Below are 72,089 nucleotides of genomic sequence, written 5' to 3'. Positions count from 1 at the left end.
CAGTTCTTTCTGTGTTTTACTTATAGAAATTTGAGTGAAATTCCTTATCGGAAAGTGAAATAGTATCTCTAATAATAATAGCTAACACTTCTTGTGTATTTGCCAAATACCTAGCACTGTTCTAAGTGTATTCTATGTATCAACTAATCTAAAGCCCTATGGTATGTTGTATTACAAACAGGGAGGCTAAGACCCAGGGAATTTAAATAACTAATCCAAAATGCTGGTGATAGTATCAGAACTGAGACTCAGATAGGTGGTCTTGATCCAATGTTCGTGCTCTTAAGCGCTACACAAGAAACTGCCTTAGTACTGTGTTGTTCTTGAAGATTTTCAAAGCTCTTTTTTTCCTTTGATTTCCCTATCAACATGGCGGATGTGTTTGTACTTTTTAGCAAAGTGGAAACTGAGACACAAGAAAGTTAACACTGGTTAACACTGTCCCCCATGAGTAAGAGATTGAACACAAAATCGTATCCATATCTCCTTACTCTTAGAATTGGGTGCTTCTCGTTAGGCGATGATATAGAATAAAAAAAGGGGTCAAGTCTGGAAATCAGAGATGTGGTGACTCATCCCAGCTCATCAGTCACCAGCTACGTGACCACAGTCAAACCACTTGAGCCATCAGGCTCTTGGTTTTCCTCTCTGCAGAATGAAGGGATGGGGTCCGATGATCCTTTGACTCTAAAGCAGCAAGGTCCAGTATAAACATAATGCAAGCCCCATATATATAATTTTAAATGTTCTGGTAGCCACATTAAAAAAAGGAAAACTCTACTAGGTAAAATTAACTTTGATTATGTGGGTAATTTATTATTGAAAACATATTGAATACACTCAATGTATTCAATACATGATCCGTTTCAACACAGAATCAATATAAAAATACTTTTTTTTTTTTTGGTTCCAAGTCTTCAACATCTGGTATGTACTTTATACACTCGACACATTTCATTTGGACGAGCCACATTTCATGTACTCAGTAGTGACATATGGCCAGTGGCTATAGTATTGGACATCACAGATCTATACCTTAAGCAGTAAGTAGCACGAAGCCTCTTCCCCAAAGACAAGTAGCTAAAAACATCTCAGCTAGCAGCACATGCTGCTGAAATAGTTGCCTGCCCATCTGCTTAGCTTCAAGTTCCCCTTTTCCTCAGGCTCCAAGGCATCTGCCTGCCTCAACTAAGTAGAGTGGGAAATTATGAATGATGGCTCTCTCCCAACGGCCCCAGCCCCTCAACACCCAGTACCCGTGAAGCCCACACAACAAGGGCATCATCCTTCCAAGCTGACAGCCCTGGGAGATGACACTTGTGGTAAATTAAGCGGAATGCTGATGACAAATAAAGTGTGGTCACAATCTAGCAGGACTAGCAGTCGGCAGAGTCTACTGTGCCCCTTGACAAATACGTTCTCTTTTAGATCTTTCCATGGCATTCAAGTGCTGGATCATCTGTTATCCTGCATGTTATGTATGAAGAAAGAAAATGAAATGGAACTCACATAATCACTGTAAAGGCAGATTTACTAGATACCATCACGGTTTGGGGGAGGAAATCCCCTTGCATGAGGGCATGCTTGTTAAAAACATCTTTACAGTGAATGAAGGCTTTTTTCACACTTTAGAAGTGCAAATCAATCCTACTAGAGTGGAAGGAGAATAGAATTTTCCTTTCATTAATCAGGCAGGCCAACTAAACTGTCACATTTATAAAAAACCTAAAGGACAGGTAAATCTTGAGTAATTATGTAAATTATGTAAGCCTGCTTCTGAGAACACTGAAGAGTACAATTGGCTACATGATTTGTAACTCTGGAATAATCCCATAAACAAAATTGATAATAATGAACACAGCAATTAAAAATAATTTTTTTTAAAGATAATGTAGCATCCCTTTTTTCAGGAATTGTTTCTGGAAGTGCACCTATTTGAAAATTAAAAGAAATGATGTGAAATTGATGTATTATAGAGCTGGGAGGAATCATAATGATCATCTTGTCCAAGGCAATCAGAAATGTGGTGACTCACCTCTCTTATCTGTCGTAGATGTTGCTAATCAGTCCTTCTTCCCACTAAGCCCAAATATGGCCTCAAAATTCTTCTCAAAAAGGAATTCCAGTCAGCAAATACCAAGCAATCAGCATTATCAAGGTGAACCTATTTGCCTTCCTTCATCTAGTCCAACTTTCTCACCTTATATATAAGTAACACAAGGCTCAGAGTTAAGTTGCTGTCTGCAATCTAATTTATCAAGAATTATTGGTGAGAAAACTGGAACCCATACACCTTCTGGTCCTTAAGCCTGTTCTTTTACAAGTTCATTCTACCTGTGGGTGGTTTGGCCTGCAAGAATGTTCTGTAGATTGTGCAAAACTCCGTTTCTTGTGAGTGTCTATGTCTAGATAGACAGAACCATGTCTATCCTTTCTGGATACCAAGACCAAGTCTCATAGAGTTCCATCCACTTGACAATTCTTTAGATTATTCAGAGCAGCTCCTATAGCCCCGTGCAGAGGCTTCCATTATACTCATGATCTTGACTGTGATTATTACTCTGTTTTCTGTTCTGGTCTTTCTCTGGTCACTCTGAATAGCCTTGAGTATGTCTACATCTCTCTTAGAGAGTGGTCTCCAGAAACAGACATGATGCTCCCGGTGTGGACCAACTGCTGCAGGATAGGACACCGATTGAAGACAGAATATGGATTATTCAAAGAGTTTAGAATAAAATTCCTCACACTTTGGTCATTTACACACCATCATCCCATTTTTTTGCCATATATGCCTACGACCTCTATAAATTTTTATGTAATAATCCTTTAAAACAATTGCATTTTTCATACATAACTTTACTTGAAAAAGAACTTTTTATTACTGCAAATAAAAAACAGTTGACAAATAGAAGGAAGTCATAAAAATGAACACAATGAAAATGAAAGAATGTTATTCACTTCTAGTTAAATACTGTCTCACCTGCCAGAGTCTCTTTGTTGCAAGGGGAGGTTATAGGTGTCAGAGAGTTTTTAAAAACATACTAGTGTCAAATTTAGACTTTATAATAATCAGAAGAATGGAAAGGAAAATGATAAAAGAATAATTCTCTCCCTATGGAATTCCATGTAATTTAAAGATGTGCCCCCACACCCAACAATATCACCTGGGCCACCTCATGTGATACTGCTTTCTGCCCCCCATCATTTCCATGGGCAGCCAGGGCTGTGTGTCCTACACTCTGGAAAGCATGGACCTGCTCTACTTCTATCACTATGTTTCCTAAACTGCCTAAAGAAACGATGTCTTCTTTTCAAACTCAGATGTATTTCTCCCTCCAGAAGCCAGAAGCCTTGTCCTTTTGTGGTTCTTCCTTTTCCCAGCTCTGTTACTGTAATCCTGTGCCATTAAGCAAGGATGTTTCAGGAAAGCCCTCTGGGATATTCTCTGCTGTCCCTCTGAGTCGTGATTTTTTTCTCCTTGGGGATTGCTAGGCTCTATTCTGCCCAAAGTGATCTCTGAAAAATTTGGGGGACTTGCACATCTCAAGGAATCAGTCTCCTACAAAGGCCTCATTGCTTCTGTAGCTGCAGAGACCACACAGAGACCATTGCCTTTATGGAGTCACATGAGAGAGGAAGAAATGCGAGCCAGACAAGCTCCCTTTTCCTTACAATCCTGTGTTTGTCATCAGAAGTCCCGCCATTTGAGATTGGGTTAAGAGTGTGGGCTCTGAAGTCAGATTCTCTGGATTTGAACCATGGCTTTGCAACTTATCAGCTGTGCAACTTGGAGAAAGTTAATTAACATCTCAATGCCTCAGCTGACTTATCTTTGAAATGTCAGTTATCCTTGTACCCACCTCATAGGGTTGCTGTGAGAATTAAATGGGGTAATTCACATAAGGCACGTAGAAAGCAGTGCCCAAACATGTGCTCACTCAGTGAGGGCCAACAATGATGGTGACCATCGTGATGTATTTCCTCAAAGATATATTTCTTGTTCACAATTATTATTATTTTGGTCAGAGGTGAAGGAGGAAAGATCAAGAAATACTACATTCCAACCACTCAGAAGGACCCCACATTCCTTCCTAATAATAATCTTCCTTCCGTAAAGGTAATAGTTCATATTTTTATCATCTATTTAGGCATCCCTAATTATTGTAGGCTGGTTTTTCTGTTTCAAACTTTATTTAAATGGAATAATTTCTATCTTATTTTGCTCACCTTTTTGACTTTGGGATTCATCCATGATGTACATGTAGCACCTTTATTTTTGCTGTTATTTGAATATGTCACAATGTATTTATTCATTCTATTGATGATAGACAGTTGGATTGTTTCTGGATTTTGGCTATTACATGTAATGCTACTGTGTTCATCCTTCTACATGTCTCTTGGTGCACATGTGCAAGAATTTGAGTTAGATAATTCACATAGAGAAAATGCAAGACAGACAAATGTTTATCTTTCATAGATACAGGCAGTCTTTTCCAAAGTTGTTTTGTCTGATTTATCAGTTTCTTTATTTTGAGTTCTGTTTAAGGTATCCCTCATGGTATAGAAAGGTATCCTTTACTATTAACTTCTAGAAGCTTTCCTTTCCTATTTAAATCACATATTTGTTTCTGGTGTTGAGGTAGGTTCAAGTTTCATTTCTTCCCATTAAGATACCCTGTTGACCCAGCATCACTTGTTAAAAACTCTCTGTAATGAAAACTTGATGATAAATCAAGTATTTTTTTTTTAAAGTATGGGTCTCTTTGTGGGCTCCTTTCTCTCTCTTTGTCTATTATACTGTTTTAAGTACTGAAGTCTTATAATAAGTCTTAATATCTAGTTCAGCAAGTTCTCTCAACCTGATCTTTAAGAGTTCTTATCTATTCTTTGCCCTTGGCATTTCCATATGAATGTTTGTATAAGCTTATCAAGTTAGGAGCACACATAACACATGTGCATCAGTTGGGATTTTGACTAGAATTACTTTGAGCCTATAGTTCAATTAGAAAATTAACTTCATCATATTATGAGACTTCTAATCCAAAAACATAGTGTATCTCCCAATTTATTTGTCTTCCTTAAGTTCTCTTGATAACTTCTTGGAGCAGAGCTTCTAAAACTTCAGCGTGCCTCAGAATCACTTAGACGGCTTGTTAGAATTCCAATTGCTGGGTCCAAGTCCCAGAGTCCAAGTGCATCTGGGTGTGACCTGAGTATTTGCATTTCTAAGAAGTTCCCAGGTAATTCTCATAGTGCTGGTCCCAAAACCATACTTTGAGAATCACCGATTTATGATTTCCAGAACATTGGCCTTGTATATATTTTAATAGAATAATTCCAGGGTATTAGGAATTTTTAAAGGTATAGTTCCATTTAAATTTTATTTTCTGTCTGTTGTTGGTATTTTTAATATCAAGTTTCTACCCATGGACTTGCTATACGCACTTGTTAATTCTAATAACTTACCCATAGGTTGTTTTGGGTTTTTTATGTGAACAATCCCCAGGGGGCTGTCAAAATAGCCTCTAATGTCTATTCCAGTTTTGTAAACGCCCTAAGGTCAAAGATGTTGCTAAATGTCTGACTTACCTCTGCATTTCCTCCTCCAGGACCTTAGTCCAGTAATTTTTCACAACTTTACTACCTCTCTGATGCCTTTAAGGAGACACTTTCATATTTTGTCCATAGTTTCTGACTGTCCTCAGCAGGAGGACTTGTCTGAATTTCTTTGCCACCGATACCAAAATTGCCCCTCTTACCATAAGTGGAAACCATAGTCTCTTAATTTTTTTCTATGGACTAACCTCTATTTCCTTCTTGGATATTATTTTATAAAATTCTTCAGACCAATCATGGTGCTTGGAACATTTTTGGTACTCTATTTTAAATACTCTTTGGAGGAGCTCAGTGGGAAGGGTATAGAAGGGGATTAGCAAAAGTGGTGAAGACTAATTATAGCACTCACAGTTTTGGTCATTGTTAGGCTAGAAATAACTGTAACGAAATACATATTTCAAGTGATTACTTCTTCCTCTATCAAATGTTTCATCTCTATCATTCACTGGACACGGATCTTGGGCAAGTCCCATAAATTGAGCCTCAGTCAATGCTTCTGCAAAATGCAAGAGAAAAGAGGATTAATTAATTTAGTAATTGCTAGCTCTAAATTGTAAGTGCCGCAGAATAGGAGCAAAAGATGACTGCGACCCTGTGGGATTCCCTTCACGTGGAGGTGCTCTACTAAATATGTGTTGAATGAAAAAATATCTTAATTTCCAAATGAATTTTTCTAGTTTATTTTTGTCTTTGAGAACTGACAGGTCTTATCTCCAGGGCTACCTACCTTAGAGTGCTAGGCCTGTTGTTCACAACTTTCTCCCCACCTCCCTCCACCCCCTGCCCTGCCTCCCCCCGCCTTAATAACAGTAGGAATTGTAATACATGCAGCCTGTAAAGGTACACATTGGAAGATGATACAAAGGAAGGAATTTCTTATGATTTTTTAAAAGAATTTGAGGTCACATTGTGTGCCAGTGCTTCTGCAGCTTGATTTTGTTTGTTCCCGGCTGGAAACATGACGTAAGAGTCGTTGTACCTAAACTTAAATATCAGTCACATCACTGAGCATTTAATAGACTGAAATGAACCCTTGCTATTGTGGGAAGCAGAAACAACTGAGTGGCTCATGTCTCACACACATGTACACTCAGACATACGCTACAAGAAAAATCATTGATAGGCTTCAGGTCTCATCTGCAACATCCGATATAAGCCTGTTACAAATCTCGGAAGGGAAATGCCAGTCCAGGAATTCATTTGTTCAATAGTCATCCAAGACCACATAGTCATAGCATTATTTGAATGAAACTGGTTAAGGAGTGTGGCAGGGAAATGAGTGATTCTGATCTGCAAGTGAAGATTTGGCCCCAGACTTGCTAATATTAATTCTGGGATAATTATAAGTATCTGTAAGTATTTCTGCCTACAGTGGTCTTAGGGGTGGCCAGGCTTAAAGAGAGAACCACAGTAGACAATACCTTTGCTCCCTTGACTCTAATGAAGGCACAGATGAGCTCACGTGTGCTCCTTTGTCTCAGAATGAACTCCTTCGTTGCTCTCCTAGAAAGAGAGGACAGGTCTGACTCAGCTCTTAGGTTGTCATTAGAAAACCTGATTGGTAAGGTCATCTTTTCAATCCAGTTCAAGAGATACAAGTAAAATTTAATTCTTGGCTAAACAGGGTCACAGCTTTGTTGGGGAGGCAGACTCGGCCACAGCAAACAAAAGTACCAAACTGGAGGTACAAAATGTCATGAGATATGGGAATAGGAAAGCCGAACTCCAGGGAAATGGGATGAGAGATATCTTCAAGGAGAATGTTACAACTCCATCATCAGCATGACCTAGTATGCTCTCAAACTGGGAGAAATAGGTTTGGTTTGATGAACTTCTGGTTTGTTTTTGTTGCACATCAATAGGATTAGTCTTACTCATAAATGAAATCTGACCTCTTGCACCACACTCCCTCTCTCTCCACCACTAACGAAAGCTTCACTTATCTGCTTGGGTATTTGGCTTGGGGAAGGATCTTATTTCATTATTTAAGAAGGCTGAGGAAGAAACACTATGAAATTAATTTTCACAATGAGATACATGCTTGTTGAATATGACTAAGTCACAAGCATTGACACGTGGCTCAAAAAAATAGAAAAGGAACATAGTTGTCTAGAGAGAGGGATGTTCCAGACCTTTGCCTTCAGCGGTATATACACTGATCTTGATAAAACTTTCTATAGCTCTCAGGACTGCACTGTTTTCTCCTTTCTAGAAAAGCCTATTGTGCACACTGCAATGGGAAAACTAGTATAGAAAAGACATAAATAAAGAACTACCTGAATATAGAAAAAGGGACAACATAATTCTTTCTGGAACATTTAGAGAATTGTTACCAGGGCATTTGAGTTGGGTCTTGAAGGATGAATCGGATTTTCCCAGATTAGAAGGAAAGAAGGTCATTTTATAAAGGGAAACAGCATAATATTCTCCACGGTTCGTCTGTCCATGTCCTAAATCTCATTGTCTTTTGAGGTCTTTAGCCATTCCTTATAATCATGCTTGGGGGCTCAAGAAGCGCTGGTTTGGCCACCCGCACAATTGGTTTTATATGGATAGGCACACCTTGCCTCACCAGTTACTGTCCTTTGGACTGTCTGCTGGAAAAGCAGGGCCATCTGTTCTGACAGACGTTACCCAGATAACATCAGTGATGCCAAGGGCTCTTTCTCCTCTGACCTACTTAGTCTTCCACAAATCAACATTGTCTCCCCTGCATTACTGCATTGTGCTAAACACTTACTGTTTTCTCCCTTCCTCTTTTTCTGCTCAGCAATGTTCTCTTTGCTTTCAGGAAAACACTTAACCATGGAGCTGATTTCTGAGTTATGGTACTCCTAAATCCTCTTGCAATCCATGTGCAATCATCTGCTTATTAGGGTTAAATGAGTTCAGCTGATACTATAAAACCTTGATTAATGGGAACATATGGGTAATGCTTCTGGTTAATTGAATTTTCAGGTTAACTGAGGGTTAAATGGGAGATGTAATAAAATTGCCAATTACTTATCTTTATCTGTTTTATGGTGCTTACCACATTTTACCTTGCCTGGGCATTTTAAAAGGTGATATCTTATCTTCCTTAATCAACTGTGAATTCTTTAAGGGTTGAGTCTGGGCCCTACACTTGTCTGTAACTTAAGTGTCCCAACAGATAGTATTTTTAAGACAACGACATCGCCATCATCACATCATCATCATGTAATTGTGTCATGGTTAATACCTCAGGCTCTGTAGCCAGACAGCCTCTGGATACTGTCTCTGTCATTTACTGATTCTGTGGGCTTGGACAAGTCACTTAGCTTCTCAGTGTCTCCGTTTCCTCATCCATACAATGGGGGTAAAATTTGTAATGATCTCACAAATCTGTTGTGAGAAATAAATGATTTAATATTTCTAAAGTTCTTAGAAGAGTAAGCAAGCACTTTATTAAATGCTCTGTGTTCATGTTCCCATTTGATGTCAAAGGAAGATGATATTATTACCCCATTTTATACATGAGAAAACTGGAGAAGTTAAATAACTTCAAGGTTATACAGCTAGTAAGTGACAGAGGTAGGTTCGAATTAAGGTTTGACTTGACAACCTACATTCTTACCGTAATGCTCTCTTAATCATATTTTTGCATCTTTGTAATGGTCATACGTTGGATCTGCCCAACTATGGAAAAAATGTTTCCTTTTAACATGTCCAACCAGATTGGCAGGGGGCATTACTCATCATAGTGACTGAGGAAGCTGGGAGGACAAGGGCTTCCCTGTGACCATGACCTGTGCTTCCAAGACTCACCGAGTAGAAAGAACACAGTGAATCACCCAACAGCCTTACAAGTGAAGCACATCACTTGCACACAAGTTTCATTGGCTACAGCAAGCCATATGGCCACCCATAATTTCAAAGAGGGTAGGAAAGTGCAGCCCTACCATGACCCAGGAGACAGAGAGCTAGAAATACTAGTGACTAGCAATCGCTACTGTACCCAAAGGCTCTCAAATCACCACGCAAAACCTGGGCACTGAGATGTAGGCTTAAACGTGTAGGTGTACGAACTAGCAAAAGTTAGCTGCTTGTTCTGGAGGAGGGGTGCTCAACCCTGGCACTATTCACACATTGAACCAGATGATTCTTTGTGGGGGGTGTGTGTGTGTGTGTGTGTGTGAGAGAGGGGGTGTCCTATACTTTGTAGGATATGTAGCAGCATCTCTGACCTTTATCCATGAGATGCCAGTAGCACCTCATCTCCAATCATGATAATTAAATGTCTCCAACCATGGCCAAATGTCCTCTGAGAGGCAAAATCACCCCCAGTTGAGGACCACTGCTCTAAAATAACCTCACTTGTACCCATGGCTGTTGAGTCACAGGGAAATTCTGGCTATGTTATGATGCCACTGAATAAATAAGGAATGTGTGGAAGATTCTGCAGATTAGAAAACAGGCTCGGAGGCTCAGAACCTTGCACAAGGTCATGGGTTTCAAGCTGTCATAAGAACCTACATCCCCTGAATCTCTGTCAAGTACTTTTTGCTATACTGTATTTCCTAAACACTTTTCTTAGGTTTTCTACAGTGATTTTATACTTTGCAAAGTTCTTTGATGAATCTACCTCAAATTGTCAGCCTCTGTAATTTTCAGCCTATTTATTTTTTTGATCCTCTGTGGAAGTAGGGAACAGCTGGTCATCATGTTCTGTGTAATAACTTTTCATATATTTGAAGACTGTTATTAAACCATCCCCAAGCTTCTCTTTGCCAGGGTAATTGTTATGCTCAAACATACACTAGGAACTGCACAAAGCCTGAGAGAAAATAGAGTCTCCAAACTAATGTCTGTGTATTAAAATGGAAGAAAAACAAATTTTGACTGAAAATATCAACTGAGGAATAAGGCTAAAATCTGAAACTCCGAGCTTTAGTTTTCAGAGTTTTTTTCTTCTTTTTTTCTTATTTATTATAGTTACAGCAGCTGACCTGAAAATTTTAATTGATCACTGTGGAAATTAATGTCCTAATTAAGATTTTATAGTACTTTTAATCTTAATGATATTTTAATGGAAAGCCAATGATGGACAAGATAACTGCATCTCTGCTTGTCACATCTCAGGACATGACCAAACATAATCCAATTAACTGCACTGGCACTGATGAGAGGCCATGGCTTGAAACAAGACCTTCCCACAATAATCTATAACTTGGACAATCAGTGATAAAAAACTACCATTTATTCCATGCTTTCCATCTGTCAGGCCAGATGCTAAGAGATTTACAAGAATTATCTCATTTAATCTCATTAACTCTAAGAGGTACTTGCCATTATTATCCTCATTTTAGAGAATTAGAAAGTGCAGATCAGAGAGGTTAAGTAACTTGCCTGACGTCACAGAGCTGGTGGTGGTAGAATTAAAGTTTGAAATCAAGAAGTCTGACGCCAGAGCCCATAGTCTTAACTGTAATAACACATGGCCTCTGTGCAAGCAGGGGCCATATCTTATTAATTTTTGCTTGTCCAGTGTGTAGCTCCTAGAGTCAGTTCTCAGAAATATTTATTGAATGGGGCTTCCCTGGTGGTGCAATGGTTGAGAATCTGCCTTCCAATGCAGGGGACATGGGTTCAAACCCTGGTCCAGGAAGATCCCACATGCCATGGAGCAACTAAGCCCGTGTGCCACAACTATTGAACCTGTGCTCTAGATCCCATGAGCCACAACTATTGAGTCCGCGTGCCATAACTACTGAAGCCTGCGTGCCTAGAGCCCTTGCTCTGCAACAAGAGAAGCCACTGCAATGAGAAGCCCGTGCACTGCAATGAAGAGTTGCCCCAACTTGTACAACTAGAGAAAGCAGTAAAGACCCAATGCAGTCAAAAATAAATAAATAAATAAATTAATTAATTTTAAAAAAGAAATATTTATTGAATGAATAAGCAAGTGGTGAATGACAAAGCAGAAACGCAGAACAACAATGTGGGCTGTGGTTCAGAACATTCGGTGCTGAGGCATCACTATCTCACTTCACCACAGCTTACCCCAGGGTGGGCTAGATGCCTTCTTTAGGATTCCGTGCTAACTTGTGTGCATGCACCTCTATCCATGCAGTGACCTCACTGTATTATGGTCATCAATTTACATGCCTGTTTCTCCTGCTAGAGCAGTGATTCTCAACTGAGGGAGAGTTTGCCCCCCAAGAGAATTTGGCAATATCTCCAGACATTCTCAGTTGTCACACTGGAAGCTGCTCCTGCCATTCAGTGGGTAGAGGCTGGGATGGTCCTAAACATCCTGCCATGCACAGGAGAGCTCTCCACCACAATTGTCTGGCCTCAAATATCAGTAGTGCCGAGACTGAGGAGCACCGTCCTAAGCAGAGAGCTCCTTCATGAAAACATCCTTGTGCTCAGGACCACCTCTGCGTCCCACGTGCCAGACATAGTGCCTGACATATCACTGGGGCTCAAAATGAAAGGAGTAGAGAATGAAAGGATGCACGAATGGATGATAGAAGGAGCAATGCAGACTGCGCTCCGTTTTTGGAGAATATAGGTAGTCACCTAGGTACTGGAAGAGCTCCCACCAGTTAATACAGGACTGCACCAGTCTAGGAGAACTTGGACATGATGGATTCAGGTGGAGCCCACAGGCAGTTGGCATAAGGGAAAAGCCATGGGATGTTATTTGGGTGTATTATGTTTTCCCTCCTTTACTTTCTCTTATCTTAGAACACTTCTTCCATTTATACAGCAGCTAGTGTATTCTCTATCTCCTTCCTACCTTCAAAGAAGAGGATGGGACAGCAGAACCAGAAAATAAAGGAATAAAATTAAGCTTTAGAAACACCAAAGCCAAGCTTCAAGTATAAGATTTTTAAAAACTTATATATACAAAAAAAAACTTATAAATACTTATAAAAGCTTATAAATACAGTCAGTCATGTATTGTTTCCTTATCTCTGAGACTAGGTTAAAATGTCTCCTGACTAGAGGGAGGGAGAGAAGAAAGAGAGTTGGAAAAAAAAAAGACTTTATTTTGGGTGGACCCCTGAGGTGAGGCCTTGGACTATGTTCCCTTCCTCTGAGTTTTGGGCTGGAGATAGAGAGCATCCCCAGAGGGATCTGAGGAATCTGAAAACGGGGATGTACTTCCCCCCACATCTCTGGATAAACCCCAGGGAGCAGGTGAGATCTTAGCACTCCTTTGCACCTGGAATGGTGCAGGAACAATGGAGCAGAAATGACTACAGGAAGTTTCTAGGTTGAATCATCAAATTCCCCAGACCTCAGAGTGGCATAGATGTGGCTTATAACAAGGTGAGGCCATCGTTAGCAGGGCCAGATCTGCAGAGACCTTGGGATTGGGGAAGGGAGGATACAACAGTGATGCCAATGCTACTGGAGTAGAACAAAGTTATCTCTGAGGATGCCAGCATGGATGGGTGACCACGGCCCTTACCAGTTCCTCCCCGCTTATAGCATGGTCCCATATAGTCCCGGGGAAAAGAGGGGTTTGGGACATCCTGAACTGAGTGAGTTCAGCTTCTACCACAAAGAAGGTAAGCTCAGAATAGACATTAAGTTCAAGTGAAGAAAAATGCAGTTGCATTTCTTGACTCTGATCTTGTGGTCTACCTTTTTCACTTGCTACAGAAGTTTATCGGATGGCAGTAGCAACCCAGCAATAATTCTGCAGTTAGGGGCAAGCCTTGCATAGCTAAATGAGATAATTATAAGAACAAAGCATGACTCTGGTTTTGAGGGCCAGTATACGAAAGAAATTATCAACTCAGAACTTCAGTCCCTGGGAGCCAGACAAGATTCCTACCATCAGAACTGTATTGCAAGGAGTGGACAGAATCTGTAAAGTGAGTAAAACTGTGGAGTTCCTAAACTCAAGGACAAGGTCAAGCTAAATTGGTGATGGCTGGCATCTGAGGTGGTGCTCTGAGCATGGGATGGACACTGCTCAAAGACCTTCCTTCAAGGGTCATCCTTGGCCATAATGAATGAAATGGGCAGAATACAGATAAAGTCACATGGCCTCAGTCCTGGGGAAGAAGGAGTACAAGCTTGAGGGTACATCTCAAATGAGTCAGTCTTTGACAGATGAATCTTAAAAGGAAAAAAAAAAAAAAAGAAAATGTGAATTATTAGGTAAAAATAGTGTCCACAGTACTCAAATTGCATTTCAAAAATCTTGATGGTTTTAATCTAAGAAACTTATCATTCAAATATTAATTTTTCTGTCAAGCAATTTTTTTCACTACTCATTAATCTGACACTTTGAGGGGTGGGGGACCTCCTTTTGGAAGAAAGCATTACAGGAAAAGTAATTCTGTAGTCCCTTTTAGGCTCATCCAATTAAAACAGGCTCTCTTACATGGACTTTTTTTTTTTTTTTTTAATTCGTGTCAGATTGCATGGTGATATTCTTGCTCCCCCTCCTCCCAAGGTGTACAGGAATCTCTTCTATTAGTGGCATGTTCTTCAAGGGCCCATGAGAGTTGATCCCTCTCAGGCTCTGTAAGGCTCTTTTCCTGACATTCTTCATCTCTCATCCTATTCTCCATCACACTGGCCTTCAGGAGTTCTTTGATGATTCTAGTGTGGACCCACATGGTACCTCAGAAAGTGAACTTGCTTGAACTAAGGATCTTTGTGGATGTAATTCAGGTAAAGATCTTGAAATGCGATTATTCCGGATTAGGGTGGGCCCTGAATCCACAGATGGGTGTCCTTATAAGAGACAGAAAAAGAGAAGACTCAGAGATGCAAAGAGGGGACGGCCATGTAAAGATGGAGTCAGAGACTGGGGTGATGGATTTACCACACAAAAACGACAGTAGTTATCAAAAGAAGTTTGGAGGGAGGTCTGGAATGAAGACTCACTCAGAGCCTCCTGAAGGAACCAATCCTGCTGACAGTTTTAGTGCAGACTTCTAGTCTCCAGAGATAAATTTCTGTTGTTTTAAACCACCAGATTTATAATTTGTCACAGGTGCCCTAGGAACTAACACAACTACTCAAAATTCTGTGACTGCTGTGGGCTCCTCTTTCTCAAGGAGGATGCACATGCCGTGTCCTCCCCTTCTACCCCTTCCACCTGATCATTCCACCCTCTTCAGTGACTTTTGGTCAGTTTTTGGCAAACTTTCTGTAAAGGACCAGGTAATAATATTTTAGTTTTTGTGAACCATATGGTCCCTGTCACAACTACTCACCTCTGCTGTTCTGTCATGAAAATAGCCATAGGTAGTGTGTAAACTAATTGCCATGGTTGCATTCCAGTAAAACTTGATTTATAAAAGTAGATGGTGGTGGGTTTTCCTGTGGTCCACAGTTTACTGATTGCTGCTTTTGGTTATTCTCCAATACTCAGCTTAAACATTTCCTCAGGAACCTTACCCTATCCTTTAGCTCTTTATATCATTTATCTCACTTATGATTATTTTTTTCAGCTTTGTTGAGATATAATTGATCTGTAACATTGTACAAATTTGTGTACAGAATGATGATTTGATACATGCAAAATGATTACCACAATAAGGTTAGTTACACCTCCATCACCTCACATAATTACCTTTTTTTGTGTGTGTGGTGAGAACATTTAAGATATACTCTCTTAGCAAATTTCAAGTATATAATATAGTTAACTATAATTACCATGGTGTGCTTTAGATCCCTGGAAGTTATTTATCTTATAACTAGAAGTTTGCACCTTTTGACTGGCATCTCCTCATTTCCCTAAGCCCCCAGCACCAGGTAACCACCATTCTACTCTCCATTTCTATAAATTCAGCTCTTTCTAGATTCCATATACAAGTGAAGTCATACAGTATTTGCCTTTCTTTCTCTGACTTATTTCACTTAGCATTAATACCCTCAAAGTCCATCCGTGTTGTTGCAAATGTCAGAATTCCCTTCTTTTTTATGGCCAAATGATATTCCGTTTTATATATATATGTATCTTCTTTATCCATTTATCTCTTGCTGGATACTTAAGTTGTTTCCATATCTTGGCTATTGTGAAAAATGCCACAATGAACATGGGGGTGCAGATATCTCTTCGAGATCCTGATTTCATTTCCTTCAGATATATACCCAAAAAGGAGATTGCTGGATCATAGGATAGTTTTAATTTTTTGAGGAATCTCCGTGCTGTTTTCCACAGTGGCTGTACCAGTTTACATTCCCACCAACAGTGTATAAGGATTTCCTTTTCTCCACACCCTCAACAACACTTACCTTTTGTCTTTTTAAATGTTTTTAAATTAATTTTTTTTTCTTTTTATCCTTTGACCACCTTCTTCCATTTCTCTCCCCCCACCCCCGCCCCCCACCCAACTCCCACCTCTGGCAATCACCAATTTGTTCTCAGTATCTATGAGCTCGTTCTTGCTTGTTTGTCTGTTTTAAGATTCTTTATATAAGAGAGACAGTATGGTATTTGTCTTTTTCTGACTTATTTCACTGAGCATGACACCCTCAAGTTCCAACCATGTTGTCGCAAATGGAAAAATTTCATTCTTTTCTATAGCTGAAAAATATTTTATTATATACATATAAAACAATTTCTTAATCTGTTCATCCATAGAGAGACACTTAGGTTGTTTATCTTTTGTCTTTTTGATAACATCCATTTTAATAGGCATGAGGTGTGGTTTTGATTTGCCTTTCCCTGATTATTGGTGGTACTGAGCATGTACCTGTTGGCCATTTTTGTATTTCCTTTGGAGAAATGTCTGTTTAGGGCCTTTGCACATTTTTTAATCAGATTATTTGTTTTTTTTTGGCAATTGATTTGTATTCCCACTTATGATTAATTCATTATGTATATATGTGTTTAATGTCTGTTTGTCTGCAAAAATGACAGCTCCCTGAGGTTAGGGACCATGTCTGTGTTTGCTCAACTCTGGATTTCTAGTACCTGATGCAGTCCTGGCACATAGCTGTGCTCAGTAATTGTTTGAAGAATCCTGGAAAAATTAAGCATGGCGCTTGGTTTTCTCCAAGTACAGTCTTATTGCTGACATCTGATTTAAAAATATGCAGAAGGCAGTTCCTTAAAAAGTTAAACAATGAATTACCATATGATCCAGCAATTTCACTTCTTGATATAGCCACCAAAGAATTGAAAGCAGGGTCTCAAAAAGGTATTTGCACACCCATATTCCTACAGGCATAATTCACAATAGGCAAAAGGTGGAAGCAACCTAAGTGTCCATCAGTGGATGAATGAAGAAAGTGTGACATACACAAACAATGGAACATTATTTACTATTTAAAAAATTAATGAAATTCTGACACGCTACAACAAAGAAGAATCTTGAAAACATTATGCAAAGTGAAATAAATCAGACAAAAAAGACAAATCTCATATAATACCACTTATATGATATATAGAAAAGGCAGCTTCATAGAAACAGAAAGTAGAATGATGGTTGGGGCTGGGGGGAGGGGAGAATAGGGAGTTACTGTTTAATGGGTGTAGAATTTCTGTTTGGGGTGATGGAAAGTTTCTGGAAGTGAATATTGGTGATAGTTCTATAATGTGAGCATACTCAATACCACTGAATTGCACACTTAAAAATGGTTAAAATGGCAAATACAATTAAAAATATGGATAATGAATTAATGAGGTGAGATATGGGAAGAGACTAGGCCAGGATGGAACAGGACAGAACAGAAAAGAATGAATCATAGGATGGTATTGCTGGAAAGGACGTCAGAGATCAACAGCTTCAATACCCACCCTCCCATTTTTGCAGGGGAAGAGATCAAGAGCCAGAGTGATACTGTGGAAAATGAATGGAATTTCAGAAGACCTAGGTTTAGGCCAACTGGACCACTCATTTACTTTTTGTCCTCAGATACATCCTTGCCCCACATCTCTGAAATCCGTGTCTACAAAACTCTGGTTACTCTACTGTTCTGGTGTTTGGTGTCAATCTGGGTTTTTTCTTCAGGGTCATCTGGGCAAGTAGGTCGTTGGCTTTTGTGAAGGGGCTTTACTGATTTTTGGTAAACCTTGTTGGTTACTTCTGATCCCCAAGCTTATTTCGATTTCCTGTGCAGTTTTGTTTGAAGACGTCTTCATTAAGAAACACCTGCTGGCTCACAATATGTTTCATTCCTTTCATGGGTGGGGCAGCCAGCTCCACCCGCGGAGGAAGCCAGGAGGTCTGGCATTTGCTTCAGACCCCAACTCAACTTAAAATCTTCGGTCAGCTGACTGACTTCTGCTTTGGCTAAGAATAGTGAAGGTAACAAACCTTGCTTTTCTCTTTTTATTTTCCATTAATTTATTGGATTTTTTTTTTTTTTTTTAGGATAAATTTTGTTAGGTAAAATTGACTCTACTTTAGTGGACCCACGGCAAAAAAAGAAAAAAAGTGTTTGCTTCAGTTTGGTATTTTGCTACCAGAGTGTGTGCTTCAGAGGACGAGCGCTCTGTCTTTCACGAGCAGGCAGGGAAGGTGAGTCAAAGCCTGGCTGTGCCACCATTGCTGCCTTATGATGCTGGGTAAATCACTTAGCCACCTGTGCTGACTGGTTTCCTCATGTGTAAAGTGAGGGGCATTAAATGAGATCATCTTGTAAGTTTCCTTTTAGCTCTAACAGATTGTCATTTTTGTATTTGTAGGGCTTAGCTCTGTTCTTGCATATATTAGGAAATTAACAAATGTGTATTGAGTGGAATTGAGTTAATTGCTATTTGTTATTAGTCAAATGTCATTGACTCATCGCATCATTGAGGTTCCTGGAAAGGTGTTTGGTGCTTTTTTTGCTATTCTTAGGAGACGTGACAGTGATCATTTACAGTCAGTAGTTTAAAGATGACTGGTAATGACAGTAGTAATAATAATAACAATAATAAACATATATTTAGTACTTGTATGTTCCAGGCACATACTAGGTATTTACAAATTTAATTCTCAGCACAACCTGTGTGATAGGTATGGACATTAACTCCATTTTATAGTTGAGGAGATGGATGTGTTACATAACTGGACATGTTCACATACAGGCTCATGATAACTGACCTGAAGGAATAGCTGGTAGATGGTAGAGCTAAAAGTGGAACCTTGTTCATTCTGGCTCCAAATAGGGTTGCCACTATAGCAAATAAAAATATAGGATGCCAAATCGAATTTGAATTTTAGATTAGCAGTGAATAATTATTTTACTACAAGTATGTCCTGTGCCTTCAAACTACCCTCATCGGCCACCCATAAGATGGATAATACATTTTTTACCATTGGTTTATGGATTCAGCAGGTGAAACGGGTTCCCTTGAAGAAAATTATATTGAAACAGAACTTCTGTTTCTTACAGGCTTCTTGGCATTCTATACTGTAGGACTGCCTGCAAATCAGGGTAGAATTTAGTACTAGGGGGTAAACAGATATAAAATGAAAGTTTCCCATATTAGGAAAATGGCCCCACACGTTGTGAAACTTTTTTTCCTATGTCTCTAAAATTGGATAATTTTGTGTCTTACTTCTCCCATGAATGTCCCTCTGTTGCTCGGCCTTTCCATTTAAATTAAAAGATGAAACAAAGTGGAATTCTTTTTTTTAAAATCACGTGAAATCTGGAGTGATGGTACTGAATGAAAGCAGGCTCCCTTGTGGATCACTTGAGAATGTTGCTTCCGTGTGCTTGAGCTAGAATATCTGATATGTCTGTTGCTATGACAATAGGTTCTTGTTAGTGGGTGATGTAGAAATTTGATCTGTACATTCACAATGAAGCCTTGTGTTCCACCCTAATCTAAGAAATTGAATTTACAGCAGGAGACAATGTATTTTATTAAGAGCCAGGGCTCTGGGGGAAGTCAGACCTGGGCTCCTGTCCACTTACCACCACTTTAACTCAGTTTCCTCCATGCAGAATTGCTTAATAATAGTTCCTACTTCATAGGCTTGTGTGAAGAAGATCCTTGAAGGGGTTTATATAAAACACTTACCACAGTATCTGACAAACAATATTCAATAAATGCCATTGCTGTTGTTATTTTTTATCACTATTATGAAATTAAAATAGTGTATTCCAGGGATTTTTGGTGAAGGTTCATAAAGTTATGTTTTTGTCACCCAGTTTACCCATCATGGGGAGCAGGAAGCGTTCAAAAAGAGAAGCAAAAACTGGAACAAGGAAATAAGGGCTCTGGTACTAGTCTGACGATCTGGTTGTGGGAATTGGGGCAAATTGCTGGGTTACTTGGAACCTCATTGTCTTTTCTGTCAAAAAGCGATAGTGATTCACTGGCCCCCACCCTGACCTGCAAGATGTTGTGGGGATTAAATGAGATGATATGCATGAAATGGTTTTGACGCTGGGAAGCCGTATACAAGTGTGACGTGCCGCCTTACAGTCAGGTGCTTCTGCTGCTCTCTCATAGCAGCATTCCTTCCCGCAGGTTCAGGATTTGGCCCTTACCTGCCATGATGCCAGGCTGCTCTTTGCCAGGGCCAAACGTAGGCACCATATTTTTATTTCATGAGAGCTACGTTTGTTTTACTAATTTTGTGGTTTGGAAAGCTCTGTTCCTTTTTAAGGTATGTGAACTTGGACAAGCTTCTCTGTGATTCCAATTTCTTTAGCTGTAAAGTAGGCTGCCAGAGGTATATATTTCATGGACTTTGTTGTAAAAGTGAAATAACATGCCTGAAGCATTTGGCACATTAGAATGTACTTTAAAAAGTTAGATATGAATTGCTGTTAAAGTTATTTCTGTATTTCCAGCTATTTCTTGTAGTACTGTCCTAGGACTCTACACAACTTCAGGTTTGCTTGTCTTGCTTTTTTAAGCTTTGGGAATCTGTAGCTATAGTTTGAGCAGACTACCAATATATGATATTATTCTCAGAGAACTCTGCATCTGCCAAGTCCAGGCTTCATAAATCAGGAACCTCTACTTTACTTTCTAACAAACAAGCATAGACTTTATATCAATGTGTACCTACATACATTAAAACTAAACTTACATTTTGAGGAAAAACTACCTTTAGCAGGCAATGAGATAACAATTGTATCCCCAATTAAACACTGCTCCCAATAGCTTAGATTCAAGACATACCATTATGTTTCCATTTTCATTGATATCCTCTTTCTGAAATTGGGTGTTCTCCCCCTGGTGCAACAACCTTGTAATTCTTTTTTTTTTTAATTTAATTAATTAATTGATTAATTGATTGGCTGCATTGGGTCTTTGTTGCTGCATGCGGCGGCTACTCTTCGTTGTGGTGCACGGGCTTCTCATCGCAGTGGCTTCTCTTTTTGTGGAGCACAGGCTCTAGGTGTGCAGGCTTCAGTGATTATGGCACTTGGGCCCAATAGTTGTGGTGCACCGGCTTAGTTGCTCCGCAGCATGTGGGATCTTCGCAGATCAGGGTTCAAACCTGTGTCCCCTGCGTTGTTAGGTGGATTCTTAACCACTGTGCCACCAGGGAAGTCCCAACCTTGTAATTCTTGAGCCACTAGCATTTGAAAGTGTTTACTTCAGTTTGGTTAATTAATGACTCTTGGCAATGAAATCAAAGCCCTTTCTCTGTCACACTACTAAGAAAGAAGTTTTTGATCTCTGTTCAGCTCCTGGCTTCCTCTCACTGAGTTGAATGGGGACAACGGAAGTTCGTTTTGCCCCGTGATATACGCCACTGCCTCACTCCCGTGATGAGAACAGGGCACCGACTGCTATTACAGGCAGGGGTTGGGTTTCCTGAGCCTTGTCCTAGGGTCAGGGTTAGGGTTAGGTATAGAGTTAGTGTTTGTAACTGCTCCTCCTCTCATGCAGTTCCCATTTACTAACGATGCCCTAGAAGCAGTTAAACCCACCCTGAGTGCCCAAGTAAGACAGACTGCAGGCACCAGACGATGTTTTGGGGTGGGTCACATTTTAAAGGCACTGGTCATCCTGAGTTGCTATTGTTCCATGGCTATCGCCCAAACTGTACTTACTCATTGAAGTCCTGTCTCTAAGCAATGGAGAACCTAAGTCAATTGAGTTTTCACAGACTGGGTTTTAAGGCATATTCTTTGAAAACCTGTCAGCATTCTCTCTTGGAAATTAACAAATAAAATTAGATTTTTAACAGTTCAGGTAATGTTACTTATCCTTACAGCACCACAGAAATTGGCACTGGGGACAATTTGTCTCCTGGTTCAAGAGTCACTTTTCTACTATGAAAAATAGAAAGATCATGGTGCTAACTACCTGATACATAAAAGTGAGACATTGGAACTTTACACATTTCTGGGGGGAGTGTAAAATGGTAGAACCACTTTGGAGAACCGTTGGGCAGTTTCTTATAAAATTGACACACCATATGATCCAGCCATTCTACTCCGAGGTATTTACACAGAGAGATCAAAAGAAATGTTCACCCAAAGACTTGTACTCTGATCTACAGCTTTGTTCATAATAGCCCCAAATTAACAACCAAAGTGTACACTGCAGTTGAATGGCTAAACAAATTGTGGCATAAAGTATAACACTACTTAGTAGTGAAAGGAATAAATTACCAATGCACACAACAACATAAATTAATCTCAAAGGTGCTCTGCTATGTGAAAGAAATCTAAAATAAAAGAGTACATACTGTATGAGTCCATTGATATGAAATTCTGGAATAGACAAAACTGATACTAGTGGTGACCTGGGATGAGTTTCATGGGGGGACTGACTGCAGAGGACCATGAGGGAACCTTGTGGAATGATAGAAATGTTCTTTATATTGATGGAGGTGGTGTTTAAAAAGGAACATACATGTGTTAAAACACGCCAAAATGTATGCTTGAAATGGTTGCATTTTGTTGTATGCAAATTATACCCCAATAAAATCAGTTTCAAAAAATAAAAATGTCATAAAGATATCATAAATACAGGAGAATGAATTTTGGAATAATAATGGTATTACTTACCATGTATTCCTCATCAGATTATAAACAGGCAGGGTAAGTGGTAGGGCTATCAAGCGTAGATTCCTGCAATAGATTTGATTAAACTCTGAGGAATGAGTATGGAAGGTGATAAATGTCTTCTCATTGCCTTGTGTTCCAATAACACAGATGCGGGACATTGTCGACGATTGCCAAATCTTAACGAATAGGAAACAACCTAGCAGTGTCCCAAATTTATTGGTCTTATCCTAGATGAAGCCTATGCTAGTGGTTCACAGAGTTTGTGAAACACTGTCCAAAGCAAGACTCACAAGAAAAGAAAGCATTTTGTTTTCTAATAAACCCCTTTTGTTCTTTTTAAAAACACTGTGTCTATTATATATAATTTAAATTATTTATCTTTGGGTAATCCTGGAAAGGAAATCTTGAATGATAAATCCAAGTTAAACTTAGGTAAAGCAAAGACCCAAATCTGCAGTGAATTGTAATTTTTAAGGACAGTTTTGGGAATTAGAAGCTCTGGGTTCAAATCCCAGGTATGTCACTTACAAACTTTGGGACCTACAGTAAATTAATTTCTCCAAGTGCAATCTACACACTTATAAAATAGGATCAGTACACACTGTGACAAGGTTGAATAAAGGGTTAAAGAGAAGCTACATACAAAACATATGGTATAATTTTTGACATATAATGGGAGAGGTTCTTTTCTGCACACTAAAGCATGAGGAAAAATGAGAGCTTATCAATAAGGAAAAATATGGAGATGAAAGGTCATTAGAGACAATGATTTTTTCTTATTAGTGAACGACTCCTTAGGTTTCGAATACACCAGCTGCGCAGCCCTTTCATAACACTTCTCCCTCTTTAAAGCAGAGACCTCTCCTGACTATCTGAGAAGGAGAGACAGATCAACAGCAAGAAACTTGGAAGGACATTTGCCTGATAATTTGCTCAGTGACAGACATCTTTTAACAGGCAGATCAAAGGCTAAAAGGAAAATGCCTGCCAAGGCTTTTGATAGAGAATGGGCCAGCGATCCTGTCAGGTTTTTATGTTTCTTTAAATCTAAGGTGTCCATGTGTGAAAGATGGAAGTCTTCTCAATGTGAAGATACAAATGAGATTATGTTAGTTACTGATGGAAAACTCTAATGCCTAGTGAGAAGTAAGCTGTAAGTACTTATTGGTGTATTTCTTTAAATCATGCCTTATATCAATTATTTAAATATAGTCATGTGATATTAGTTGATAATTCTGGTTAGCACTTTCATAAAGAATTTTCCCACTAAGAATTGAATAAGAAAATGCACATCGTTCTGTTTGCTCAGTTTACCTTAGGGTGGCAGGTGGGATGACCGTAAGGTCCTAACCCACCTATTACAGTTCACCCGGTATAAATGCACGCTAACCAACTACAGGCCAAATATTCAGGGGGAATATAAAATACCACCTGGGAATTTGAAGTTTTGTCAAAAGAAACCTGAATGTAAATGGGGAAACCTATTAACAGAAGGGCAATTTAGTTAGAGTAGAGCCAGTTTAGCTGGTTAGGGCAGGGGTTAGCTAACTTCTTCCGAAAAGGGCCAGGTAGTAAATGGTTTCAGCCTTGCAGGCTTTCCAGTCTCTTCGTAGCTCACAGGCCATATAAAAACAGGTGGTGGGCTAGATTTGGTCCATGGGCCATAGATGGTCAACCCTTGGGTTGAGCATCTTTATCACGAAAGGCACAATTGCCCATAGGGTTCAGTTTGCCTTTCCACACAGAACACTTTGTGCTGTCAACTAAAAAAAAAATGCACAATCTTAAAGTTGAGAGTTATATTTTATTTGGCAGACATGCTAAGGACTTAAGCCCAGGAGACAGCCTCTCAGATACCTCTGAGGGACTGTTCTGAAGAGGTAGAGGAGGAGCCAGGATATAGAAGAGCTTTTGTAACAAAAACCAGATAGAACATGAAAAGATTACTGTTAAGGAAAGAAAAACCAGACATCTCAAGTTAATGAATTTAGCACTTCTCTATGTATGGGAAGATACAAGAGTCTGGGCTCATTGAAATTATTCCTTTGATGTGCACCTTAACTATTTAGGACCAGTATCCTGTTTTTCTCCATCCTGAATCCCCTCGGGGTGCACAGTTAGGGGTAGCCACAGTGGCTGATGACTGGATGGGTGCAACATCCTTCATTTACTGATATGGCTGGCGACATTTTTCATCCACAGTGCTGTGGTTTATACATCTCTGTGTAAGTACCCACCTTTCAACTATGGACCCCCTGATGACAAGTATTTATTACTTTGTCCTAGAGTTAATGCATTACTTGGATTGCATCATTTAATTTATATCATAACCTAAAAATGTAAATACCATTTTAATCCCCATTTTCAAGTTGGAAAACTAAGTTATAATTTGACCAATGCTACACAACTAGGAGGATACAGAGCTGATTTCTGGTGACCAGAGCCTTAGCTCTTTCTTAAAGAACTAGAGTGTGGATGATGCTTCATTGTGACCATTAGCTGTTTTAGGAAGCGCAATCATAGCCCTTAGACACATTACCAGGAGTGGTTCAGGGCAAAATAAAAATCTCTATTTACAAAGAAAGGTCATCGGCCTTTCCTGGACATTGCTTTTCAGTGAAGTTTACTAAGTCATTCAGAAAACTCTCTGCTTAACCATAACATCAAGGGTAAATTTTCCAGGGGTCTGTTGGCAATTTGGATACTGTAAATTCTTCCCAAAAGCACTTTATAAGAATGTGGCTATTGGAAAAGAAATTTCCCATTCTCTCCAGGAAAAAAAAAAAGTCTATAGAGTTTAATACAGTTTGTACCCAGGCAGCTCTTACTGGGAGCTAATTTTTCTTCCAGAGCTTTAAATTTGCTGTAAGTACATGCTATTGAACTGGAGTGGCAGAAATCTTATAAATCAGATCACATCACTCTCTGGTTTAAATCCCTCCCTCCAGTGGCTTTGTTCTACACTTACAGTAAAATCCAAGTTTCTTACAATGACCTGCTAGGTCCTACGTGATAAAACCTTTGCTTACCTGTCTAATGTCATTTGTGCTATTCTCTCCCTCCGCTTTTTACTCTCCTGTTGCACCAACTGTATTTCTTTTGCATATTCTATGCCCTATGCCTGGAATGCTCTTCCTCTAATCTTTATATAGCTGACTCCTTCTCGTCTTCCAGGTATCAGCTAAATATTTTCTCCTCGGGGCAGCCTTTCCCCAATACCTATTTATTGCCATTTTCCTGTCTCATCATCCCTAGTCTCTGACTATCCCAATACTCTGTTTTATTTTCTTCATACATTTATCACTTTTTGAAATAATCTTATCAATCTGTGCATTTCTGTATTTGTCACTTTCTACTCACATACCATCTCCAAGAGTGTAGGGCCCTTTTCTTGCCTTGTTCACTGCTCTACCCCAGGGTCTAGTGAAGATATTCAATAAATGTTTATTGAATGGAGAGTGAAGGTCTATTCTGGAAAACCAAAGAACCAGGCTTTGCTTTATTGGGACAATCTTGACTGGTTTTAGGCTTTCCTTAGATCTTGGGTAGAGCAGACAGGTGAGGAAGTTGTGGAGGTCTTCTTGGTCAATGAATGTCAACTCAGATTTATTCTACTTTCTTGTCCAAGTCTCAAACTCATTATTAATGTACAACCAGTTGACAAGTTTTAGTTTTCTCAAATATGTCTATGGGAAAAAAACTGGACATTATATTGCACAATAAGCTATTGATTTATAAACCCCCAGCAGACATACACATTATTCTGAATGCATAATTACATTGCAGGCAGCACATTTTTCACCTGGGATATGGCACATTTAGATAAAAACTAAGTATGCTCAACTGGATGCATCTAAATCTGGGTATGGAGAATGCATATAAAATTAGCATTCTATTAAAAATGAGCAAAATGTGGGATCTGGCTCGAAAGAGGTGTTTCATCATCTGGGAAATGGCAGAAGCACTGTGTTGAAGCTTTAGCTTCCTTAGAACATCAAGGTACATGTCAAAGCTACGGAGGTTCTAGGCTTCAGTTGACTTTTCAGAGGTAACAAGAACACAAACTACTGGTTTATTGAAGGCACAACATGATCCGGTAGTTAACAGTATAGTCTTTTAAGTCCGATAGTCCTGGGCTAATCTTTCAATCTTACTCTTAACAACTGTGGAACTTTGGTAGATCCCTCAACCTCTCTAAGAGTCAGTTTTCTCAATTGCAAAAAGAGGACAGCAATAGTAGTTACCTCATGGGATTAAAGAGATAATTGCAGCGAAAGGATGCTACCATCCTTTAGGTAGGTGTTTAGGTAATATTAAATATCACTAACTCAGGAGTTGTTACACCCTCAAAGTAATTAAACTAACCTACCATATCAATGAAGGAATATTCAATATTCAAAGTGAGGAGACCTGTGTTCGAGTCCTCATCCTGCCAGTTCACATGTTACGTGGGTAGGTTTCTTGCCATCTGTGGGTCTGAACACATAATCCACTGATTTCTTCTATATGAGTCTACCAGCAAGTATTTCCTGAGCACCTATGCTCACAAAACCAAACTTTTTGTGAGCTCACCTGCTCAATTGCCCTCTATTTGCAGAGAAGAGCAATGCTGCACCCTGTTTTGTGCACTGGGATTTATTAAGAAAAAGCACAAGATTTGTTTCTTACCCTCAATGAAGGTATAATGCAGCTTGGAACATGGAACAAACATACATGAAATAGTTAACTTGATGAGCAAATATAGGAAACCAGATAAGAAATGACCTGACACAGCATTATATGATATGCTTGGCCTCGAGAGGAGGGAGATGAAGAAGGCTGAAATAGGGAGGACTTTCTGTAGATAGCAATACACAAGCCTTGAAAGGTATAGGATTTGGGTAGAATGAGGAGAAAGTGAAATGCATTCAGGAAAGAAGGAATGTTATCAGCAAAAGTTTGAAATGCATTTAGCCTAGAGAGTGGCAAGTAATACGGAAATGGCCAAGTCTCAACAATACAAATAATAAGTAACATTTTTTTATTGAAGTTAAGTTCAATGCCTGCACCTGTGACAAGGAAAGTCAGGAACCAAATACCCACAAGATACCCCACTAAGTATATTCCTAGCATTATCTCATGTAATCCCTTCAACAGCTGGAATCCTCAGGAATTTTTAGGTTGTTAGTGAGAGACCTTCAGTACAAATTAGCTTAAGCATGAAAGGAATGTGTTGACTCTCATAACTGAGCAGCTCAGGAAGCAGCTGGCTTTGTGTCCAGCTGGATGGAGGAGAGCAATGTCATTAGGACTCCATCTTTTTTCTCTACGTCAGGCAGACTTTCTCTATGAGGTAGGAAAGAAGGCTCCTGCAGATCCAGACTCACCTCGCAGGAATGTAGCAGCCCTGTTGCAAAGAAATGGCCTTTATAGGCATCTCAAGGGGAAAGGTTCCGGGAGGAGTCTGACTGTCCCAACTTGAGACCCATGTCCATCCCTGAGCCAATCACTGAGGCCAGGGATGTGGTTAGGCCTAAGTCATGTGCCGCTGTGGTACTGTATAATAAGAAATATATATGTTTGGTGTTCACCCTCATTCCTGGCACAGAGCTTCCAAAACCCTAGGAATTTCCTGAGTAATAGGCATGAGAAGAGGGTCTTTTGTTATTCCTAATTAGCCCCTCTCAACCCAAACCTGAGTTTATGTTAATGAGATGACTGGTGGCTGGAAGCCCCTAGATAGGTTCAGGATGAGGGATGGTTGCCAAAGGAACCAACCATGTGATTAGAGGGTTGGAACTTTCATCCCCACTGCCCAGACCTCCAGGGACAGGAGAGAGGCTGGAGATTGAGCTAATCACCAAAGGCCAATGATCAATGATTTAATCAACCATGCCTACGTAGTGGAAACTTCCTAAAAACCCTAGACAAAAAGGTTCAGAGAACTTCCGGGTTGGTGAACACATCCATGTGCCCAGAGGGTAGTGCACCCCAAGTCTGTGAGAATAGAAGTGCCTTTACTCAGGACCCTTGTGGACCTCACTCTATATACTTCTTCATCGGGCTGTCCATTTATGTCATTTATAATGTCCTTTTTAATAAATGGGTAATGGTAAAGTATTTCCCTGACTTCTGTGAGCCATTATGGAAAATTATCAACCCAGGGAAGGAGGGGGGATTATGAGAACCCACTATTTGTAGCCAAGTCAGACAGGAATGTGGGTAAGCTCGGAACCCAATTCTTGTGATTGGTGTGTGAAGTAGGGGACAGTCTTATGAGACTGAGCCCTTCACTCGGGCCTGTGGTAACCCTGTCTGGTAGTGTCAGAACTGAATTAAATTATAGGACACCCAGTTGCTATCTGCAGAGAACTGGAGAATTGCTTGGTGTAGAAAAGCTACCCATTTGGTATCCTAAGTGTTTTCAGTAGAAACAGATCATGGCAGCCTCTTACATGAATGACAGGGAGTTGAGCTGGTCCGCTTGGATTACACTGAAAAAGTTCTCCATAGGAAAGAGGGGAACCATTAGCACAAAAGGATGGAAAGAAGTTCTAGGCAGGCAAAAATGACAGATGTCACAGCAGAGACCATGGCACCAATGTTGGCAAATTATTATTAACCCCATTTTCCAGATGAGGAAACTGAAGCTCAAAGAGGTTAAAGGGTTTTGCCCAAGATCACATAGGTAAGAAGGATTCAAGCCAGGATCCAACCTAGCTCGCTGTCTCCAGAACCTGTGCTCGTAACTGCTGTGCCCAATTATTGATATAGCACCTGATGTTTATTTCTCAGGACAGTGTTATCCTGTTGTTCTTAATTTTTTTAGTAACTCAAAAAGTTCCCATCATGTAGAAGATTTTTTTTTTTTTCCTGAAATCTTTTTCTTTGTTTGGTGAATTTGTCAAATATGGGCTTCATCTCTCACTGGAGAGCGTAAAGATGCCAGAAAGTCAATTTGCCAGCTTCTGTTACAGCCAAGGCACAAGCACGTGAGAGAAACTCCAACACATACTCACTCAGACTTTAAATAGGCGCTAATGGCCTGTGAAGAGATCCCTGAGACCTCTCTCTAGCAGCAAGGGTGGTTGTAGCAAGGTTTTGTTCCCAGGGAGAACAATTGCTAGCAATGTACTTACTCTCCAGTACTTAGAATGTGGTGGTGCAAACTAGAGCTTCCAGGGCCTAGCTGTGGCAGCAAGTGGGGAATTCATAGACCTGCTGTGTGAATTTGGGTGCTATTTCTGACCAAGTAGCTGTTCAGTTTCTTGTCTAGCCCTTCTGATGATTTAGGAACTACCCAATATCCTTCTAATGAATCATTTTCTGCTTAAATCAACCAGAGTTGCTTTCTGTTGCTGACAGCTCAGAACCCTGATATACACCCAGAGAGAATGGCTTTCCTTCGTATTCCCTCCTCTGGTGCCAAAGAACTAGAACCTTCCTGAGTATGGTTAATTATTTGTATTGCCTTAGTAGCTCATCCTACCTCTCCCTTTTCCTCTTCTTCTCTCCCAACATATCTAGACACCTTGCTATTCTAGGATAAAATTCTCTACCTTCAGAGATACTATAGCTTCCCTCCCATCTGTTCTAGTTTCTTCCAGTTCTTGTGAAAACACCTGCTTTATTTAATTCCCTCCCTAGTTTCATTCTCTTCTGCAAGTTGTATTCTCTTGCATGCTCTCAACCGTTTCATTCTAGGTTACAGGGTCTTTTAAAAATTGTAATTAAAAATAACTTTGAATCTGACTTTGCCAGGTTCAAGTACAAACTCATAGGCACAACAAGAATAGACCTGGCCTTGAACACCTTCAGGAACTCAACCCCAAGCTCATTATAAAGGATGTGACTTGGATCAGTGGCTATCTTCCCTAGAGAATTAAAATAAATGCTCTTTCCGATAGAGGTTTGCTCCCAATAAATATGGAAGCTTTGGGGCCAAAGCCTCTGAGAGAAGCTTGCAGGCTCCCTGACCAACTTTGGAATGGACTTGACCTGAAACACTGTGTTTGTTTGCTGTTTCCTGAAATAGGCACTACTCAGCTTCGGAGAGCTGCTTCAGGCGATGTAAGGCAGCCGGAGAAGGCAGGGCAGAGCCGTTTTTAAGAAGCGATTTTGGGGTGCATTGGTACTTCACCCTCACCGCTGAGTACATCCCCTGAAGCTTGGATGCGCTAAAAGCCAGGCTTAATTGGGACACTTTAACATAATTTAATGCTTTTTTTAAAAAAAGAAAGATGAAAAGTTGTCCAGAAGGGAATATTGAGCTCAAGGTATTTAAAGAAATTACTCTTTGAGGATGCAGATCATTCTCTCAACCTCCACAATTCATTTAATGAAATGAGATTAGCATTTCAATATAATACTTGTTTTTTTCTCCCACTTCACTTCTACTCTGTTTTTTAAGAACAAAAAGGGGTGAGGGAGGTGCAGAAAAGAGAAACGTGAAATGGTAACCTCATGCTGTTGAATGAAGGGAAGTATTCTCTGGTTCTTGCAAAGGAGGCCTGCAGATGCTACCCAGACAATTAGCTTTTTCTTTCCGCTGTTACCAAAGGAATCAAAGACTCTCGAGCCATACACTCACCAGAGGGATGTATGGTTGCAAGCCAGACATCTGAAATATACACTCTTTTTCTGGAGATACTTACTGAGTAGCTACCATGGACCAGGCTCGATGTTACATACTGGGATTGCAAATAGGAATAAATCTTACTTCTGACTGGAAGGAGCTTCTAGAGAAGAAGGCAGATGGGGAGTAGATTTGGGCTAGGTTAAATAGTAATCTTTTCCATCAGTGACAAGAACAAGGATGCAGATACAGAGAATGGACTGGAGAACTCGAGGTATGGGAGGGGGCGGGGGGTGAAGGGGAAACTGAGACGAAGCCAGAGAGTAGCACAGACATATATATACTACCAACTGTAAAATAGATAGTCAGTGGGAAGTTGTTGTATAACAAAGGGAGTCCAACTCGAGGATGGAAGATGCCTTAGAGGACTGGGGCGGGGAGGGTGGGGGGGGACTCGAGGGGGGGGAGTCAAGGAAGGGAGGGAATATGGGGATATGTGTATAAAAACAGATGATTGAACCTGGTGTACCCCCAAAAAAATAAAAAATAAAAAAAATTAAAAAAAAAAAAGTTAAAAAAAAATAGTAATCTTAATAACTCCCACTTATTGAGCACTTATCTTGTGCCTGGGACTGTGCTTAATACTTTGCACATCATTTTCTTTACCACTGTCCAAGCCCTATAATACATACTGCTGTAATCTCCATCTTAACCTAAGGAAACCGAGATCCCAGGTCATATATCTGGTAGTACATCAAGGAACCTGAGTTCTAATCCAGACGGATCTGGGAGCAAAGCCTCTGTTCTGCCTAATATATTCCCATTGGATATGTGAAACTGGATTTGGATCTATAGAATACTAAAAGATAGCTGCTGTTCTCTGGGTGTTTATATTCTGGTAGAGAGGGATAAGGTAAGAATGCCAAAAGCTGTAACAGGGTGTAAAAGTTAGTGTCATAGGATTGTGCAAAGAAATGAGGTATGTGTCTTCAAAGGGAGGAAAGCTTGCATCTGTCTGAGAAAATGACACCTGAAGTGTCTAAAATGGTAGGGGTGGTTCTTTAGACAGAGAAGGGTGTTTGACAACACCAAAAACTCTGATTTCTACCTGTCAATAGTTTCAAAAATATTTTATTGAAGTACAGTTGATTTACAATGTTGTATTAATTTCTACTGTACAGGAAAATGACTCAGGTTTATATACACACACACACACACACACACACACACACACTCTCTCTCTCTCTTTTTCATATTCTTTTTCATACGGTTGATCACAGGATATTGAATATAGTTCCCTGTGCTATATGGTAGGACCTTGTTATTTATCCATTCTGTATATACTAGTTTGCATCTGCTAACCCCAAACTCCTACTCCTTCCCTCCTCCACAGCCCCTTCCCCTTTGGCAACCACAAGTTTGTTCTCTTTGTCTGTGAATCTACCTATCAATAGTTTTAAAGCAAACCAGTTTATAAAAAATGCTCACCACTCTTTCTCCCACTTACAAGGGTCATAGTGACATTGTACACTGTGCTGATGAAAACTAGGAGCCTGGAGGAGCAGAGCAGGCAGGATGTTGTGCAGGAAATGCATGCTGCAGTGCTCTGCAAGGTGAGGCCATAACAAGCAGACCATTCCAAAAAACTTTTCTTTTTCTCTTTACTCCTAAGTAGGACTCCACAAATCGACCTTAGGACACTCCTCCTCATAGGGAGCCACTATGTCCTTTAGCATACATGGGTGTCCTTCAGTCTTGCCAGCCCATTCCCAGTCAATAAGCTATTGGATCTTTGATACAAAAGTAGGATACTTCCAGACTTGATAGGAAGCTTATCTGTGGGTTCCTGCACTTTGTCTCTGCGTAAGCCCCCAGAATTCTTTCCTATTTTGAGAGTCAAAGCAATTATAGACTTTGCATAATATTCCATTTATAGAACCTAAAAAATGAGAGGTTTGATCTATAACTGTCTAGGTTCCTATCTACCACTCCTGCTGCCCCCCCCACTCCGCCCCCGCTCCCATCAGCGTGGGTTTGTTGAAAAACAGAAGAATCATAATCCCATTGTCATTTAAACACAAAGATATTTATTGCTCTTAAGTGCGATTGTCATGATGGTAGTAGTAATTCCCTCTGCAGCAGCAGGAAGGGCAGCAGCTTGGCTCTGGGCAGTCAGTCTCCTTTTTTTCTTACCACTTGTTACAGAGTCAGGAAGAGATCTCTCATTTGGGCATGGGATGCAGGTGTCAAAACATAATTCAGAGGTTGGAGCTCTGATGATGAGCTGACACACTGATGTAGGATTCTGGACATGGGTGACTCCCATGGTTTCTTAGTTAGAGTCAGACTTACAACTTCTTTAGAGCAGTCCTTGGAAAATTACTCTTTGATCAGTCTAAGTGTGTTTTACAGTTGCTTCTCCAGTACCAAAGCAGGACAATATGGTTCTGGAGCAGCAGGGAAAAAACCTGAGCTTAGTTGCTGCCATCTGCTATCTTGATCAATGTCACAAGATTTTGTAGGAGGAAAGGAGTTAAGGTTATCAAAAAAAATTAGAGAGATTTGAGTGGGAAAATGCATCCCTGCATTCTGTTTTTTTGCTGAGACATTTTTCTGGTAATGTTTTGGATGGACAACCAGAGCCATTTCCCTGGACACAGGAGGCAGGGAGGATGTGCCCGTCTAGCTCATGACAGTTCACATGACAATGTCACACTCAGGTATAGGTGTGTGAACACAGTATGTGTTTAAAATAAGCCACAAGAACTACTGTGGGCCCTCTTTCATTTAGCAAAGTGAGCAAGTTGTTCGCTGTCTCTAAAGCAAATGTGCCCAGAGTTACAGAGGTTGTCTTGTACTTGGATGAAAACATATGCTCAGAACCTTGCTCAAAAAATTCCCTCTGCATCCAACAAATAAATAAATAAATACACGTATGCCTTTCATGCCCCCATTTCTCACTCACCCATCCTTAGAAGGCTCTTCTGAACAAAGGACCCCAACTGTATCCAATTTTAATGGAATATTTCAACCAATCAACCACCAAGTATAATAACAGCCAGTCAATTAATTAAGGGACAAACCAAGCACAGATTCATCAAAGCCACTATTTTGCTTCCTAATTAGTACTCATAATCACTGTGCTGGGTGTTTTTCCCTCCAAATTCATCAAGGTCTGATTTAACTGTCACAAAAAACCTGAATAGAAAATTAAAATGGTTGGGTGTTCCAGGCATTCTGGCTAAAAGCAGGGATGATGAGGCTTGCTTTCTTACTCAAGAGAGAGCCATCAAAGTTTCTGGTCATTTTAAAATAAATTTGTTGGCAATTCCTATAGTCTAGCTTTCCAGGTCACAAACTGGAGGGACAAGTTGTTGGTGGCCATTCATTTTTCTTTCTAATGAGTACATACATTGGTGATTTCCCAATTACAGCCGTAGCATGTTGGGAAACAAAGGTAGTATTACTAGCCCACATTTTCAAAGCCCACCTCTTTTGTGAGGGCCTCTGATGAAATGCATTTGCTCCTAATCAGATGGATCTGTTGACATGTCTAATGGTGAGTGTGTAAATTCATCATTTGATACGATAAATCGAGAATTATGGATGAATGCTTTTCGTGTTTTTTGGGCTTTTGTTTTTGTTTGTTTTTTTTCTTTTTGTTTTGTTTTTAGGAAAGGAAAATGGAAAACTTAGAAAGATATAGTGTCTGTCTCCATCATCTTAGATTTGCCTAGTCCTCTCCATCACCAACCACTGCCTCCTGGTCCCAAGATCTCCCTTGGTAGGTAGAGTGCAGGAGCTTTACACCTTCTCTTGTTTCCATTCCTACTAGCTCCCAGCTCCCCAATCCATTCTCCATTCTGCAGCCAAGGTGACCTTTTAAGCTAAATATGATCATGTCTCTCTTCTGCTGAAATGCTTTCCATGGCTCCCCATAAGTATTGAAGCCGAATCTGGCCTCTGTACCCCAACACCAGTTAAATCTCAGAGACAGTTTTGGGTGAAGTAGAAAAGAATAGCTTAATCGCTTTGCCAGGCAAAAGGGTACACAGTGGGCTAATGCCCTCAGAACTGTGTGCCCCTGTAAGAAATAAGCCCACTTGTCCGATTACCAAAGAAAGGACGTGGAAGCCTGGATTACAGCAAAGCGAGACTTTAATATCAGTCTTGCAAGAGCAGGTGTCTGCTGGACAGACACACCTGGGATGATTACAGAAAGCATTTTATCCCCTACTTCGCACATCCCTCCCCTGGTTCCTCATTGGCTGAGTACTACAGGGTTCACATGCTTTCCCTAGCGTTGCCTACCAATGAGGTTAAACTAAGTACTTTGTTGCTATTTGGTTAGAGGGTTTAGACTTCCTTTAAGATGATGTGACTGTTACCACGCCTCCCTTTGTTCTGTTACTTTCTGGCACGAGCCTTTGGTCACCTCTGCAAACTTTACTCCATGTTCTGGAAATGAATCATAAAACATCTACTGTCCCTCACAGTCCCCACCTGGAGGCAGTAGTGAGGAGTTTTATAGCAGTGGTTCAAAGAGAGCGTGATCAGCTCATGGACCGTCTTCTGATGGGTGGGTGGTGAGGTCAGTGGGCGTCAGCATCATCAACCTTCTGGTCCCAACCGGTCTGGGGTCTCTGTGCTTGTGCGCAGCGTACAGTTAACGTCTCTCACCTGATTGCGGGGGTGGGGTGTGTTCAGTGTCTGCAAAGTATCTCAAAGATATTGTTGTGTGTATCCCTTGATGGGGAACCAAGACCTTGCTCCAAGGCTGCACTATTGTTTCTCTTGACTGTTTGGTCCTCCCTTGTCCCTGCATTCCCACCCTTCCCTAGTTAACTGCTTGAATCTGCCTGTTGGAACTCAGGGAAGGTCATGGAGGCTGAGGGAAGCCTATTTCCTGTAATCAAAGAAATGGGGGACACAGGAAGGCTTTTGTGCCCAGGAGCCCCTCAGGGTCCTGCTCGGTATCAGTATTTGGAATAAAAGCTTAAGTCCTTTGGGCCTAAAATCTCCTAAATGATATGTTCCTTATGACTTCTGACCTTACACTACTACCCTGACTTCCCTCTACTCCTTACCAAAAAAATGCATGTGTACACACACACACACACACACACTCACAAACACACACACACACACACACACAGCCTTTCAGCTTCCAGCCAAGGTCAGTTGGGGGAGAGGAAAGTGACTGGGGGACAAAGGGCCTTCAAAAGTGCCCTTTCCTATACTTCTACTGCCTTCCTCACATATTTCCCCCTAAAACCTAGGTGCACAGAATTAGGTTAATCCTAATCCTTGGCTCATAAAGCACTCTTTTCATTGGTACTGGTTTGGAAATTAGAATATTGACAATAACTTATATCTACCCATGAGATTCTCCACTATTCCAATCTCCTGCTTCCCTCCACCCAAAGGAAACTCTATCAGAATCTTCAGTTGATCTTTCCTCTCTCTCTCTCCTTCTTTACTTCCTTCCTTTCTTCCCTCATTCCTTCTATCACATCTCTATGTACGCTTAAAATATATATTACTTAATTATGGTTTATTTTATTTATTAATATGGTAGCTGAAAATAATTTTTTCATGCTTTTTCTCTTTTTTTTACTTTTTTTACTTTTTTCATTCAATATTGTACTGTTCAGATTCACCTCTCTGGTTGTAAGTAGCTATACTGCCCTCTTTTGACTGGCCTATAGGATGCTGCTGAATAAGTATACCACAATGAATTTACCCATTCTCTGTCATTGGGTATTTGGGCTGCTTCCAAGTTTTTGTTGTTATGTGGTTAGGGCCACTCTGAGCATTCTTAGTTTGCTGTTGCACAGAGCTTTCTCTTTGGTATATGTCCTAGGAGTGGGATCGTACTGAGCTGTAGGTCCTACCCTCTGCAATGACGTAAACCAACAAGTTCAACAATATCTTTAATGCGTGCTGTGGCAATGATGTAAAATTGCATCTTGTTACGATCTTCATTTATATTCCCCAATCATCAGTAAGCATAAATGAGGGTGAATTCTTCCAGTTCTTCACAATGTTAAGTCCTATTCAAATGTCAGGTCTCAACTTAAATGCATTTCCTCATATTGGCCCTTTTTTTTTTAACACACTAATCCAAATCAGCCCTCTAAACTTTCCCTACTCTAGGCATCTGTGGGAAAATTTTTTTCTTTTTTAAAATGAGGACATCTCAATACTATCTTTTTTGCCAGGAAAAGTCCCCCTTATACTTTAGATAGCCCTAAAGGTATGGTGAGTAAGTTATATACAATGATGGGGTCAAATAAATGGGAAGAACCCTTAGACATTGTTTAATCAAATCCTCTTGTATTAATTTGAAAGTGGAAGAAATCCCGTTCTAATTGGCTGTAGGACAAAAGGGACAGCCGTCAGTCAATGAAACTTGCATTTTGAGGTCTGGATGGATCAAGCTGTTCAAACTAAGTTACCAGGACTCTGTCTCTATGATCATCATGCAGGTTTGCTTTTGTCTCTCTTCGTTCTCTCCTGTTGCAGATGGTTGTTTCCATATTGTCAGGCCAGATGACCTAGTACCATCAACTTCCCATCATCAATTTTGTACTCCAGAGACAGAAGAATTCTTTCCCAAATTTGTATGAGAAACACCAGGAAATAATAATAGAAAGTAGTATAGCTAGCATTTGTTGGGTATTTGCTGTATGTTCTTGGCTTTATTGTCATTCTTGCATTAAGTTATATAATTCTATGAGGACACCACTATTATTATCTTTACTTAGAAACTGAGACTTAGAGAAGTTATATAAGCTGTCCAAGTTCACACAGTTAGCAGGTGGCAGAGCTAGATTTAGGAGCCAGGCAGTCTTACTGGCTCCAGCAGGGTCATGTTTCTTGAATTCCTTACTTGTTGGAGGCTGGGACACCATGATTGACCCAGCCTTTGCCTCACGTATATTCTCTAGGTCAAGGGTGTATAGTTGTGCCTCCATATCTGTGAGGGATTAGTTCTAGGACCCCCAAGGATACCAACATTTGGGGATGCTCAAGTTCCTTGTATAAAAAGGCATGATATCTGCATATAACCTGTGGCACATCCTCCTATTTATTTTGTCATCTCTATTTTACTTATAATACCTAATACAATGTAAATGCTATGTGAATAGTTGTAAATACAGTGTAAATGCTCTGTAAATTGTTGCCTATGCGCGAATTCAAGTTTCGCTTTTTGAAACCTCTTAGAATTTTTTTTCCAAATATTTTTGTTCTGCCATTGGGTTGGTTGAATCCCAGATGCCAAACCTACAGATACAGAGGGCCTACTGTGGATATAGACGACCATTAGGGCCCATAGGGAAAGGATGGAATCCTCCCTAGTCCCCACCCCCACCAAAGGGGAGAATATTACCAAAACAAAGGGGATTAGAGGACATTCGGGGAAGACAAAATAGCAATAGCTGTCACAGCCTACCACCCCTCTCACTGGACAGGTGCAAGGACCTGCATTCTGGAGAGGGGAAATGTCTTTTCCAGGGTTGAGAGTCACAGGGACATTACAGTCAAGACACAAAACAGGGCAACCTGACTCTCGTGCATGCTTTCTCTAGGCTCCCTGGACTTGCAAAAGGGTAGAGAACTGTGTCCCCAAGGCCACGTTCCTGAGGCCATGGGTATGAGAGAATCCTGCCATCCCCCAGGCTCTGTGCACAGAGCGTGCAGTCTATTGCTGAGTGTGCCGGTCTGAATTAACCGTGAAGGGTCTACAACATACAATTCAAAGAGGCTGTTTCCCGGCCCTTACCCTGAAGTGTCTGTAAAAGTATTAACGATTTCCCACTGCTTCCATGGTGACAGCAAGTTCACTGACCATCAAGGGCTCCTGCAGAAATGGGTGGGCGCTGGGCTCCAGTGTGTTTGCCTGAGCAGATGCCTGATGTGTTGCTGCGCCTGTCACTTACTATTTTAAATGGATCCTTGCTTCCCAGCATCAAACTAGATTGAAAATTTCCATAAAAAAGAGTAATCCCTTCCTCAGCTTGTCAAAAGCCCAGCCTGAAGTTAGCAGCAAATGTAATCTGCTCTGTACACGAGACTTTCCCTTCGATACATGTGGTAGTTGATAAAGACAGTGATGCACTCCGAGTCTCCCCATCTCTCGTCCCACATCACGCTCCTCCTCCCACCTCCACGTTCATTAAACTAGCTGCCAAGGCAACCCTGGCTGATTTCGATTAGAATGACATGGATGGGTTCTAGTACCTTTTTCTATGTTGGGTCTTGGAATCCCGAGACAGAAATTTCCCCCATAATTGAGCTGTACAGTTGAGTTTTGCAAACTTCCTATCAGCAAAGAGTCTTTCTCTGACTTTCCCTTGGGCTCAGAGAAGCCTATTCTGGAAGGAGCACAGATGGTCTGCAGTGAAGTGAAAAAGAAGAGCCCTGGCTGGAAAATCCAGAGATCTGATTTCTGATCCTGGCCTTGCATCCATTTTCTCATTACTCTTCCTCTCTGAGCCTCTGGTCTTCACACAGTGGAGACCTCAACCCCCTTGAGCACAAAGGATGTAGCGGCAAAGCTTCAAGGCCCTGCAAATATAAAGGGTGGGTTTGTAAATTGTGTGTGTCAGCCTGGCCTGAGGAAATTTATGGCATGTCATACTGTTCTTGATTTTAGCCAAGAAAAATTTTCCAAAGGACAAAACTTGCAAATATTTTGATTTGCGGTTTGGGTTTCTGAATAGTCTGCATTATTTTGTTGTGTTCCTCCAGACCCAGGCTCCAAGGGGAAACCTGTATAACGTCAACTGCCTCAAGAACTAAGATTAGTTACATTATTTTAAAATAAGACATTATTTAGCTGTAAATGTGAGCATTTAGGATTAACTCCCTGTCCTCATTTAAATCCAATTCCTTGTGAAAAGAGCTGGTGGAAAGATTTATGGCTGAGGGTATCTCATGGGAAGATTTACTCTGAAAGTTCAGGGTTGGGGCAGATGCTGACAAAGTCACAATACTGATTTTGAATAAGAACTTGGCTTGTAAAAGAGTTTTCAACATGAATAAATCCATATTCCATGAGGGGCAATGACATTGTTCTAAACTGCAGCTTTATTTTATGTGGCAGTATTGACATGAGAACCCACTCACAGACATGGTCACAGGGCTGCAGTAAACGACAGATGTAATATTCCTTCGTCCAGTGTCAAGTATTTTCTAAGTATGTACCTGCCGTGTGCCCGGGTCTATGTTAGGTTCTGGACCTATACTATTGAGCAAGACAGACATGGTCCCTGTTCATTTGGAGCTGTGATAGGACGAATAACGGGCCCCCAAAGATGTGTCCTAATCCCTGGAGTTCATGAATGTCACCTTATACAGAAAAAGGGACTCTGCAGGTTTGATTACTGGGCTTAATATAATCACCAGGGTCTTTATAAAAGAGAAGAATCATTAGTAGGAGACATGACGTTCAAGCCAAAGAAAGGAATGACGCGAGGAAGGGGTTGTGAGTCAAGGAATGTAAGTGGTTTAGAAGCTGAAAAAGACAAGGAAAAAGATTCTTCTCTGAAGCTTCCAGAAGGAATGCAGCCTTGATTTTAAACTTCTGACTTCCAGAACTGTAAAACAATACATTTGTGTTGTCTTAAACCACTAACTTTGCAGTAATCTGTTACAGCAGCAACAGGAAACGAATACAGGAGGTTACATTACACATGGGGCGACAGATAAGAAGCAAATCAGTATTTCTCAACAGGGACACAAATGGCCTTTGGAGTGGGATGGTTCTCACTGTTTCAACTTGTTCGGGCTTTGTGGGACATTTAACATCCGTTAGTCTCATCCAGTAAATGCTAGGCGTGCCTTTCACCACCATGTCAATCAAAACTCTCACCACCATGTCAATCAAAACTGTCCCCACACATTTCCATACACCGCCACATGTGGCTGTATCACCCCTGGCTGAGAACCACGGATTTGGATCACACAAAGTGGCAAGAAGATGCTGAAGTGGAGTGACGTGGTACAGAGAGACTGGAGTTCTGCTCTCCTGTAGACTGAGAGTATCCTGGGAGGGCCCCTCTGAGGAGGTGAGACCTGAGCTGAGGCTGCATGATGCGAGGCAGACTAGTGACAATCTCAGGAAGGCTGCTACAGGCTCAGGAAAATATCATCGTATGTAAAGGTCCTGAGGCAGGAACACATGTTGTATGTTGAAAGAACAAATATAAGGAAATGCAGTGCAACGGACTGAATGCTTATGTCACGCCCCTTCCCAATTCATATGTTGAGTCCTAATTCCCAAAGTGATGGTATTAGAGGATGCAGCCTTTGGGAGGTGATGAGGTCATGAGAGTTAAGCTCTCATGAATGGGATTAGTGCCCTTATAAAAGAGACCCCAGAGACCTCCTTTGCCCTTTTTTTCCACGTGAGGATATGATGGGAAAATGGCTGGTAATTAGAAAGCAGATCCTCACCAGACACCCAGCCCGTCAGCATCACGATCTTGGACTTATCTTCCAGAACCATGAGACATGAATGTTTGTTTATAAGCCATGTAGTTTATGGTATTTTTCTTATAGCAGCCGGACCAGACTAAGATAAGTATATTGCCTAGAACAAGGAGAGGGAGGCTGAAGGTGAGACCAGGAAGGAGGCAGGGCCATCCATGTAAGGCTAGCAAGTTGTGGTAAGGAGTATGGTTTTTATTCCAAGTGATAAACTGATTCAAAGTGATCCCCGTTGTCGGTGCAAGAGATGTTAATTTGATGTGTTCACTGGATAGTTTGTTTCTGATGCAGAAATTATAATGGCTTGCAAGCAGAGTTAAACTGAAGGAAACATGTGAGTAGATGAAATAAAAAGAAAAGGTGAAAAGAAAGAAAAAAGGAAAGGAAAGATTCACTAGTTTTCTACTGGATTCTTTAAGAAGCAGTATTTATGATATTGTGAAGATATTTTCTTGTACTGTAGAGTGCTTTGCAGTTTACAAAATATTGTCTATCTTAACTCAGTAGAGTTGTCCCAAATCTTGCGAAGAACACAAGGATTGTCTCCAATTTCCATAGGAGGAACTCCTGTCCACAGGACAGATCCAAAGTCCCACATCCATTAATTGGTAGATGTGAGCCTCATTTCTACTGTGTAGCTGATGCTACCCTGGAGAGTTGGAAATCCTCTCAGTTAAAATCTTGATCTTTTATTTCACTTGTCTCTAACAATTCCTTACATATGTGTAATATTTTGGAGTCTCCAAAATGCTTTCCCATCTCACTTAGATTTGATCAGTACAATAATCTTGGAAGGGGATAGTGTCCCTTTTATGGATGGGGAATCCAAGGCTTAGGGCTTATATGAGGTCCTATGGAGCAAAGCTTCTGACTCTGAATACAGTATCTTCTCTTCTCTTTTCCTCTCCTAGACAAGAAAGCAGTCATTTCAAAGTAGGTTTCTTCCCTTTCCTAGTCCTTTCTCTTATCCTATGTCTATGTAGGCCTAGGTCTTGGACTCAAGTATGCACTGACCTGGGTTGGTTCTGATTCTGAAGGTGTGAAATGTCAGGGCCATCCTGTAACCTTCCTAACCTCCATTTCTGTGTCTATAAAGTAGGGATACCAATGCCTCTTGCTGAGCTGGGTCATTAAAATGTAATGCCTGATACAGCTGCTATGGAAAACAGTATGGAGGTTCCTTAAAAAACTAAAAATATAACTACCATATGACCCAGCAATCCCATCACTGGGCATATGCCCTGAGAAAACCATAATCCAAAAAGAAACATGTACCACATTTTTCATTGAAGCACTATTTACAATAGCCAGGACACGGAAGCAACCTAAATGCCCATCAACAGATGAATGGATAAAGAAGATGTGGCACATATATTCAATGGAATATTACTCAGCCATAAAAAGGAATGAAATTGAGTTATTTGTAGTGAGGTGGAGGGACCTAGAGCCTGTCATACAGAGCAAAGTAAGCCAGAAAGAGAAAAATAAATACTGTATGCTAACTCATATATATGGAATCTAAAAAAAAAAGAAAATGGTACTGATGAACCCAGTGACAGGGCAAGAATAAAGATGCAGATGTAGAGAATGGGCTTGAGGACACGGGGTGGGGGGACGAAGAGGAAGCTGGGATGAAGTGAGAGAGCAGCATTGACATATATACACTACCAAATGTAAAATAGATAGCTAGTGGGAAGCTGCTGCATGACACAGGGAGATCAACTCGATGATGGGTGATGCCTTAGAAGGCTGGGATAGGAAGATGGGAAGGAGTCACAGGAGGGAGGGGATGGGGCATATATGTATAAATATGGCTGATTCACTTTGTTGTACAGCAAAAACTGGCACAACAGTGTAAGGCAATTATATTCCAATAATGAGCTAAAGAAAAAAAAATGTAATGCCTGAACTAGCAGCATCAGCATCACCTCTAACTTTTCAGAAATGCAAATTCTCTGGCCCTTTGGTCCAACTGACTGAATCAGAAACCCTAGGGTGGAGTCCAGCACTGTGTTTTAACAAGGCCCAGGGGATTCTGATGCAGGTTAAAATTTGAGAGCCACTGCATAAGAGGGGCCAATTAAATGAAGTAAATAACATATTGTGTATAAAGACCTGGGCAAATAGTAGAAGCTCAATAAATGGTGGTTGTGGCTACTATTATTCAATGAACAGAGAGGCACTTAGTTGCACTCCAGTGTTTCTTTTGATGTGTTATACTGTTTCTCAAAGCTTTTTAATCTATAGTTTCCTTTCCATTCACACTTGCTTTGTAGAAGTCTTATATACAATTTAGATTTCATAACAATGCTGGCACATGTGTTTTTAAGCAGGTAATTTGCTGGGCAATGAAACAAACCTTAGTTACATCTAAAGAAGCTAATCTTTTATTACATCAATCATACCCTCATTGTTTGAACTCAGTAGATTAATATGGCCCATTTGATGGGGCAATAACATGCTTCTTTAGCTGTATTAATTCTATATAACTTTAGATTGTGCATTATACTGTGTAGTTAGTAGGAAATTATAGCAAAACCATACTCCTGGAAGCACTCACAGAAAATTGTGTTTTCATCCTGGGTCAGATTTGAAGATGTCCCAAACAATTTGATATGAGTCTATAAGTTCCCCAAGAGAGACACTATCCATTCATTTTGCTACCCCCAAAAATAATATTCAGCCAAGATCATCCTAGTAAGAACAAAATATAATCATTGTCCTTCTCTTGACTTCTCTACAAATTTAGATTCTTTAAAAGTTTCTCTTCCCTCAATTGCCAGAAAGCCTAGATTGCTGAAAAAGATATTCATGAACATTTATCCAACACTTTGTAGCTCACGAAGCAATTAAAGGGGATAACAGGCTGGTAAGATATTGTCCCCATTTTCTGGATTAACACACTGAGTCTTTGGGAAATTAAACCAGTTTGCTCAAGCTGTTGCAACTCTGGCAAAATCACTAGGATCTCTGAGAGAGGTGCCCTGGCTTCAAAGTTTGGGATTGGTCTCATACTCTTTGAAGCTGGAACTCCCCAGGTTTCTCTTGGTTGCACTGAGAACATCTTAGCCTGAGTATGAAAGAAGGTAGTCCAATTTGACTTGGCGCAGTCACAATTCTGAATCATGGCTCCCAGATAGATAACTCAGGCAGATATTATACAGAATGGTGGCAGGAACCAGACAGAACTAAATAGAAGAAGAACCTGGGATCTGGAACAAAGAAAGGCGATATATGTAGTCGTGCACGATTTTTGAAGTAGTTTCTCTATGTTAGGCACAGTGTTAAGCTTGAATGTGCATTATCTCATTAGATCTTTATTATTACTCTAAGTGATGGGTATTATAATTGCCCCATTTTTAAATGAGACATTTCAGGCTTAGGAAGGTTAAGTAACTTGCCCAGAGTTATTAGACAACAAACTGGCAAGCTGGGATGCAAGCTCTATCTGACTCCCAGGCCTGTGTTCTTAATCTTTTGATTACACTTGCTGACGATGCACCAGTAGATTGAGATCATCTCCCAGGCTCCCTACTCACTCATCAAGGTTTCTCTTGGCATCCCATCCCCCTCTCCAAGTTCTCAGGATTAACAGGATAGAGAATGCTGTGTCTTCTTTGTCTCTCAGAGGTGCTTATCCAAGTGGTGCAGGTATCAGAACCAATCCTGGACCTCAAGATGTACCACAATCCCACAAAGGGGCTTTTGGGCTCTGTCTCCCTGTGATTTATCATCACAGCGCTTACCCTTCATCAGTTGCTCTGGGCAATTGGTCACTCAGTTAATAAATGCATCTACTTACTTTGCATTCTTGAGCACAAAGGGAAAATAGATATAAGTGCAATCAGATTTATTATGGTCTAATTTAATAAAAATGTCAACAAAGAAATGCGCATTTAGCTGGGAAATAAATATTAACTATGAAGAAAGCTGACAGTGGAGTAGGTTGTGAGAAATTAACATTAAATGGTTTGGGTTGACAAGGACTATAAAACAAAATTGCACCTTGGAGACGTCTTGAAACAATTTAACAAATGTGTGCTTTGAACGTGAGAGAAGGCAAGTGAATCGAGGTGGCTCTGATATAGGACAGGGGCCCCCAGAGCTGTGGAGAGCATTCACTTGCATTCTGTCCTGTGTATCTGCAAAACGCCATTTCATGCAATTGTCTGAGGATGGTTTTCCCAAATGTAATGGTCTTCGCAACAGCAAATGGAACTCTTCTACAAATTCTTACCAAAGATAAATAAATAAAAAATTTCCTCTTGACGAGATCTGCCTGATACCTGGCATAGCAAAAGGAGAATGACTTGACTTTGTTTGGCAGACCTGGATACATATCCCAGAACTGCGGCTTACTGGCTATGTGACCTTTCCCACATTACTGAACCTCTCTGAGCCTTGACTATGAAAATCAGAGAACATTTCCTGCACGAAGTTATTGTGAATATCTGGAGTACCTGCTACAATGCCTGGTATAATGTAGAGGCTCAATAAATCTTATTCCCTTAAGATATTCATTTATTCACCAGATATTTATTGAGCACCTCCTATGTGCCAGCAGTGTACTTGGGATCAATGAACAATTAATCTCTTCCCTAGGAAGCTTACATTACAGCATATAAAGACAGACGATAAATAGATAAACTATATAACATGTTAGGTTGTGTATCAGGGAAATAAAGGATAACGGGGTATGTAGGTTGCAGTTTTAAAGAAGATCAACGTAGGCTTTGTTGATAAGTAGAGTTGCCGGATATAACAAACAAAAATACCAGAGGCCCAATTAAATTGGGATTTTCAATAAATGATAAATACTTTTTAGTGTAAGTATGTCCCCAAATTGAATGTTCCAAATACTGCATGTCCCAGATATTGCATGTTGCATGTCACTGTTTATCGAAGAATTCAGATTTCACTGGGTACCCTATAGTTTATCTGGTGAGCCTACGATTTGAGCCCAGACTAGAGGAAGTTAAGTGTGTGTATTTCCATTTGTCATTGTCTCTTAGCACAAAAGCATACCAATGCGCTTTTTATTTTTCTAGTGGAAGGATCGTGGGGTGAGCCCACCTAATAACAGAAACTTCCTGGTTCCCAGCATGTGCCCGATAGACTGAGAAGTCTCATTCACTGGAGTGAGTTTACAGCTGACCTATTGTAACATTGCTGGTTCACTACCCAGGCCCTTACTCAACAGACAGACAAGCTCAGGATGCATTACCCTGAGAAGCCCATTCAGAAATCTCTGCTGGTCTAGGCTTATGGGGCTCAACTCTATTTGTCTGAGCCTCTTTAGAAACTTTTTTAAGATATATATTTTTTTAATTTTAGAATAATTTCAGATTTACAGAAAAATTGCAAAGATAGTACAGAGAGTTCCTGTATACACCTCTCCCAGTTTCCTCTGAAGATAGCATCTTACATTACCGTGGTACATATGTCACAATGAAGAAGCCAATGTTTCTTTGAGATTTTATTCTGATTTTATCAGATTTTTCTGTTAATGTTCTTTATTATTCCAGGATGGAAGCCAGGGCACCACATTGTGTTTAGTTGTTGTGTCTCTTCCGGGCTCTGACAGCTTCTTGGTCTTTTATATTTTATTTGACCTTGACAGTTTTGAGGAGTACTGGTCAGTTTTACACTTTGTAAAATGGCCCTCCGTGTGTGTTTGTCTGATCTTTTCCTTGTGACTAGACTGGAGTTATGGCTTTTGGAGAGGAGAATGCCACAGAGATGAAGTGCCCTTCTCGCTAGATCACATCAGGGGGCACATGACATTAACTTAGCTTCTGTGTAATAACATTAACTTTGATCATTTGGTTAAGGTAGTGTCTACCAGGTTTCTCCACAGTACAGTTACTGTTTTCCCCCTTTCTATATTCTTTTCTTTGAATGCGAGTTACTAAGTCCAGCCCACACTCAAAGAAATGGGAGGTTAGGCTCTGCCTCCTAAAGCAAGTTTTGTCCCTTCTCACTTTTTAAAAAAGTTATTCATTTATTTATTATTAGTTCATTCATTCATTCATCCAGTCATTTCTGTATATCAGTATAAATCAGTATGGGTTCAAGCATATTTATTTTATACTTTGCTTTATAATCCAATACCACATTATTTGTTTTTGCCTATAATTACTCCAGTTTTGGCTACTTTTCCAGGTTGAATCCTGTGTCCCTTTGGCATGCGCCCAACCTTTTGTTTTTTGAGCACATCTTTATTTGAATGCCTTGCAAGATGCTCCAGGCTCTTCTTGTGTTTTCACTGCCCAATCCTAGCGTGAACCATTTCTCTAAGGAGCCCTGCTTCCTTTTACTGGGGAGTGGTAGTTAGAAAAAGCCAGATCTGAGCAATGGGTAGCCGAAGACATATAATTGGGTCAAAAAGACTCTCCCAGGAGGGCTCAAGAACCACCTACACCAATTGTGTATTACCTAGGGTAAGCCAGCAGAGGTCACCAAGTGCCTAGGTAGGGTTGTGAAGTTATTGACAAACTGGGGGTAAGGACAACGTGGCCTTCTCCTGGTTGGAGCCCATTTTACAAGCAGGCAGAATATTGTCTATGAAGCATAGCTTGAGAGGCAATCTGAAATCCCCCTTCTTTCCTACCCCACTCCAAAATATATCCCTTTTTATCCACAAGATGCCTGAAATTTCTGCTCTGGAGTTCCAACCTTTTAGTCTTTTAAAATAATTTCCAGTTCAAATAAAATCATACTTTGTTAATTAAAAGTTACCTTTTATTCCCATTTAAAATGTAGATAAATCACTTGCTTCCACTGGCCTCATATTTGGTCATCTGTCAAATAAAAGATTGGACCCAACTGGGCGATTCATTTATTTATTCATTCCTCCAACTTGCAATGTGCCAGATAGAGCTGGATCTAAGGAATTCTTCTAGAGTTCAGGTTTTGTCTTACAGCTCATCCGGAACCCCTGAATGTTTTAGCATCATCTGCAATGCAGCTCTTTAGGGTGATAATGTGGGAGTCATACGGTTCCCCCACGTGGCAACAGAACAACCCCAGGGGTGGGGAGACGAGGCAGGAGCCTATGGCAGCCAGGCAGACCCAGGGCGGACAGAGCCCAGTGCTGCACTTGGCAAATGAGCTTCTTTGCCTGCCAAAGTCTCAGGCCAGAATCCCCAAGGGATCTTCTGGAGTAATTAGGAGGAGACTTCTTCAGGAAGACTGATTTCTATTTTTTAAGAGCCTTGTCATCTTTGTGCAGAGCAGTGTTTACTGACCTGTCATATACTGATGTTCCAGCAGTGAGGTTGCGATGTGCTGAGTCATCTCTTCCTACCCTCGTGGGGGATGTCCTGAAACTAATAGCAAGGACTTTTGAGAGAGCAGCTCATAGTTGGGGTGCTCTGTTAGTACGGACACTACTACTGATATTGATGATTTTAGCCCATACTCTATAGCTCTTACTGTATGCCAGGCACTAAGATAGATAAATAGCTATTTATAGTTATATACGCACACTCACTGACTTTTCACAAGCACCCTGTAAGGGTAGTACTATTGTTATTGCCCTTTTATAGACTGAAAAAATTGAGGCACAGAAAGGTATCGTAACTTATCCAAGGGTCACACAGTTATAAAATGAAACAGACAAGATTTAAACCTAGACAACCCGGCTCTAAATTTCTGGGTCTTAACCATACTCTGTGCTGCTGATTTGAATATGTCTTCTCTCTGCTGCCTTCTTCAAGATGATTCCCCAAACTACCACCTGGTCCCATCCCTGCCTCCAGATTCCTACATTTCAAACTCCTCTCCTACCAAGTTTATTCTCCATAGGCCATGCTCATGAACTCTCTCCTATGCCCCCACCTACCGTATGACCTCTTTGGGGTCTTTCCCATCCCCTACTTCTGTTTTCCCAGTTATCACTGACTCAGTGATACATGATAGGTTGAGTTCTTATGATTAAATAATTTACTCTCTAGGGAGGTATTCACATTTCAAAATAGGGCTACTAGCTTAACCCAAAGGAATATATTCTAATAACATAATAGGCATCAATAAAAGACAAGTAATAAGGATAATAATATCAGCTAAGCATAACATTAACACAGCAGCTAGCATTTGCTGTTTTATAGACACTAGAGGTTGAGTCATTTACCCAAGGTGAGTCATTTGCCCAAGGTGACACAGCTAAGACATGGAGGCGCTGGAATTTGATTGGCAGCAATGAACCTTCGAGAACTCTTACTCTGGAGCTTGACACAGTACTGACTACAGTACCTCTCAAATGATACCGTACCCCCAGGCCCAATTTCATCTATTTCAGCGCTATTCAAAAACTATCTGTAGAGAAGAACCATTTACAAATTTTTATTTTCTACTAATTATGGATGAGTATTTCTGTAAAATACAATAGTAGTGACTTATATGATCACATGCTTGGATGTTATGCCCGTGTCAACTTGTTATCAAAATCTCTGAATGCTTTCTCCGAATTTCTGCACTCACCCTTGTAGGCTGGTGGCCAACATTGCATGGACTGGCACCAGCCTATGGACCATTCTTTGAATACTACTGGTCCAATATCATTCTTTTCAGTAATGTGATTTATTAGATGTGTGTCTAGATATATGGTCACATAGGTCCTACCTATGTGACCTTGAGTAACAACTTCTCTGAGCATGAGCCTGTTGTATCATCAATAAAAGGGGATGATAATATTTACCTGGATGGATAATTGTGAAAATTCAATGAAACAGGAGTGCCTGGTACCTAGTAGGCACTCAATAAATTTTGTTCCCTAGCTACCCCACACTACCTGACAGTCACCAGTTAGATCCCTGCCAAGCGGTCTTAACAAGAGGTAAATTGTCTGGCATGCATGTTAGAGGGCCGATAGACCCCTACTAATTGTTAACTCATGTTCTAATGACTGAGCTGTGCTCAAACATTTCTGATTATGGGAAAATCACTTTACACCAGCCTCGCTGGAGATGTGGGTATCAGGAATGGGGACAGTTTGTGTACTTGAAAGGAGAAGCTATCTTTGAGCAGCAATTTCCATTCGGCAAGGCAATTCATTAGACTTGGGGAGGTTGGGACTCCTCTGACCTTTTCCCTTCCATACAGCTGGCTGCCCCAGGCTCACCCAGGGAGGACACGGCTCTGAGTGGCCACACAGCAGATAAAGATTGATGTCAAAGTATTAATTTCGAGTCAGCACTGCTGATGTAAACTAAACAGATGCTCCTTTTAGCCCATGGAGTCAATTGGATTGTAATTCTTCTCAGTTCTTGGCCTAGAAGCAGAAGAGCATTTTGTTGTTGAGGGAACACGTTGGCAGGTGCCTCGGAAGTCTGAAAGGTTAATGCAGGCTGCCAATGGGGGCTGCCTTCGTGGGGGATCTGCCGGCTAATTTTCTGAAGGTGATAGGATTGGAGAAAGCTAGAGCTGGAAGGGCCTTAGGGATCAACCTGCCTTTTAACATTGGAGGGATGGGGCTGACTAGGAGATCAGGTCTTGGAGTCAGGTCGCCTCCTAGATCTGCCACTCATGAGCAGCGTGATGTTAGGCAAATTACTTTACCTCTCTGAACTTAGTGTCTGCATGTATAAAATGGAAATAAGAAAAAAGCCCACATTACAGATTGTGCCTTGTAGATTAGTCTCATACACACACACATCATTGGTTCTGTAATTCTTAAGGGTTCAGAGAAAGTCTTTTTCTCACAAGACATCGATTCACTTGTACAGTACCATGTTTTTTGCACCTGGGGTAGGTGTGCAGATTGCAGCAGAGAGCAAAAAGGGACACGATCTCTATCTCCCTTGGAGGTAGCAATCTGATGGGTGCGACAGGTCCTGATCAAGTTACCACGCCAAGTGGTGTAAGTGTAACAGCCGTGCGTATTCTCTGGAGGAGGAGTTTCTGGTGCTGTGAGAGGGCTTCAGAGGGGAATCTGATTAAGTTTGGGAGGCCAGGTCTGGCTCCCCTGAAGGGACAGCTGATCTGAGATCCATCGCATGAGTAGAGGTTTGGCACATGGGCGAGAGCAGAGGCTGAGCTGAGGAAATAGCGTGACTGAGTCTCCAGGGTGTCTGCTGAGAGGGTGGCAGTGTGCCGAGTGCTGGGAAGAGTGGCAGGTAATGAGCTTGGATGGGAAGGCGGGGACCAGGCTGGAGGCGTGGCCAAGCTAAGGATTTGTCTTCCTCCCAAGAGCAGATGGGAGGCTGAGTTTCACGAAAGTCAGTCCCTCTGCAGTGGGGAGAGCAGAGACGGTGTTCCCAAGAGCTCTGCTGTCCTTGGTTTGGGGTCCCAGCTCCGCCCTCTGCTTCCCTTTTCCTTATCTATTTAGGTTCATTCCCCTGCTCTCCAGCCCTTAGAGTCACACTTATCGTTCTCCTTCCTGCCCTGTCCACTCCCCCTGGTGCCTTCCTCTCCATCCTTTGTACATCCTCAAGGGTACCTCTCTTTGCCCTGGCTTCGTTGGTCCACATAGATGTGCTCCATCCTCTTGCCCTCCAGCCATCTCTCCTGTAACCAGTCCTCAGAGAGATCTCCTGCCTCCATAGAGTCACTAGTCTGCCAACCAGGACATGCACCACTCAGTGCATGAGGTTTTAAAATTTTATGAAGCCCTTTTGCATGTGTTCCTCTATTAGCTCCTCATTATAGTCTCATAAAATAAGTAGGACAAGAATTATTATCCCCATGTGCTAGATAAGAAAACAGTTTGAAAACAGTCAGGAGACCCATGCACAACCATGCATATGGTGGATACTGGGGTTCCACTTGGGGGGTCAGGTCCTGTAACTTTGAGCCCCTTGATTTTTTTCTTTTTTTGTATATGTCTTTGTATAAACCTTGACTTTCTTTTCTCTTGGATAAATACCTAAGAATTGAGTGGCTGGATCATACAGTAGATGTAGTTTAACTTAAGCCAAATGGAATGAACTTGTTTTCTAAACTGTTTTACAAAGTGTTTTTGCTATTTTACAATCCTACCAGCAGGGTGTGAGAGTTCCAATTACTCTACATTTTTGCCAAGGCTTGATATGATTAGTCTTTTAAATTTTAGATGTTCTAGTAGGTGTAGAGTGGTATCTCATTGTAGCTTTATTGTGCATTTATCAAATGATTAATGATATAGATTTTAAAGTGTTTCTGCTTGTTTTCAGGGCTTATTCCATTCAGTTTTAATAGTAAACTTCTTTAATTAAATCTAATACATGTTATTAGGTTTGTTTGTTGTCATGAATAAGATAAGGGAACGGCTTTTTACATTTAACATGTGATCCCACTAAGTACATTCATCAAGAGTGGTATACATCATATTGTACAATGATCTTTTCTTTATAAATCTGCCTCTTTTCCACTAGACAGTGAGCATCTCAAGAAAAAGTCTGTGTTTGATTTATTTTCAAATCCCCCATGTCCACCACAATGCCAGCCTCATGTAGGAAATTTATAAATGTTTATTGAACTGAATTCATCTGTTTATCTACAAGAACTAGCTCTATGGTAGATGCTCAAAAACATTTAAAAAATTAAGTGAATAAGTACATTTTGGATTTGCAACCAGTAATGTTGGCCAGCTCTCATCCTCTTTCTGATTCTTGATTTCCTTGTCTCCGAAATGGGCAAGTTTGATCAGATGCACTTAGGATCTTTCTAAGTGTTACCAATGTCCCCAGACCTCACCTACCTATGACAACAAAAGAAGGTCATATTTCTCTTAATGCTCAAATTATACTGACTCTGAGTCTTGCTCAGATGAATGAGGAGTCTGGTCCTGAGATTTCTAACCCTAAATCTTCCTCAGGTGATCACTCTGAGAATCAGTGTGCCTTGAATGAGAAAGATACATCTCACAAGAGGATGTAGAGCCCTAAGGTCACCCCCCGCCCCCATTCCTCCCTAGGTTTTGAAGAAAGATTTTTCTTCTCATTCAATGAATTGTTTTGCACACTTGAAATGAACAACAGACAAAAACCCTGCTCTAGACCTTCGAGATGGCTTCTTAGGAAGGCTCTTTCAGTTGAGATCTGCCAGGGAGGCTGGGTCAGGGAGGGTATCACCTAAAGTAGCCCCTCTGTCCATCTGTGTGTGCCCCAGCCTGCAACTCCATCTTCTCATGGGAGTTCTTCTCTGGACCTGTAGGAATTCTCTGGTAACCTACTGGCCTCAGTCATAACCAACCCATTCTCCATCAGACACCTTCTATAACCTTAAACCTTAAAGGGAAGGTATTCTACTGCTCTTTCCCCAAAACCTCTCCTTGGTTCTTTTGTAAAATTTTTGTGTGCAAATAAACTTTAGGGAAAGGACACCTAACGGGCCCTACACCGCCATCTCAGCTCTAGAATGGTAATAGTCAGAATGTGCTCTGTGGACTGTGTATCAGAATCCTCAGGTTCTTATTTAAGATTCTTTGGCCTTCCCCCAGCACAGCATCTCTGGAGGAGGATGCTGAGGTTTGCATTTAAAGCCTTGGGTATTCATTATGCATATAAAATGTTGGAAAACCATGGCCTTAGATGCCTATCACCACCCAAAATTCTAATGGTAATAAGTGGTTGTCCTCTTCCCCCAACAGAGGCCTGATACTTGGCTTTCACCTCTGTAGCTAAAAGGTCTACTCAAGTGGCTCGTATTCACAAGGTAAATTGATCTCTCTTTTTTCACTCACCAGTCAACAAACATTTACTGAACACCTGGAGAGCTAGATGCTGTGCTGGGAACTGGGTATCAGCAGGGAACAAGGCAGACATGATTCCTGACCTCACCAAGCTTGCATTCTAGTTCAAGGGTGACAGACAAGAAATCTTAAAAAAAAAAAAGAGCAAGACAGCTGCAGTGTACGGCACAATGAAGTAACTGGACAAAGAGAGGTGACAAGTGACTTAAGGGAGGGGACAAGGAGCATAGTCAGAGTCAGAACACCCTCTGAGGAGGACAGGTGTGAAGTGGGTGGAGCCTAAGACAGGACCTGAAAGCCAGGCTTCCAGGTAGAGGATATATCCAGTGCAAAGGCCCTGAGGTCAGAGAAAGTTCTTTGCTCCAGAAATAGAAAGTGGCCATTGTGGCTAGGGTATGATGAATGAGAGAAGGGAAGGAAAATCAGGCACATGGTCAGTGATGGTAAGGGATTTGGAAGGCTGGAAAGTGTTAAGTGCTCTCTAGCTAGAGCGTGAGAGTGAGAACCAGAGAGAAATAACTGGAAATGGAAGTGGGGAAGGAAGGAATTTTTCCACTCTCCCAGGAAGGATTACAAAGATGAGCAGAGCAGGGAGGGGAGAAAGTGAGGCGTCCATACAGACTACTTTATGGAAATAGGAAGTGAATTTGTTATCTTGGAAGGTAATTAAGCCAAAAGAGTGAACGCAGATTCAATAGTCAACACAGTTTATTTATGGAGATGGAGAGAAGGCAAGGATCTGGTGACAATGCTGGGAGATGAGATTAAAATAAATGTAAAAGGGGTTGGCATATTGACTGTGTGACCTTATACTGTTCTAAAATTTAATTTGTTCCAAAGACTCATATTAAATATGGAAAGTCTGTTGGTGCTTTAGAGTCATCTAATATTCTGAACAATGTCCTTGCAACAATCAGATCATTTTAGCTCCATGGCTGTGCTCAAAGCAATGTTCATTCCTTAATTTTTTTGTCTCTTGCCTCAGAAATATTGCAGAAACCACCTTTAATCTTTTGAAAAGTCAGATCCTCTCAATGAGCAAAAAATTACTTTTTCTGATGGGGTGATGAGGTAAATTATATTTTATTGTAGCAATTACATAATTATTTATTGCAGGCAAGCCTGTCCTCACTCAGAGGGTTGCATATTAAAGGGTGTAACTATGCCTGTTTCCTTTCCCCAAGTTCTTAAATGAGGAGTAGGAAGAGCTCTGAGAAGAATGCCAACGTCTGTGATAAACCATTGGGGTGGTGGTTTAGTGAGAAAGCCCATGTGTTAACCCAAAACAACAGACATGTTTTTTCTTTTAAAATTATTTATTATTGGATGCCTTGTGCAAAGATAATTTTATGCTGCATCTAAAACCTCAGTTGTATTGCTATCTAGAGGAACCTTCTGGTAGAGGCCATTTTAAATGATATGACCAGTTTAGTTAAATAAGGCAGGCTTCCTGAAAGAGGTGAACTTTTAAGGTAGCCGTTCCAACTCAAATGTTCATAGGAGCCAAGCAGGTAACCCAGATGTGTAAATCAGGGCTCACTCTGTCTTTTTTCCTCCCATAACGTTGGTAGACACTTGGGTACAAAACCTCTGATTTTCTTTTAACTGCGCTAGTAGATAAAACAGCAGCTGACACTTGGCCTCAGTGTCTGGGAAACATCAAGGCACGGTGGAGACTGTGGCAGTCTGGAGGTGGCCCGTCCTATCTAAAGGGTCAGGCTCCATCAGTCCCAGCTGATTGTTGCCTAGAAGTGATATCACTCCATTATTGCCAGATCATTCCATTTCTTCAAGGAGAGACTGGAAGTCTGGATTTTTTCTATGTGAACTCCATTTTTTTTTAGACTCCCAATGACTTCAAACATTTTATAAACTCTGTTTAGACACTACTGTGTGGGCCAAATCAAACACACTGGTGGGGACTGTCCAGCTCACTGGCCTCCGGTCATGCCCTCTGTTGAAGGGGAACCATTGTTTCTCTCTAGTGCACAATGTTCCGCTTCTCTACCTCCAACTGCAGTCTTAGCTTAGTGGAAATTTGGAAGAAAATCAAACGAATTATATGTTTATGAGCTCAAAGACAAGTTCTTGCTGGATATTAGAATTTCCAAGAAAGGTCAAATTTGGAGTCTTATAAAATGTTGTCTCTATTACTCATTCTTGAAGAAGCCCAGTTTTATTCACAGCCATGGCTCTAACTTAGTTTTGAAAAATACCTCCAGCTCTGAGAAGAGATATTTTATGTGACACGGTAGCAAAACTCGGATATTTTCCTGTTTAGATTTATGGCTATTTCTTGCTCTCGGAAGGGCTGTGCTGGCTCCATCGGTGAAATGGTGAATTGTCTCTGACAGCAATGAATTCACTCAACGTACTCTTAAACCTTCCCAATTACTGGCTTTTTCCTAAGCCTCAGAGTACATTAATCATGTAACTGAGAAAAGACTTGTTATGACCTTCTTTTGTATCAATTTTAGGTATATCCTATACGTGAAAAGGCTGTCTGCAGATGTGCCCAGTGTTTTCTACGAGATTTTAGGACAATCAAACAAGAAATGGATATGGAAAATTAAAAAAAGGAAATTAAAATCTTTTAAGGATAGTACAGTGTCATCATATTCTTATTTAACATAGATGGATTTAGTCTTTGTGGAAAGAGAGAGGAGTGAGGGAGAGAGTTTCGTCTGTCATTTTAACTTCTGTGAGGAAGGAGTGATGGGAGAGAGACAGGAATCTGCTTTTGTTCAATTAGTTTATGTGCCCATGTACTCCCAATGTGAGCATCTTACAGAGAGTATGGAATTTAGAATTGCGTATTTTTAAAACAACATGACCTGTAATTGCAAGCCAAGCACAGAATTTGATGCTCAGTTGAGGAAATCCGGATATTATGTAAGCTACTACTTATTAAGAGGTGTGTTACATAAGCCTTATTAAGAGACAACACTTTCATACCCAATGTGGCACCTTGCTGTGATATTTTTCAAGGATAGACTTGATCTTCTACATTTTTCACTTTATGTGCTACCCTCTGAGTGAGATATTATCTGCAGTATATTCAGTCACCCTCAACCATCCCATCATCACTACCACCTCCACCATTTCTGCCCCCACAGCAGATGGCCCAATCCACATCTCACTCTCTAGACCCTATGCTGCTGTCACTCATATTGGAGGAGTTACTGAAGAAACTGCTTTCTTAGGTTGACCCATTGGAGCACTAAAAAAAAGGAGATCATTATACAAAAAATGATTTTTTTCCTTCTAATTTCTCATATCCCATTTTAATTCCTCGTGGAACATGAACACTACGCTAAGTGCTGACCATTTAAAGAACACCTTTCTTGCCTGGTGAGCATGCTGAGGGCATCATACCAGCTCAGCTTTGTATTTGCTAAAGGCTTGTCACAGATAGAGGGAGCCACCCATTAGATGCTGGAATGGAATTCAAAAGCCTTCTTTAGGAAAGAAGACTAGATTTTTTTTTTTTTTTTTTTTTCATTTTAGCAGGGATTGGGCAGGGGTGGCTAGAAGAAAAAAAAGTAAAAAAGAAGCTGTGGAATTTTTAAGGGGAAATTGGAGAAAAAGTCCAATTGTACCTAAGTATTCAAAGGATTAGGCAACCATGAAGGGTTACCTGAATACCTAGTATCTGTTCAGTTTTGTGTTAAGTGCATTGAAGGAATATGAAGAAGTAGAAGGAACCGGCAACAAACCTGACAAGAAAATGAAATAGCATTAAAAGTACCTGGTAGAGTAATTATTTATCTAGTTCCTACAGCTTGAAAAGCACTTTAAAATACATCATGTTACTTGACTCCCCCAGTGACTTGAAGACAATGGTCGTTGATTCTCATCTAATAGACATGGAGACTCAGGCCTGGATGAAGTAAAATACTTTGTCCAACTAGTCATCCATTTCAAGTTAATTTCTTGCATATGGCATGAGCTCATGGTTAAGTTTCATTATTTTACATGTTCAATAGTTCCAACACCATTTTTTGAAAAGATTACCTCTTCCCCGCTGAATTCCTTAGTAATTTTGTTGGGAATCAGTTGACCATGTAAGTATGAGCCTATTTCTAGAATATCTATTCCATTAATCTATATGTCTTTATACCAAATACTATGTTGTCTCGATTATTACAGCTTTATGGGAATGTGATATAATCCCCCCAGTAAAGGAAAGGCACTTGTCCCAGATCACACAACAAAGGAGCTTCTGATCCAGGACTAGCACTGACTTATACTTACTCTCAACCCAGTTCTCTTCCCCCTTCCCCTACATTGCCTCATGGTACCATTTGTTCCTGAAATCGTACCTTCACTCAATTTCCCTATGGCAGAGAAGAGTGAAAATGTAGTGACATATTTTTTATGTTAAAAATTCATGAGATTTTTCATTTTACTCAATTATATAGTTTCATTTAATAGAAAACAGTTTTTTTTTAATCCCTCTCCTTTCTCATCCTCCTTGTCTCAAATCCAAGTAAACTTAACACTCCAGGAAAATGAGTCCCATCTCTCATCCACATACCTCTGGCATGTACCTCAATTGAATGGAGTGGGCTGAATCAGAAATGATTATTGAGCCATGAGGACACAAGCCAGCAGTGCCATAAGGTGGGCTGACCAGTAGACTCTCCAGTGTCACACCTAGAGAGTTTTCTTTGGCTACCTTCCTTAATCAGAACTTCTCTGACAGTAACAGATGGTTGGTACAACACAGAGAAAATAGTCACACAATCCTTTTTGCAGTCAGCAAACATGATTCAGGACATCTGACAAGTCAACAGACATGGGATTTCCAAATAGGTGTTCTCTCTCATGATTTCTTTCCACTCTGGAATTACTGCTTCAGCCATGAGGACTTGCAGAGATCTTGGGGCCTTCCTCTTCAGTATATCTGAAACACTGGCCATGTGGATGACAGGAATCTAGCCATAGAAAGAGCCCCAAAACAGCCTTTGTTGAAATGTAGGCTCTAGCTGAGAAGTAAGTGTTGCTTGAAATAAGTATCTTAACTACGTTTCATCCAGATTTCACTACCAATGTAGTTTCATGCTTCTTTAAATTTACGCTTTTAGTGCAATCTCTCCATCGTTACTTCAAAAACACAACTAAAATATTGATTGAGCATTTTGTGCTCTAGTGAAGAGGGCACGTATGTATGCCTGTGTGAATATGTGTGGTTTGTGGATGTGGATGGGGTATCAAAAACTGCATTTTATTGAAAAGATTTGAAAAAGTCATAATTGGTAGACCCAGAAGGAGAAAACAAGGGAAGAGTCATATATCATTTAGAAATATATTATGTATGTTAGAAGCTAAGGAATTTTGTAGGCTCACCTTTCCATGCCTGAGGTAACCCTTTCTTTTCCTCTTCCCAAATAAAGAAAAAGAAGATCAACTTAGTAAAGAAAGTGTATGGAATCTTATGCACTGACAATCCATTGTATTCAACTAACAAATTCAGTAAAATCTCACTTAACTCAGGGACTCTAAAAAATAGTATTATAGTTATTTTACTTCTTGATTGAGGGTTTAAATAGAATCTCCCTCTTCAGCTTTTGTTGAAAAAACTTTCAGAATTTACAAATTTGCTTCCCTGTCTTCATAATTCTAGGGAACATGATTGTGTTCTTCTCATTATTCAGGATCTGAAGATTTAGGAGCCATTTGGAAAAAGCATTTCCTTTTTTAAGACTGTAATAGCAGTGATGCCACTGTGGGAGTTCCATTGGGTGAACAAGGACCTCAGCCCTCAGTGCTCTTACTGTAAGAAGAGAGAACAAGACTGCATATATGGTTTGGGGACTGTGCTACGTGGAGCCCCCTGCCTCCTATGTATCATGCACAGCCTGACGTGTTTTAAATATTGTAGTTTCAACTCATCACACCAATCCTAAGAGCTGGTTATTATCATTCTTGTTTTGTGTAAGTAGAAACTAGGGTTAGTGAGGCTGCATATCTTGTCCAAGGTCGTAGAATGAGCAGGAAAGAAAGCCAGCAGCAAATTCTGAGCTTTTCCCCTTGTACATCTTACCACTGGGCCCAATGTTGTCAAATTTCAGTGATTTCTGGCAGCTTTACTTTCTCTTCCCACTGGCCCCTGTGTCCTGAAAGATTCTGACTTAGGCTTGCCCTCTATTGATAATGCATCATTCCAAAAAATGCCCCCACCTAATAGCTGTTACCTCAGACCCAGTATCAGCTAACTCTAATCTGAGTGTATTCATATTTTGGAAGCAGTGATACAGAGAAACACAACCGACTTCATTAGGACAAAACATGCAATAGTGGCAGGACGAGCAGGGGAATGCAGAGGTGTGTGGCATTCCCCATACCCAAATACCACCACACAGGCAACCCTCCCCTACTCTGTATACAGAATTGAAGGTTTTCTCACCATACATCAAGTCCCAGAGCACTCAACCTTGAATGGATGCGGCAGACACTGGGTCTTTGTCTCCTAGGAGGACAGGGGTCACTACCTGGCATCAGTTGCTCTAGAAAAGGAAGCCAATTTGATGGAGGTCAGCTTTCTCTTCCCATCTCCTCATTAGAGCAGCACTTCCATAGACAGGAGTTTATTTACCATCTTCCTGAGCTGCAACTTACAAGCATGCGAAGATATTGTAGTGGACTCATTTGTCCACACCGTAAAAATAACTCTCCCCTCTGAGTTGAAGGGCACAAGCCCGGGGGTGTTCGAGCCTCTCTGCAGTGCCTTCCTCTGAGCTCTTGAAGTTGGATCTTCATATTTGTTCCCTGGTTTGGGCTTACTTTAGGGATATGGTGAATAGATTGCAAAGCAAGGACTAGAAGTTTATTTTTCATCCTCTTTTGTTTTTAACTTTCAAAATGTAAAAGCGTTACATCTTTATTGTAGAAAATTTGGAAGGAACGAAAAAAAGAAAAGAGAAAACAGGGTTATTGTTTTTAAATGCAAATCCAGGCATGTCCCTCTGCTACTAAAAACACTTCAATGGTTTCTACTCATACTTAGAATAAAATCCAAACTCCTTCTTGCTTACAGGGTTCTGCACATTGGTATGTTTTATTACATTTTAATGCATTTTTATATTGTTGTGAGTACCGTTTCATAAGAACTTTACCATCCTCAAAAAACAAAACAAAAAAAATCTTGAAAGCATCATTATCATAACTTTACTACATTATATGTATATATCATAACATACCCATTTTCCTAAAGTTGAATAATTAGGTTGTTTTCAGTTATTTTCTTTTATACAGAGTAGCAGGAGGAACATCTTTGTGCGTAAATATTTACAGGCATTTTTAGACTGGAAAGACTCTGTGGCAATTAGACTGAGCAGGTCATTTAAATGAGATAATGGATGAAAACACTTCACTGTACTTAGATGTGCATTATCATAATGAATGTAAATTACTCTACCTTCAGATTCAATTTATTCTAGTACTAACTTTAGGAATAAATTGGCTATCTCACAGTATTACTGAAATCTAGCCTTCTAACCAGTCTGCTCCCCAATCCTGCAATTTATGATTGCAAATGTTACTGGTCCAAGGGTTTTTGTGCCAATATTGTTCTTGCTATAGTCCATGTCCAAATCCTCCAAGGAAGGTACATGTGGTTCCTTCTTCCTTTGTATTAGAGGCTCTGTGGCCATCAACACCTGCTCAGTGGAGGAAGTCATCTTGGGGCAAACGTCCCAGGAGTACACTTTCAAGTGTGTCATCAACAGTCTAAGGGAAAGGTGTTATTAAAATAAATTATCTACGTCAACTGATGCCCTGAGAGAAGCCTACATTTTCCTCTTTTTTATATTTCTAGCAGGAGGTTTTGTGGGAGTTTGCTTACATTTGGCAGGGTCAGGAAAGGATGGGAAGGCAAAGAAGAACTGGGTGCTTTTTTAGTTATAGCTTGTGTTTGAAAGATCCTATTCCTTTACAATGTGAATACACAACTCAATCTTTTTATGTTATATTCATTCTGTTTTGGAGAAGGCTTACAAATAGAAAAAGAGAAGAACATCTTTATAAGAGGTAGGAAATGCTTGGGGGAGAGAAGCCTCTGAAACATTAGCAGGAAAATTCAACTGATTATTCAGGCCCAAAAGAGAAACCAAAGTCCTAGCCACCCCAAAATCTGACGTAGTGCTCTCAGCCCCATCTTTCCGCTTCCAAATCCTACATCTCAAGTGCCAAACTCGAACACCTACATGGTCCAGACAGATGGCAAAAATGTAGTCAGCCAGTTTGAGACAGAGGAGACTGGAAAGACATTTTAAAAACATTCTGCAGGCCTTGCAAAACATGTCGCAAGCTAAATGCAGCCCATATATGCTATAGATGCGTGTCGATATGGTTATATATGGACAATGATGTGTGTGTCATATATTACTCAACTTGATGTGTACCTATATATATACACACACACACATATACACACCCACACACACATATATATACAGATATTTATATATATATGTATACATATATATCCATGCATATATATCTATGTATATCCTCAAGTTTTTAGCCTTGATATCAGCTTATTCAAGGAACTAGTTTGTGTTACTAAACAGAATGCTTAGCCTCTTTGTCAGAAATATTTGCATTTGTATTAGTATCCTAGTTTAGGGCTTCTTCAAAAACAGTGGGGAGGTGTCTAGGGATACCTATTAATATCTTGCACAAGTTTTATAAAATACATTTGGAAGATGTTTTTAGTAAGCCTACATATCCATAGAAAAATATAATTACAGGCCTTTCTGCTTAACATCAGCTCAGTAATCTATTCTTCAAAAATCAAATATTCTACACAAAAACACTAACCAGGAAGCATATTTCCTAATACTTTAAATGGGAAAAATTATAATGCATTATTCATCAGCCCCAAATCCCCAACTAATTTCCTAAAACACAATTGAAACACACACACGTAACAAATTATCATTTAGGATGTAAAATGCTTAAAACATTGCTTCCCGATAACCAAGTTATAAATATGATTGTTAGCAAATAGTTGGTTTGGGCACAGAGCGTGATATTCTAAGGCCTCTTTGCACTGGCAACATTCCCTTTGATAATAATTAGCATTCTCTAAAGAAAATGTGATTCAGATGTTCCACTCTTTGTGACTGGAATGTAATTTGCAAGTGGTCTCCATACATTGTTTTGTTAAAAATGTTGTATTGGCTATTTGAGACTTAAATATAATTTTGTCATATATAAAGAGTAATGAAAAACCATTGCATTGAGAAATATACAAGTGCTATGAATTTGAGTAGCATTAAAAAAACAAGAGTTTTTTTATTAGGAGACATTAATTATAGGGGTAGGCTGCAGGGTTTGACTGTAATGACAAAATGAACTATTTTTCATAGCATAATGACATAATAAAATGCCTTGTTAGGGGCCTAGTACAGTGTCTGACAGTTGGTGCTCTAATAATATTATAGCTATTTCTTTTTAATAAATTCCATCAATAAATTCATTAATTGGGATTAGTTTGGATTCCAACGAAGTTAACTGTCTCCGAAAACAAACCCAAAATGTCAACAATTTTTGGAGGAATGTAACAGAATTCCATCTCCACAACATACCATTACAATTCAATTATTTTGAATATAATCCAAAATTACTTGACATACAAAGAATAGAGATGTGACCCATTCTCAAGATAAATAGCAGTCAACAGAGACCAACTCCAAGATATCTCAGATGTCAGAATTAGTACGCAAGGATTTTTTTTTTTCGTTTTTTTGTTTGTTTGTTTTGTTTGTTTTTTCTTTTTTAATTATTTTTATTGTACGCAAGGATTTTAAAGTAGCTATTGTAGCTATTATTAATGAGGCACAGGAAGATATGTTCAAGAATAAAAAGATAGAAAACCTCAGGAGATAAAGAAATAATGTAAGAAAGAGACAAGGGAATTTCCTGGCAGTCCAGTGGTTAAGACTCCGAGCTTCCACTGCAGGGGGCTTGGGTTCAATACCTGGTTGGGAAACTAAGATTCCACATGCCGTGTGGCGCAGTCAAAAAAAAAAAAGGAAATTTTGAAGCTAAAATAACATAATAGCCAAAATAAAATATACAAATGTAAAAAGTACTAAAGGGTTTGTGTATTCCTAAGTCACAGGAAACATTTGCATAGCCTCTTCTTTCATGCCTCTCTCCGCCCTGCATCTGGCTGGCAAGTGCTGCCTAACAGTCTTCTCTTCTCTATCCTGGTTCCAATTTCCTGTCTCCCCAGATTTCCAACAACATCCTACCTGAAAAGCTTTTCCTTATTCTTCCTCCCTCCTCCTCTCTCCTTTCTGTTCCTTTTCTTCCTCCCCTCAAACCTCTCTGGATTCTGTTTTTTCTCATTATCCAGGAGCTCCACAAGAATGGGGACTCAAAATTTGACCCGGTAGGTAATAGTGTTTTTCCTTCGAAAAGAGAGGAGTGGGGATGAGGTGGGACATATAGTGACTGTTCATGTGTTTATTATTTGTTCCTAACCATCACACAGTAAAGTGCAACTGGCATATCCATGGGCTTATATATTTGAATACGTGTCACATTTATAGGTATACCACGTTCTCTAGTGTGCCCTACTTTTGACACCCCTTTTCCCCATTAATCATTGTTACTTATTCAGCTGCCTAGTTTTCTGTCTTTCCACTGTCTACACTACTGTCAGTTTCTATTGTATCATTGACCCCCGAGGTTACCATTGCCTTGGAATGATCTAATTTTCCCAGGCCACTGACTGCACCTATCTTTGTCCTTTAGCTAACAGGAAAGTTTTTACCCCTATTATGACCACACATTCAGAGGGAGTTCCCACGGCATAGCTGCTGAATTGTTACTGATCTAGTTTTTTCCTTTGTATTTTAGTTCTTGCCCTATAAATTATAAGTTCTCTAGTGTACTCAGTTCTTGCCCTATGAGTTCGTGCTCCACAAAGGTGAATAGTGAAGCAAAGAATGGGTTGGTGAGAGCCAGATGCTAAGATGGAAAACCTGCTGTTCAGTCTGGATCACTGTATTGTATATTTTCTGTTTATGATGTTTTTACATCTTAAAATACCTTTCTAGCTAGGGAGAGACTGCCCTTCTCTGGGCTAGCCAATTCTTAGAGATAGGAAATATGCTAGTCAGGATTATGATATACAAACTAACCAGTCCTGAGCCATCCCTCCTCTTTCTGGCCCATATACCCCAGGAGGTAATATACCTCTGCCTTAGTCATCCTAGGAGCAGGTACCAGGCAACTAGGGACCAATCCTACAGCCTAAGCTAGCTAAAAATTTTCAAACTAGCCAATCCTAAAATGTTTACCTGCCTTGCTTTGCCTTTCCCGAGGAAATCCCAATACATTCTGTAGCCTAAGTATTCTCCCTGCTCCCATCTTTTGCCTCCTGACCACTCTGGTGTCTTTCCCTTGTGGTCCTTCTTGGGGTACCATGCCTCATGCCTTTAGGACTCATAAGTATGATAAACCTTGTTTTTTCCCTAAGCCTCTCCTTAGTCTCCCCTTGTGGCAGCATCTAACTGACCATCTTATCAAAGAAGATAAAATAATCACTCTTCCTGATGCTTCCTCAGGGTTCTTTTCCCTCAGGGTCTTCATTGTCCCTACTCTCAGGCTGGCCTCTTCCAGGGAATCCCTATCCGTCAAGCTGATCTGAATCCCCGTTGTAGACGAGTTTCAAGTTCTTACCCAATATACTTCTTGGTCCTCAGCAAATGGAAGAATGTGGCTTGGTATCTGTTTGCAATTAACCCAAAACATTCTGTGATGGTGAAAATATAGAGAAATGTTTCAAGAAACTTCATATAGAAGTCTGACCTTCTCAGGGCATGCAGAGGACCTCCAATGAGAATATGCCTGGCCATAAAATTACTCTGGGAACACAGAAGAGGAACCAAACACTACATTTTGTAAAGGCGAGAAGATTTCTCCTCTACCCTCTTAGGATCTCCAGTTGGGACTGACATAAGACAGATGAACAAGAGAAAAGCATACAAATTGTATTTCATCATTTTACACGTACATGGAGTTTAGGAGAGGAGCTACATCAACCCATCTGAATTCCATGTCTAGATGAGTAGCACTAGAATTGAGACATGATGCCAGTGCCTGGCAGACTCTGTCTATGCTCTCAACATTACTGCGCACGCCAACCCTACAACTTAAAACTTCAAGCACCTGCCTCTTCCTGAGGACTTTCTCTGACGGTGGGAAAAATGAAGATCCAAAGAAACAGGTAGGGCCCAAAGCTTATATACTAGATTGGTCAGAGAGTAGTGAACTGTGAAAATGTGATGAAACAAAGGGGTTTGGGCTAGAGCAGTTAATTGTGGAAAAGTACCTAGGAAGATAAGGGTTCACAAAGTGTGTTTGTACAGATTTCTCCTGGCTGCCACTCCTAGTCTCCAGGGACATGAATGTCTTCCTTCCTCTTGGTACAGGGAGGACATCTTTCACATGGGAGTTTTATTTCCTGCTTTAAGGAAGAAAAAGGAAGTTCAGAATGTCCATCTTGTGTCTGCTGCTTCTCAAGTGCCTTTAACTCAAAATGACCCATATGCCAAGGTGGCATATTTTAGGGTGACAAGCTCCGAACCCCCATGATTTACAACATTTCCAGCATTTTTGTAAACACTTCACATACACAGGCCATTTAGTTTCTTTCAATTCTATCAAAACATGGTAAGAAATCAGTAAGGCATTTAACAGTTCATTACATCTTAGAATTGAGGAAATGCAGTAGTTTTCACTAGGGCTGGAGTGGTTAGTTAACTAGGGTTAGTAGTATGGTTGTTCTAATAGAGCAAGTGGCATCTACTGGACCCTGAAGGATAGTTGAAACTTTGTCAGATGCAGGCTGACATAGAAGGGTATTCTGGGAAGAGAGAACAGCATAAGAAGACCCAAACTTTGAGGGTGAGTTTGGGGGTTTTGTGGCTTTGTGAAATGCTTAGATCAACAAGATGGGTTTTATAGATGGGATGGGGATAAATTCGAAAACCTAGTTGTCTTACTTCTGTATTGGCTGAGAATTGAAAGCTAAAAGCATTTATTTTTACCTGCTGTTGAAACAACTGAAGGGTTTACCTGAAGAGTTTAAGTCTTAATACACTGAATTTTCAGGAGACTTTTGAAGCAATAAGACAAATCAGGTAGTTGCAGCGGTGACCTAGCAAGAGATAATCAGCACTTGATCTAGAAGCAGTACAGAGAGGAACGGCAAAGGGGGAATAAAATGGCCTTCCAAAGAAAAGCGTAACAAATAAGCATGTAGAAGGTTTGGGGGGGGGAAAGAGGTAAAAGGTGAATCAAGAGTTTCTACCTTGGGAACTGAGTAGATGATGGATTCATGTTTAAGAGAGTGAATCCAGGAAGGGAAGCAGGCTTAAGGTCTTATCGCATGGTATGAAAAAGACGGAGGTATGTGTACACAAACTTAGAGGTTGCCCAAGGTAGGAAAGAATTAGATAGTAACAAATTCTGGGGAATTTCTTGGGAGAGGGTTTTGACCTAAGGATATAGATAAATTCTTTATTTTATTTTATCATTCATAATTTGTGTGTGGGGGGGAGTCTCCTATGTGCAAGGTTTTAGTCTAGGTGCTAATAATACAAAGATGAAAAAGACACAGCTCCTGACCTCAAGGAAGTCACCAGTTTAGGAGAAGAGCTACATCAACCCACCTGAATTCCATGTCTAGGTGAGTGGCGCTAGGATTAAGACATGATGCCAGTCGCTGGAAGACCCTGTTCATGCTCCAACACATCTACTCAGCTCTCAACATTACTGGGCATACCAACCCTATAACTTACAACTTCAAGCACCTGCCCTTTCCTGAGGACTTTCTCTGGCAGTGGGAACCCTCTGAAAGTGTCCAGGAGTTACCATCACCTCCCTGACAAGTAATGCTCAACCAGTGAGTGTGAGAAGTTGGTAGGTAAATAGCTCAGCAAACTTGCCTCTCAGTTGGGAAGCCATGAGGGGTACTCGACTCTGCATCACACAGTTGCCATGGAGACTGAGCCCTAGTTGTCCACAGCCCTAACCTGCTGGTTAAGTCACTCTGAACGGACTTTGTTCGTTTTCTGTCTCACTCCTTCAGTCCTCTGCTGGTGCTTCCTGAAATCACTGCCCAAGTGAACTATGGACTTGCATTTGACTCCTTCTGTAGCAGCTTTTAAATGTCCGCAAACTCGCTGACATACCTCCCATCAAGAATGGGATCTAGGTCCCCATCCATTGAATCTGGTTGAGTTTGGACCTGTAGTATATAGCAGAATTAATGCTGTGTGACTTTTGAGACTGGGTCACAAGTGGCCATGCCGCTTCTCTCTTGTTCACTAGAACATGGGCCGCTGGAGTTCTAAGCTACCATGTAAGGAGTGCAGTTTGCTTGAGGCTGCCATCATGGAGATGCCACATTGAGAGGCCACATGAAGAGTTGTGAGACTCTGTTTACATATAAAAAGTGAGATGCCCACTGAGCCTTAGTGCTTGTTGTCACTCCAGCCCAGGTGCAAGGCACATGAGTGAAGCAGATAACTTCAGGCCCCACTGTCTGGGTCACTCGCAGCTGTTCCAGCCTTCTCAGCTGAATTCCCAGCCATCACGAAGCAGACACAGGCTTCTGCACCATGCCTGAATTCCCGTCCCACAGAGTTCATGAACATAATGAAATGATTGTTCAACCACTGGATTTTGGGGCCATAACCAAAATATTGACTTGCTAGTACTTTCAAGGAGGAAGCATTGTGAACATTTGTGAGATAATTGAAAATAGGAGGATGAATTACCTCATCAAGGGAAAGAGTGCAACTCAATTATTTTCTACCATGCAGAGATGATGTATTTTACCTAAAACTGTGTGTATTCTGTATACAGCCTCTCTCCCACCATAGGAGCATCTTCAATTGATATGATATGAGAGCAATGGCTTTCAGGAAGTTACATGGTCTGAATTAGGCCAGTAAATTACAAAAGAACTAGCAAAGAGCCCCTGGCTAATAAGTTTTCCAAAGCTTTCCCATTTTACAGTTATTTCCTCATGCTTTATCATTAGCAATCCGCATACATTTGGTTAGAAACGCGTGTGACCTGAAAAAAGACATTTTAGCAGAGATTCTGCCTGAGTTAAGCTCTAGATTCTATCTGGCTTGAACGTGAGCCAAAGGGGAGGGGATAGTTCTCAGGTGACTGGAAATTATTTCTGCGTCGGAGGTGATGTCTGTCGCATCCAATCACCTGGTGCCTGTTTAGGATCCGACATACGACAGCAGGTGGAAGTGTGCCTTTTGATCCTGAAATGGCAACAGACCCTCATGTCTGCAGCTTCATTTGACAAATTTGGCAGGAAGGAAGAGGTCTGGAACCAGAAGCATCTGCCACTGAATTGGGAGAGCTGAAATAAATGCTTTTATGAAAGCTGTTTTCTTCCATTGCTACCCAGTGAGCTTATTGTGGACACAAGATTAGACCCAAGTATGTTTATCAATATTAGGATCCTGGGATCATCTGTCCATGACTCATTGGTGTTTCTGATATTCAATTCGAATCTATCCAATGGACTTCAATGCAAGAGACATTTATACTTGCAGTGCATTAGGTGTGTGTATGTCTGTGCTGGGACCATGGAGGAAACCTGAGCAAGGTGTAGTTCATGCCCTGATGACAGTCATCCTCCATCCTGTCATTAGACAGGTGACTCATCACCAGATGAGAAGACTTACCTCACACTGGATGGACTACAGTTATGTGAAAAATAAAAAGCAAAACAGTTTAAATATAAAAGAAGATGCATGCCATTATTTAATACTGTGGTGAGCAAGCAGTTTTCTCTAAAAGCAATGGAAACATTCACAGAAGTAAGAGACAGTAGTTTGTATACAGGTGAACAAAAGCTTTTATAGATGATAAATAATCTAAATCAAAATGAAAATGACAATCTGAGGAAAATATTTGCAAGAAATATTGGGTCAACCTCCTAACCATATGAAGAAGTCTTACCAATCTGCTAAATAAATACTGAGTAGAGAACTTGAACAAATAATTCATTAAAAGTACAGAAGTTGAACAGATGTATACATAAATAAAAAGAGATAGATGCCGCATTTTGCCTACCAGGTTGACCAACCGTCCTTGAAAGCAATAACATGCAGTGGGGTGAAAGCACGGTGAGGTGAATAGTTTCCCGCAGTGCTGGTAGGATCCGTATTTCTGCAACACTTCTGAAAGCAATCTGTGTCAAGACACTAAAAGAATTCAAAAGCTTTTGGATTGATCAATAGCACTTCTAGGGAATCTATCCTAAAGACAAAAGAGATGAACTCAAAGATTTATGCAAAGAATAATGATCAAACTGAAGTTTATTATAAAAATAACACGAAAACAATCTAAGTGTCTCCAAAAGGGCATGGTTAAGTACATTTTTTATACATGCATAGTTTATAGCAACTGTTAAAAGGTAACGTTTTAAAGAATATTTGGTGACATGGAAAATACTCTTGTCAGAATGCTAACAAACAAAATAGTAACAAAATTTACTAACAGTTTGTTACCAGTTTTGAACATGTATTTGTAAATACTAGAAACAAATATGCCAAAAATGTGAGCATGGTTCCCTCTGAGTGGTGAGATATTGGGTGATATTTATTGTCTTCTCTTCAACTCTTTGGAATGTCCTTCATCTCTACAACGAACATTGAATTCATTTTCTCTGGCTGCACAACAAGTTACCATATATTTAGTCTCTCACAGCAAGACCATGGGTTACTTCCCAGTTTCTGCAGGTCAGAAGTCTGAGGTTGGTTTAGCTGGATTCTCTGCTCTAGGTTGCAAGGCTGGAAAGGAGGAAGGGGGCTGTGGTGAGCTGAGATGAGTTCTCCTCTGGAGTGTAGGCTTTTCTTTCAAGCTCACTCATATTGTTGGCAGAATTCAGTTGCCATTGATTGTAGGGCTGAGGTCCCTGCTTCTTTGCTGGTTGTCAACCAAGGACCACTCTTTGCTCCTAGAGGCTTCCCACAGGTCTTTCACATGTGGCCCTCTAGGCACCTCACAATCTGGATGTTCGCGTTCTTCCAGTGAACCAGAGTACAAGAGTTTCCTCTTCTGTTACCAGCTGGAGAATAAAGCTCTTTACTTTCAAAGGGCTCATTGATTAGGTCAGGCCCACCTGGATAACCTCCTAGCACAAGGTCAACTGATTGGGAAACTTAATTACACCAGCCAAATCCCTTTACAGCAGTACCTAGATTCGTGTTTAATTCAATAACTGGGAGAATATGTGTGAACACCAGGGGCTGGGAATCTTGGGAGCTGTCTTAGAATCCTGCTTACCTCAGCATGGGTTAGTAGGTGAAGCTTTAGGGACAGACTCCTTGTTTTTTGTTTTTTGTTTTTTTTGGCTGCGTTGGCTCGTTGTTGATGTGCGCAGGCTTTCTCTAGTTGCGGCGAGCGGGGGCTGCTCTTCATTGCAATGCACGGGCCTCTCATTGTGGTGACTTCTCTTGTTGCAGATCTTGGGCTCTAGGCACATGAGCTTCAGTAGTTGTGGCACACAGGCTCCGTGGTTGTGACTCTCGGGCTCTAGAGTGCAAAGTCAGTAGTTGTGGCGCATGGGCTTAAGTTGCTCGGGGCATGTAGGATCTTCCAGAGCCAGGGATCGAACCCGTGCCCCCTGCATTGGCAGGCAGATTCTTAACCACTGCGCTACCAGGGAAGTCCCTACTCCTTGGTTTTTAATTCTTCCTCTGATTGACCAAGGGACTTGGAGTAAGATACTTAACCTCTTTGAGCTTCAGTTATCTTTAAGATGGGAGAATAATAGTAATAATAACGGTG

Source organism: Hippopotamus amphibius, chromosome 1, assembly GCF_030028045.1.
Source record: "Hippopotamus amphibius kiboko isolate mHipAmp2 chromosome 1, mHipAmp2.hap2, whole genome shotgun sequence".
NCBI lineage: Eukaryota > Metazoa > Chordata > Mammalia > Artiodactyla > Hippopotamidae > Hippopotamus > Hippopotamus amphibius.
The sequence above is the reverse complement of the archived record's forward strand: the minus strand, read 5'-3'. Positions refer to the sequence as shown.